Consider the following 63,055-nt stretch of genomic DNA (forward strand, 5'->3'; position numbering starts at 1 on the left):
TTCTATTCGATATATTGGAATGAAGTTGACGGTAAAATCTATGTAAGATTATTCGATGTTCTATTGATTATGGTTTATATATGCGAGAATTATATTATCTCTATTATGAGAAATTCTAGAGCATACTGATGTGAGTTTCCTACGGTTTTCTCGAGGATTTTTCGGATCATCTTTATTATTTTCTTACGGATTATATTCTCGATTTCGGTATAATCTTTATATCTTGGAATTTCTTATATTGGCTTTTCTATCGTTCTTGTTTGAGAATTATCAAGCTTGGTTTATCTTTACGAGTAATCTTTGACTTGCGATATTAGAATCTGTTATGATTAAGCTTCGGCTCGACCATAGAAGTGTGGGGATTTCGGTGTCGAGATTTCTTTAAAATTCACAGGGTAAAGAATGGTTATTCGCAAAAGTAAATCGAGTTATGTGCATTTAAGTTTATTCTCGGTTCAAGAATACCGTTATGTGTTCTTTGGTAAGTAGTCGTCTGATCGAAATGATGGGTTTTATTCTTGAAAGTATGTTATGGAAACATATTAGTTAGATTTCTCTTGTTAGAGATGTTATAAGTATAGTTATCTGATTAATAAAAGACCACATCTATGAAGTTGGAATCATTTGATTCAGTTAGTAAAGTTTCTAAGCAGTTGATGATCGAGTATAGAAATGTGGCTATAAGTGGTAAATTAAACAAGTACAGCATGATTCGACTTTTAATTTGGAATTGCAGGGAGGATTTGATTTCTGGTTTCTATTACTATTAATTCAAAGTAAGATTTCAGTACTGAGAAACTCTGGGTATATAGAGAATTGAGTACAGAGTTCACAGCAGTATCTTGTCTATTCGTTCAAAGGATGTCGAATTGTCTATAGGGTAAAGCCGAATATCAAATGTATTCGAGATTATTATTGTCAGTGATGACAGTGGGAAGAAAATGAGAAAGGATTGTTATGAATTTCGTATCGGGATGTCTCTCATTTCCAGGAAAAATGAGAGATGCAATTTGAATTGTGAAAGATTGATGATGGAAGTCTGCATGATTATTTTAGTATGTACAGATATATTATTCAACAGATGTGACTAAGTTGTATGTTTCTGAGCTTATAGTTCCAAGAATGTCAGTCTCCAATGTTTCAAATTGAGCTCCGAGGTTTATACCTCAACTATGGAAAAGCTATAGGAAATCTTGAGTATGAGCTTGTGCGGAGTTGTTTTGTAAGTTGTGAGAAAAAGATATAAGTGACTCGTGAAAGTAGAGAACAACTTTTTCTGGTAAGATTTTCGGGGACGAAAATCCCTAAAGGGGGGAAGAAATGTAACAGCCCGATTTTGGGCCTAGTCGGAACAGTGGTTTCGGGACCACTATTCCGAGGCCAGAGAAAATTATTTTAGTATTATTTTATGTGTTATAATATGATTTTATAAGTGCATGTTAATTTTGGTATATTAATTTTAGCGATTTCTAGTCCAATTTCGAAAAAGGACTAAATCGCGTAAAAAGTAAAAGTTGTGTTTTAATACCTAAAGGTGTTAAATTGCCTTGTATCTTAAATTGGGGGTCTTTAAAGTGAAATTAGGCCATTGAAAGTGTGATGGCCGGCCATGGGAGACAAAATAGTTGAAAAGTCAAAATTAGACAAAATAGTTTTATTATTAACAAATAAAAAAAAAAAAAAAAGAAAAAGCTATCATTTTCTCTTCCCTTCACCGAAATATGCAGCAAAGAAAGGGTTTTGAAGCTGGAAAATTTCAGCAACATATTTCCCTTGCTTGTAAGTGATTTTAATGTCTTTCCTTGATGATTTTTGTATTTTTGGAACCCTAAAGCATAAGCTTTCATAAGAGGATTATTTTGCAAAATGATGAAGAGTCTAGGGTTTTACCATGAGAGTAAATGTGTTGTTTGCTGTGTTTTTATGGAAGATTATGAGTCCTAGTTGTCTAATAAACAACTTTTGTGAAAGAAATTGCATGAAAATACCTTAAAAAGGGGTAAATTGCTAAGTTGTAAAATGAGTTGTAAATGTGTAAAATAGTTGAAATTATGAGTTGCTATAGTTATGAAAATGGTTCATCTAGACTCAAGGAGTAAATAAATGTGATAAAAATTAATTTACGAGCATTGGGGCAAAAGTGCAAATATGCAAAAGTTTAGGGGTCAAAATGAAAATTTGTAAAAATATGATTTTTAGACCCATATGAATATTATGACTGATTGGTAGGCTAAATGTGATGTTATAGATGATGAAAATTGAGACTTGGACCTAGAACGGAAAGAAATCGATTTATGGACGAGTACGTCCTTTTCACATTTGTGGTATCGAGGTAAGTTCATGTGTAAATAATGTAGCATAATGGTTATTTTTAAGTTATTGATGTTAATTATATGTTATGCTGAATTTTATTATGAAATATATGCTTTGTGGTTATTTTCGAATAAAATGCAAATTAAGTGTATTATTTGTTAAATATAAAGTGCTACCGAGTATTGGTTTCGTATTTTACGGAAGATAGCAAGGAGGCGTGTTCGAGGAAAATCCCGTTTGAACCTTAGGAATAGATTAGGATACAAGTGACATGTCACTAGAATGGTTGAGCATCCGAACTCGTTGAGTTGAGTCCGAGTTCACTTATGGATGTGGAATGTCCGAACTCGTTGAGTTGAGTCCGAGTTCGTGAGATGTAACTAGGCATCCGAACTCGTTGAGTTGAGTCCGAGTTCACTTACGGATCTGACGCCCGAGCTCATTGAGTTGAGTCCGAGTTCACTTATGGGCGGGTTACATGGTAGCTTGGCTACAAATATGGCACTTATGTGCAAATTATCCATGTATCCGAGTTATATTCCGATGTGTTCAACGGGTAAAATTTCTAGTGGAATGGAAGAACACTTAAGATGTAGGTGACGTATTGGTAAGTATTGTGAAATGGATATTTTGGACAGGTATGTACTTAACCCTCGGGTTGAAAATAGATACAACAACGATAAGGTGGTAAGATCATGAATGAGTAATTTAGCCTTGACAGATTTGAGTTACTGCAGTAGTGTAACTTTGAAAATACACTAAAAATAGTGGAAAATGAGTTAGAGGCAGAATAAAATATGGGATTAAAGCTTAATGAGTCTATTTTCACATGAAAGAAACAGAGGAAGAAAAAGAATTCCATATTGTTTGATATTTGAATTCTTATGAAACAGGGTCTGAATGAATTCGAGATCCCCTGTTCTAACTTTAGAAATTCACCAAAAATTGTAAAAAAATTATTAAGAGTTATACCTTACATGAATGGATTCCTTATTGAGTCTATTTTTATGGGAAATAAATGGCATAGTCGTTGGAATTTTGTACAGGGAGAAATTCGGTTTGTAGTGCATAGGGGTCAGAGTGGTCATACCCTGAAACAGGGGAGACTTTAACTAATAAACTGTACTATTTGGCTTAACCAAAAATTCTGGAAATTTTATGGAAGAAAGAAAAATAAGTCTAGTTTCAGGGAAAATTAACGGAACTTAATTCGGAGTTTCGTAGCTCCAGATATAAATAATTTAGTGACTTTTACTCAGGAAGACAGCTTGTAGTAAACTTGAGAATATGTTATAAACATTGATAAAACAAGTTAATGAGTTGCTTATTGTTTTCATATGAACTTACTAAGCTTAAAGCTACCCCCTTCTTTCCCATGTTTTCTAGAGTTTCCAGGTTAGCTCGGGTTGGAGGCTGTCGGAGATATTATCACCCTATCGAGTTAACGTTATCGATAAGTAAACTCAAGTGATTCGAGTCTATGGCATGTATAGGGTTTTAATGTGAGTATGTAATATTATGATTTAGCCAAAGGCATTGGCTTGTTATTAAGGTAGTATTAGTCATGTAAATTGGCCTATGTCGGCTAATGACATTATGGGCCCATATGATTATTCTTATGCATGTATGTTATTATCTCTTGTGATGTGGCTTACAACATGTATGCCTAGAGATTGAATTGAGATTCATTGATGAGCTAGTAACTAATGCAGGATTAAGTGATTGGTAAATAGTTAATAATGCTTCATGAATGGTTTGTGATGTAATGATAGTTATGTCTAGTATGTGGTAATGATATGGGCAAATTCTATAATATTTATTGTATAAGAAAATAACTTGAGCATAACATGTTTGTAGATGTTTAAGAGCTCATTTATGCCACGTTATATGTTATTGGATAAGTATGTATCTATGCATGTGGTGTGAGAGTGACAAAAGGCTTGATAATTAGCCTATTTCTGGCCACACGGCCTGAGCACATGGGCGTGTGAAGCCTTAACGCACGAGATTTTTCTAAGTTTTTCATGAGTTCTCGATTGGGTCCCGAATCGCCTGAATGCATGTATTGGGCCTCGTAAGCTCGTATAAGGGACAGATTGCATGTGAAAAGAAAAGTTTTAATTATTTGAGATTTCATGGCCTGTTTAGTATGAAAGTGTCAGTAAAAGTCAGGTAGCACCTCGAACCCCGTCCGGGCGTCGGATGCGGGCGAGGGGTGTTACACTTGTCAACGAAGTACGTTAAGAAATGCAAAAGTACGTAATAACAGTACTATTAAAAAACTCTAAATAGTTAGTGATACTGTACCGGTAACACATGTATGTGGACCTTTGTACTTTTTATCTCCCACAAACCTATCTTTTTCCTCAACGAGGCCATGATTTTCCATGAACATGTACCGTCTTGCATTGCACACTTGGCCTCAAACTTATCGGATTTGGATTTAACCACTTTGTAGTTAACCCCGCTCATGATGCTATGTTGTTTTAATACACCAAGAAAACTATCTTTATTGGAAAACTCCTTACCAACTTCCAATTCACTCGAATCCAATGAAGAACTTGTACGGTCAAGCCTTCTGTGTGGTAGATCTGGAAACTCCAACACATCATCTTGAGATAGATCAACATTATACATATGGGCTGGAAGCGAGTACACCCTGAATCGCGGATCTTCTTCTTCATTACCTGAACCCCCTTCAACATCTTCAGGTATAGTGTTTTGGTTCAGAAAATAATACAACTTCTACACCATCGGGGTCGGCCTCTCGAGGTCGATCCGCATCGGACTCATCATCTGACCCATCATTATGTGCAACGTACAATATCCCCTCACTGGTGGACTTCATAGGGAGTACATCATCCCTCCTTATGGACGTTTCACAACGTCTCCAATCAGATATGGATTGCCAACCACTAGAAGTTAATGTCATTCCCCAGTACGTATTTCCAATATCAAACATCGACCCACTGAGGTGCATGTCCCATCCACTAACGGAGTGTCATGCAGGGGTTGGGTATTCCATACTACTACTAAACACGGACGCTTCCGTGTTTTGCCACCCACTAATGGAGTGTCGGGCAGGAGTCGTGTATTCCTCTCAACCAGCAGTAAATGTTGAAGCTGCAAATGCATCACTTGGCAATGAAAATTGTACATATAACTCAAGATAAGGTGATCCACTAGCGAGATGAGTCTGCACCATTGCCTCCACGCTACGAGCACCTTTGATGTCGAATGAGTCATATGTTACAGGATCAACTGAAGCACAAAATTGATACTTAATAAACAAAACTTTCATTGGTGTCGTTCCGAAGATTTTACGCCTAATTCTTTTACGAAGTTCTGTTAAATCTATGTTCTGGTTAAAAACCAGTCTCGCTGTATTCTCCGATAAAAAAACAACACCGTTTTCAGTGTTACAGACTTCACCATCATAGTAAATAATAGCACTAATATGTTCACTCATCTTCAATTTCTTTTCTTCTTAGCCTCTTTATTTTTTTTTTTTGCTGTAAGTTATACAACCTAAGAATAAAATTTGGCTCATTTATAGCCTCATTTTTCTACGAACTACTGTAGCAAAAGAGCGTCAACGTGGGAGTTTTTTTCAAAAATTTTGCTGACAGTGCATTCTGCTTGAAGCGTTTTCAACACTATTTGTTCATAATCGTCTATTCAGAATTATTTTTCTATGAACTACTGTAGCAAAAGAGCGCCCACGTGGGAGCTTTTTTCAAAAATTTTACAGACAGTGCATCATGCTTGAAGCGTTTTCGACACTATTTGTTCAAAAACGTCAACTCAAAATTATTCTTGCAGAAACCCTAAACCTAAACCATAAGACAAAAAAATTATATTGCTTATATGTTTTTTCTAATACCTAAACATAAATTTATTTAAAAAATTAAACTTTAATTTAATTAATTAACCCTAATAATTTAAATTCTAATTTAGTATTTAGTATTTAAAATTAATAGTTAATTTAATGAATTAACCCTACAACCTTAAACCCTAATTCAAATTTTTTTCTTGAAACCCTAAACTTAGCATAGCACCGGTATGTATATATGCTGCAATCATGTTATCTTTCAGAACTTCTTTTTCGTGTATGTATATTGGAAATTAATAATTAAAAAAAATCAGAAATGAGCTTGTTACAAGGTAAAAGAAACTTAGCTGGTGGATCAAAAATAAAATTGATCTAAGCCATTAATAAGGGAAAAAAACCTAAACACTGAACTAATTGAATTACCAAGTTGTTGTTTACACGTTAAGAGTTATTTAAGGGTTTTTACTAAAACATTATAAGAAATAAAATATTAAAATAGTATATTTAAACGATTATTTATCAATTAACCCTAAATTAATCAATTAATCCTAAATTTAATCAATTAATCCTAATACCTAAACTCTAATTTAGTATTTAGTATTTAAAATTATTAGTTAATTTAAACCCCAATTCAATTATTTTTTTCCTAAAACCCTTAAATTCTAAACCCTAAAAATCCTAACCTTAAATCTTAAAAAACCCTAACTTTAAATTAATTAAACTCGAAAAATCCTAACCCTAAAAACATGGGCAAAACACTTCTTTAGGGGAGCGTTTTGCTGACACGTACTCTGAAAACTCACTGACGTAGACATATTTTCGTGAAAAATTGCCTAATCCTGTAAATATCTCCAAAAAAGCCTATTTTCGTAATTAAATTTAGAAAATAACCTTTTTAGGTAAAATAGCCTAAAAATTAACTATTTTTTCTTAAAAAAATCCACACAAACTCCAGTAACATCGATGAAAATATCTCAAACAAAAAACACACTCACACAAAGAAGATGCCATGTGGCTACATTTGCCCGTTGGCGTTTGCGTTTGCGTTTGCGTTTGCAATATAAGAGAGAAGCCATCAAGTAGAAAACGCCGACAGTGACGTCCAATCGCCACAACTCTTTTCTATAATTATCTCTACAGTCCCTACTACTTTACTACTGTTTCTTCTTTCTTTCTAACAAAAGAAAAAATAAATAAAAATCTGCAATGATAATTATCCACCCAACGCCCAAAGCTTCCATAAAACCTGGCCAATTTTCATGTAAGAATTTCCTTTCTCTCTTTTTCTTTTTTAATGATTTCTATGCTTTTTTTTTTGCTTTGTGCTAGAAAAATGAAAATTAGAGATTTGTATGAACTATTCTTTTTTAGGTGAGTTTAAAGATTTGGGTTTTCTTTTTTTGTTTATTGTTTGGATATAACTTTTTTTCTTTGCGAATTCTAGGAATACCCTTTTGCTTCAAATCCCATTTCTTTTTAGGGTTTTTGCTAGTTGTTTGTTTGGAAAGATAATTTTTTTTCCTATGAAATTTGGGAATACCCTTTTATTACCCTTTTTAACAGTTAGATATTTTGCAGCTGAATGAATATATAGCATGTCTTACCAGCAAGTAGAGGGTTTTGATTACATGGCTGAAGATTTTGTAGATGATATGGATGAAGACAGCTGCGGTAGTGCTGCTGATGGAGATGTGGATGCCGATGAATATGACATGGTTTGTTTTACTTGCACATTTATATATACACACAGAGATGCGTTTATATATGTTACATTCAATTTATGATTGGATTATGATGTTTATAACTTCAAACTATAATTTGAGCAGCTGACCAAGGTGACTGATACATCCGCTTTACAAGCGCGCAAGGGGAAAGACATACAGGGTATTCCGTGGGAAAGATTGAACATAACTAGGGAAAGCTATAGACTGACGAGGCTTGAACAGTACAAAAATTATGAGAATATCCCGTCCTCAGGTGAAACTGTCGACAAGGTTCGTTTCTTCCCTTACAATCTATAATTGAACTAGTTTAAGGAGAATAGCAAGATAAAATCCATGGTAATCTGTGTATTTTGCTGTTTCAGGAATACAAACAGATAGAAAAGGGTGGGAACTACTATGAATTTTTTCACAACACGAGATCGGTTAAGCCTACAATCCTCCATTTTCAGGTTCATAAATCAGAAATCCTTTTGTTATTATCATTTATATTTGCTTTTAGAAGATTTCCATTTCAGTGTTTTGTTGTTCTTGAATTTCTCTTTTCCTTTTAGATGATGATATAAACTTTGATGTGTTTAATTATAGACTACATACTTGTATTCAACATTTGCACCAGCTTGGAGATGTGTCTACTGGTCTACATTCTGTTTCTGAAGGTTTATCATATGACACATTATACAAGCAAAATACACGGTTTTTTTCCATGTTATAATGTCTTCAGTAATAGAATCCCTGTGTTATGATATATTTTTCGCTCTCTAGTATGGAGGAGCATTTATCGGTTTTGATTTTTGATTTTTAATTTCTAAGTGTATCTTGGCACCTGTTATTTGAGCTTAAATAACTTGCTGTGGAATGACTTTGCAGCTCAGAAACTTGGTTTGGACTACTTCAAAGCATGATGTTTACCTTATGTCCAATTATTCAGTTATGCATTGGTCATCCTTATCATGTAATCTGTCCGAGGTCCTTAATTTTGCTGGGCATGTGGCACCTACCGAGGTATTATAGCTTTAAAACATGTGTGTTTTTAAAGATGTTTCATTATTTTAGTATTCTTTGATACTTTTATCAGCTAACTTCTACTTTATTGTAATTTAGAAACATCCGGGAAGTTTGTTAGAAGGTTTTACACAAACTCAAATAAGCACGCTAGCGGTCAAGGATAATTTTATGGTTGCAGGAGGCTTCCAAGGAGAGCTTGCTTTTAAGGTTAGTGTTATTTGCAGCCACGTTGTTTTAATATTGTTCAAATATTCTTTTACGGATTAGATAAGATTATTATTAAATTATGATTTTGAGTTCTAATAGAATTCAAGAAAATCCTAGAAATTAGAATGCTTGCAAGTTTCTAGAAAGAGTGAAGGACTGTCATGAATGCTTTAATGCCTGCATATGCTTTTGTATTATCGATTTTCATATTCCTGTTGTTGCAGCACTTGGACAGAAAAGGCATAACCTTCTGTACTCGGACAACATATGATGATAATGCAATTACAAATGCTATCGAGATATATGACAGCTTGAGGTATCTTGAGAATTTTGGATTTGGCTGGTTGATTGATTGGTTGCTATAAATTGAATGAAATATGAGTTGTAATTTTTGAACCTGTTTTGCAGTGGTGGTATTAATTTTATGGCCTCGAATAACGACTGTAGCATGAGAGAATACGATACCGAGAGATTTCAACTTTTGAATCATTTCCAATTCCCTTGGCCTGTAAACGTAAGCCCTTCTAGTCGTTTTGTAGTATTTATTCACAGATTTTAACTTAATTTCTAGTCACATGACTGAAACCCGTTTATTCTGATCAGCATACATCAATCAGCCCGGATCGGAGACTTATTACTGTAGTTGGAGATCACTTGGATGCGTTGCTTGTGGATTCACAGAACGGAAAGGTATAAAAGTGGTGTCACTCATCATCTGTAATTTTTCCAATAGAAGTAAACAGTCATCTATTCTGTTTGTAACTTTGATAAGAAACAAAACGGACGGTAGATATGATTGTTTTTTGTACTATCTTGATTTGAGCTTTAACCAATGATTTTTGTATCAATATTTAAACACTGGAATCACATTTTCCATGTTCTCAGGCCGTAGCCACAGCAGTAGGTCATCGAGATTACTCCTTTGCATCAGCATGGCACCCAGACGGACGGGTATTTGCCACAGGAAATCAAGACAAGACCTGCCGTGTATGGGACATAAGAAAGCTGGCAACGCCGGTTGCGACTCTAAAAGGAAACTTGGGTGCTGTAAGATCGATCCGTTTTTCATCCGACGGCCAGTTCATGATAGTTGCTGAACCAGCGGATTTCGTTCATGTGTACAATACAAAATCCAATTACACGGAAAGACAAGAAATGGACTTCTTCGGGGAGATATCAGGTGTATCAGTGAGTCCAGATGATGAATGTCTATATATAGGAATATGGGATAGGACATATGCTAGTTTGTTGCAGTATAACAAAAGACACAGTTATGGATACTTGGATTCTTACTTGTGAATATGTCTTACATCATTCCTCTTTAAATAAGAGTCTGCTGTTTTCTGTACTGTAATATATCATCAATAATAAGAATTTTCATGTAATAAATAAAATAAAATAAGAATTTTCTGTTCAGATGTTTTGTTTGGTTAATAATTGAAAGACATTTTCTTTTTTTTTTAATTAAATTTCAATAAAATGAATTCACATTATTAAATATGAATTAAGACTGAGTTAGATTAGTTTAAATATATAAAATCTTTGATTAAAATTCAATTTATATATATTCGACTTCAAAATAAAATTAAAACTAACAAACAACTCTTAAATTATGAAAACTAAGAAATACTAAAAATCACGTGGCCTTAGAGGCGATAACTATGTTTCAAATCGGTTTTAGATCAGTTTAACTCTTGAAAATGTGAAAATTCTAAAAAAAAAAAAAAATCTCTAAAACTTTACCAACTAAGCAGTAAGTGAAAAGAAAATAGCAAAAGAAAGAAATGAACACCAAAAAAATGTTGTTAAAGTATTTGATTACTTGATTACAAACGAGAGGACTCTATTTTAATTAAACTCCTTAAATTTAACTGTATATTTTAAATTACATCAACGGTTGAAATTAAAGCCTCTATAAGATAAGACTCATAAAAATTTAAACACTATACAATTTTATCCTTTAGAATTACAATATTTATATTACTAAAATACAAATTATTAGAGTGTTAACATTTTTACTCAGTTTTAAATAGATGGGTTTTGAGTCTCTCTGAACAATGATAAATCTTGATGAACCAAATGATCCCAAATCAAACAAGGATATTAGTGTGTGTGCATTAATCATTGGCTTTTGTGCGTGACTCATAACACTAACATATGACATACACTCATCAGTTTGTTTTCTTCTTTTTTTCTCATTTTATAAAAAATAGTTAATTTTCATTTTTGTCCTAATAGGCTTAAATTTGTGATTTAATCATTATACTTTAATTTCTAACATATGACATCTATATTTTTATTAATTAGTTTAATATTTTATAATATTTTAATTAGTTCAAATAATTAATATTGTTAAATTATCATTATTTTATCTCTTTTTTAATTAAAAACAGGTTAAATTTCAATTTTATTCTCTTAGGTATACTTTAATCTTTATACTTTAAGTTTTAATATACTTTGCTCTCTATATTTTTATAATGTTATTAGTCAAAATAGTTAATATCATTAAATTTTCAATTAAAACATTGCATGGTTATATATAATTTAAAAGTAGATTTTAAATTTGAAAATAGCTAAATTCTTGAAAGTAAAAGTGAGGGTATTAAATTTCAAATGCACGAAGTATATAGAAACTTAGAGTATATTTTAATTTACAAATTTGTACTCTATAATTTGACACAAATAAATTATCAACTCAGCGGAAGTATGATTTGACCATACTAGTTGAATTTTAAAAAAATATTGTATGGTAATAATGTGCCTCGATTCAGTTCTAATAATAGGTTTATGGAAACATTTTAACTAGATTACAATTTGTATAATCATGAATATATATGAGATTTTTTTATACTATATATTTTAAAATTTATTGTTTGATACCATTAAATTTGATAATATAATTATATTCCTCTTATATGTAAAATTTTGTTAATATATAATTGTTGAAGGGAGGACTCTATTGGGAGAAGCTTGTAAAGTGTTCTCTATCGAGAGCTGATCAATGCTTCAGTAGATCAATATTGTTCTTGGTGGAAGGTTCCCCCCTCCGACTCTATCAAGCGCTTAAAGAAGCACAGGTGGCGAGATCACAATGAGAATACCTCATTAGATACCTAATAAGGTGCACCATACGAAACTAATTGAGAAACACTTTGCATACATCTCTGGACAAAATTGGCTTTCCCTTGACAAAACTCAATAGGATAGTATTTTACCCGATGTGTTTTTGTGTCACGACTCTATAGAGTGCCCAAAGAGGCATCGATGGCGTAAAATAAGAGTATATCGTTAGGTGCTTGACAAGGTGAATTATGTGCATTATGCATGATCACCCATTAAATAAATCTCATATATGTGCTTGATAGAATTTGAACCCAACCAAAACCCTTGATCTTAAGGGAGGTCATGTAACGCCCCTAACCCGAATCCGTCACCGGAATAGAGTTACGGAGCATTTCTGGAGTTACCGATTCATTTATCAGATATTTCATTAATCTGATATCTTTTCTTTTCCACGTTCAAGTCTCGTATTCAAGTCATCCGGATCTTTATAAAGAAATTTGATCGTCGTTTTCATTTATTTCATATTATAATACATTCAACTAATGATCTAAACAAAATTATCATTTTACCCCTAAACTTTTAATTAATGACGATTTCATCCTTAGGTTAAAATAAAATAAAATTATTGCAATTTAATCCTTATTTCCAGCCGTTATTCTCACACAAATTGATAACAACCTATGAATTCTATAAAATGTTAGAATTTTCCATAATTTCAACACTTTTCAATTTAATCCTTAAAACATGTTTTTCCCTGATCTTGAGCTAAATTAATAATTTCATGCAATCTTGTAATTTAAATAATAAAATAATCCATTTCATGCAAATTGGTCATTTCTAAATTTTTTTACAAAATTTCCCATAAAATTTTACTTTTATTCAGTTTAGTCCATGAGCCTAAAACATACAAATTACCCATGCTAGCTGAATACTCATACATATTTTCATCCTCCTCCTTAATTTATATAACATGCAACAAGTAACATTATCAATAATTTCACTATTTACTTATGTATATTCAAAACTGTTCATTTGCGTCATAGTCACTAAATTATTTATATCTTAAGCTACAGAACTCAAAATTAAGATCCGCTAATTTTCCCTGAAACTAGACTTACTTATATTATTACCATAAAATTTTCAGAATTTTTGGTTTAGGCAATAAGTACAGTTTATTCTTTAAAGTTTCCCCTGTTCTGCTGTCTGACAGTTCCGACCCTTCTTTACTAAGAATTAATTATCTCATCATACGAGATTCGGATGATGTTCCCGCTTATTTATATTGAAACTTGACTCTTTAAGGATTTTAAAAATATAAATTTAATCCCTTAATTATTTTTATCCAATTTTTTATGATTTTCTAAAGTCAGAACAGGGGAACCCGAAATCATTCTGACATTGTCTCACAAAACTTATTATATCTCATGATTTATAATTCCATTGCTTACACCGTTTCTTTTATAAGTAACTAGACTCAATAAGCTTTAATTTTATATTTTATTCATCCTCTAATTAGATTTCTACAATTTATAGAGATTTTTCAAAGTTAGACTATTGCTGCTGTCCAAAACTGTTTTAGTGCAAAATGTTGATTTTCATTTTGCCCCAAATTTCACAGTTCATACAATTCAGTCCTTACTTAATTAACCCCTCAATTAAACTAATTTTCTCAATTAATACGTTTCCTAGACATTATAAGTTATTTCATAACTATTGAAATTCAGAATTTCCACATAAAACTCTAACTTCAAACTCTTTTACAATTTAGGTCCCAAACATTCACTTTCTATTCAATTCTTTCAATAAAATCAGCATATAAACAATTTAAAGCTCTAATTCTATGTCAAATCATCATATACTTCCAGCACATATTCATAGAAACTTTAAATTTCTTTCATAGAATCAAGAACTAATGAATTCAACAAATGGATCTAGTTGTAAAAGTCACAAAAACACAAAAATTTCAAGAAATAATCTAGAATAGAACTTACTTGCAGTAAAAATATGATAAAACAGCTTAAGGGAACTCTTACATGGTGTTTTTGCTGATGAGAATGCAGAAAAATAAAGAGAAATCTAGATAATTCCACTTTAGTCCTAGCTTTATTAAGTAAATTTTGCAATTTTCCAATTTTGCCCTTATTTTCTTGGTGATTTCATGCTCTTGCCGTCCAGCCCAAATAGACCTTGGGTCTATTTGCCTTTTAAACCCTCTTTCTTTTATCATTTAAGCTATTTAATTATTTCTCACAATTTTGCATTTGATACAATTTAGTCCTTTTTGTTCAATTAGCTATCAGTACTTTAAAATTTCTTGACAAAACTTTAATACTAACTTATTAACACTCCATAAATATTTATAAAAATATTTATGGCTCGATTTAAAATTCCCGAGGTATCGATACCTCGTTTTCAATTTTAATTATTTTAATATATATATATTTTAGTACATTTCACTATTTCAAAATTTTTCCTAACTTCACATTTAACTTATACTCACTAAATTAATAATATTTCCTACTCATTTTTTGGATTTAGTGATCTCGAATCACTTGTTCGACACCAATTGAAAATTAAAAGTCATTACGGTCACTTTATAACTTCCCCTCAATTACGAGGTAAATTATAGTATATACTTAACCATATGATTGCTCCACCAAGATCAATGCCTCCCCTAAAGGCAATGTCATGCCAAATCCAATTGCCTCATTAACTAACAAGCTTTGCCTAGTCGGATAATTTTTACCCATCCATCACATACTCTATGCTTTCATCACATCAAGTCATATCACCAACCTAACAAGGAGACATCGCTTACTTAATAAAGGCCCATCATTTTCCTTGAACTCATGGACACATTCAAACCCAAAGTAGTTGCCCACTACCCTCATAAAAATAAGTGACTCTTCCAATGACTCTCTTTCATCTCTTAATCTCATGAATTACCATTAGACCTGATCATGGGTCGGGTCATTCAACTTGGCCCGAAGGCTCGTCCTAAATGTGGGAGGGTTTGGGCAAAATATAGGCTCGAAAAATGGGCTTTGACAAAAAATAAGGCCCGTTTTAAAAATGGGCTGGGCCTCGAGTAAGACATTTTTTGCTAGGGCTCGGCCCGAATTCGTTAAAGGACAAAAAAAAATCTGACTCTTTTTTTTTGTTTTTGAATGTTATTTTCTTGTTGTTTTCTCCTTATTTTACTATCATTTTACTATTATATTACTACTATTTTGTTGTTATTGTTTAGATATTGTTTAAAACTTATTTTATTGTAACAGCCTAATTTTCAGTGGTGTGGGAACAGTGATTCGAGATCACTAAATCCGACAAATGAGTAAGAAATATTATTAATTTAGTGAGCATAAATTAAATGTGAAGTTAGGAAAAATTTTGAAATAGTGAATAGTGTACTAAAAATAAATATTAAAATAATTAGAATCGAAAACGAGGCATCGAGACCTCGAGAATTTTAAATCGAGCCATAAATATTTTTATAAATATTTATGGAGTGTTAATATGTTAGTATTAAAGTTTCGTCAAGAAATTTTAAAGTTCTGATAGTTAATTGAACAAAAATAACTAAATTGTATCAAATGCAAAATTGTGGGAAATGATTAAATAACTTAATTGATAAAAGAAAGAGGGTTTAAAAGGGAAATAGGCCCAAGGTCTATTTGGGCTGGACGGCAAGGGCATGAAATCAGCAAGAAAATAAGGAGAATTAAGGGAAAAATTGGAAAATTTACAAAATTTACTTAATAAAGCTAGGACTAAAGTGGAATTATCTAGATTTCTCTTTATTTTTCTGCATTCTCATCAGAAAAACGCCATGGAAGAGTTCTATTAAGCTGTTTTTTCATATTTTTACTTCAATTAAGTTCAATTCTTGATTATTTCTTGAAATTTTGTGTTTTTGTGACTTTTACAACTAGGTCCTATTGTTGAATTCATTAGTTTTGATTCTATGAAAGAAATTGAAAGTTTCTATACATATGTGCTAGAAGTATATGATGATTTGGCATGGAATTAGAGCTTTAAATTGTTTATATGTTGATTTTATTGTAAAAATTGAATAGAAAGTGAATGTTTGGGACCTAATTGTAAAAGATTTTGACGTTAGAGTTTTATGTGGAAATTCTGAAATTCAATAGTTATGAAATAACTTATAATGTTTAAGAAAAGTATTAATTGATAAAATTATATTAATTGAGGGGTTAATTGAGCTAGGATTGAATTGTATGAATTGTGAAATTTGGGGCAAAATAGAAATCAACATTTTGCACTAAAACTGTTTTGGACAGCATCATTAGTCTAACTTTTAAAAATCACCAAAAATTGTATAAATGGAATTATAGGATGAATAAAATATGAAATTAAAGATTATTGAGTCTAGTTTCTTATGGAAGAAATAATGTAAGCAATAGAATTGTAAATCATGAGATATGATAAATTTTGTGAGACAAGGTCAAAATGATTTCGGGTTTCCCTATTCTGACTTTGTAAAATCATAAAAAATTGGATAAAAATAATTAGGGGCTTAAATTTATATTTTTAGAATCCTGAATGAGTCTATTTTCAAGAGAAACAAATGGGAACATCATTCGAATCCTGTAAAAGGAGATAATTAATTTTTAGTAAATAAGGGTCGGAACTGTCAGACAGCAGAATAGGGGAGACTTCAATGAATAAACTGTATTAATTGGCCCAATCAAAAATTATTAAAATTTTATGGAAAGAATATATGTGAATCTAGTTTCTTGGAAAATTTATGGATGTTAATTTGGAGTTCTGTAGCTCAAGATAAAAATAATTTAGTGACTATGATACAGATGGACAGCTTGAATATTCACATAAGTAGATAGTGAAAATTATGGATAATGTTACCTACAGGTGTGTTGTTTATTCTAAGGATGTGGATGGAGAGGAGGAAGAGGAAAATATACAAAAATATATGAATGACTCATGTATAAATTGACCACATGACCGATTATAATCGATAAGTGTTGAATTAGAAATGATATAATGTTTTATTTGGAATATTTATTATGAAATTATGATTATCGCTATAATACAAAAATCGAACTTGTGAGTTTATATAACTAAATTTAGTGACCATTTGTTAATATTATTAAATTTCAATATTATTTTATGAATGGTGATTAATATTTATGTATGTTAATTGTTGAAAATAAGTAAATTATGTACAAAAGTTATAAAATTGAACGAGAATTTGGAGGAACGAAGCGGAAATGAGTACAATCTTTCGATGAAAAAGATGAATTGACGGTAAATTACCCAAGTAAACCGAGATTCAGCATTTGTTGCAATTCTCGTGTTTGCTTTCCGTTTAGCTCTTACGAGCTTCCGTTAACTCATATGAGTTTGATTAACCCTTTTGGGGTTTCGATTCACTCGATGAGCTTGATTAGCCTTCGACTTCCGTTTAGTACTTATGTGCTTTAGCTAGATTTCGGCTTCGAGATCACGATGTACTCAAATCCGTAAGTGTTCCTTGAATGGACAAGTTGGTAAGTCGTAAATGTAACATGTGGAAAAAGAAATGTAAGTAATGTTATCATTATTATTATTGAGCTCAATTATGTGATTTTATCATTCAGAGATTGTGTTTGACATGATATGTTAGTAAATTATGAGTATGTGAATCAAAGTGACAGAATTTAAACACCTAATGAGGTTGAGCTGATTCACACGAATTTGTCATTTGAAATTGTGATTGACAGGAAGAAACAGTGAATTGCATGCTTATCAATGGTTACACATAATTATCTGAAAAACAAGAAAAATGACGGTTTTTGATATATGGAAATGTGAGACATTGATATATGAATGTGGAATATGTTTGATAAATGTGTTCATTCTTAATTATGGAATTACGTACCTCATGTGTGCTATTTGCATAAAGATGATATTTCAAATACTTTGGTGAGTAAAGCTTAAATATGAAATAGTATGAAATCGAGACAAGTTGTTATGAAAATATATTTAAATTATCTGTAAGTGTTTTGTACTCCTCGGTAATGCCTCGTACTTTGTTCCGGTGACGGATACGGGTAGGGGGTGTTACATTTATTTTTAATTTTGTTATTATTTTAAAGGCATTTGTTATTTTTGTTATTATTTTAGAGCAATTTGCTTGTTAAGTTGCATTTATCTTAGTATTATTTAAGTCTATATATTTTTAAAATTTATTTTCAATTTGTTAGAAAATATTTATTTTGATATTTTTATATTTTGATGTATTATATATATTTTAAAATTATATAAAAATAATATAAAAATAATGAGCATTTGGACCCCAATTTTAACATTTTTATCCAGGTCGGGCTTGGGCAAAATTTTAAGCATATTTTTTGGGTCGGGCTCGGGCCTTGTAAATGGGACTAATTTTTTAATTGAGCCCGGCCCAAACCCGACCCGACCTATAAATACCTCTAATTACCATATTTTTCATTCTTTTTCCAACATTAATTAGTTAAATAATTTTAATTTACTTAAAATTAAAAATTCATATAATCTACATGAATAAATTCTAAAATATAACACTAAAATTGTTAAAAAATGAAGAGTAAAAAATATTATAAATTAAAAAAGTAAAATTAGTTTAACCTTGTACACTATTTTCCACACGAATAATTATGATTTAATAAATAAATAAATAAATTATGGATGTGTGGAATTTAAATTAAACTTTATTGAAATCTGAAGTAGTGAAAATCTTTGATAGGAATCTAATCGATGTTACATATGAATGTGGAGTGAAATTGACAATCATATAATACCAAATATATCGTTTTACTGCCCGATAAAATTGTCTTATTTTTTTATACTTAATATTGGACGTTGATCCAATCAAAAGCCACTCATTGCCGTTGGATTATTTTTCCCGTGACTTGATTGATTTGATTTGACTTCTTCCGAGCAATTTCCATTTTATCTTTTATTCGTACATGATTGATTATCATTAATTATATTCTTTTTGATGTAATATTTAAAATAATTTATAATTTTTTAATTTTAAATAAAAGAATATATTTTAGTGAGCTCAAATTCATATCAATAATATGGTCAATATTAATTGAACTAAGTTAAAGCAAACCAAAATTAAAAGTTAAATGAAATAGAGTACCCTACTGATCCATCCCATTAATAAGATACTGTTAAAATTTTATTTGCAAATAATTTTTCTAAGAATAATATTTTATAAGAATATACAATAAGGTACTACTTTATAAATTGATGAGGAAATATTAGGTTAACTATTTTGTTTTTGTTTCTTAAATTCGGGTTATTAAAAATTAGTGTTGAGTAAAATTTACATTACTTTAATAGATTTTTATTTAGATATTAGACTTGACCAAAATAAATGACAAAAAGCACGTGAATTCTTGGACTTATCACATTTTTTCAACAAAAGACAAATTTTATTTTATTTTTTCTTTTGATTCTGATTTTGTGCCACCTCTTAATTTAATTTCAGTATTAAAAACCGAATCAACATTAAACATTAAAATGTGTCACTTCTCAAGAAAAAAAAAAACAGATTGTCATACATTCGGTAATCAACTATTTAATAAATATATTTTTAAGTGGATCAAATTTTAACTTAATTGACATAATATTGTTATTAATGTTGGAGAATGTGAGTTTAAGTGTACTGAAGCGTATTATTCTCCTATTTATGAGTTGAGTAGGAGTTATGGGTAATTTTAAGTATTGTGTCAAAATAAACAAATATGATAGAACCTATAATGTAAAAATGTTTAAAATTATAATGTCTTAAAGTTAAAATCATATTATATGTATATTTTTATATTTTATATAAATGATAAAAGGTAAAAATACCTTTAAAAAATATGGTAAACTATATTGTCAGTCACTTAATTATGGATAAATTTTAATTTTAATTACTTAACTAAAAAAGTTATAATTTGATTAATAATGTTTTCAATTTTTTTGTCACCCAACCGTTATGTAGCTAATAGTGATAATTTTTAATTGGTATAATAATAATTTTAATTTTCATCTTTTATACTTTCTATTAATTGGACCCTACTTTGTAACTAAATAATAGAATTTACTTTATAAAGTAATGATATTTTAATCATTACCCAATTAAATTATTATTTGATTAACTTGTAAAATCAACTAAAGTAATAGCTTAATATACCATATAGATAAACATTAAAGATCAAACATAAAACTAAAAACAAAATAAAATTTTAACTAAACCATCAATCAGTTTTGATATTTCTTTTAAAAATTAAAATATAAATTGTTTGATGTTGAAAGTTATAAAATTATTGAAAGATATAAATAAAATTTATTATTTTTAAATTTATTATTTTGAATAGTACAATATAATTGAATGAAAATGTAATTATTAGGGTAGTCTTGTAATTTCTAGAAATTGTAATTTCACTGACAGTTTAATTGCATCGTAATTATTTATGTTATGTTTGGTAGTACAAATTGTAATTACATAGGTACATAATTTTTATTTTCAAAAATACTAATTATTATAAAAAATTATATTTTTAATGGTACTATAAAAATATTAGTATGATAAAATAATTTCTAAACAAATAAAAATAATTAAAATCAAATAATCATATGTATTATATTAATTTAGAAAAGTAGTTGATAGTACAATTACTGAAAAAATATTATATGTAATTTTATTTAATTGTTCTAATTCAATTATTCCTAGTTTAATATTCAACATATGTCCCTTATCATCATTTGTTGGTCTTTGATTGAGCTCATTATCATCTTAATTTGCAACATTAAGATTATCAAGCTCCCCTTCTTCCATGTACTTTTCGAAGTATGGATCATCTCAGTTTCACTTATAATTAAAGTAACAAAATATGCAACATGCTAATACGATTCAACATTTTTTTTGCTTATGTTATACTAAGGTGGTTGTGTTAACATGAATTTTTTTTTTTATAACAACAAATGTTTTTTGAACCACATTTTAAAGCCTTGAATGTTTTAAATTAAAGAGTTCGCGAGCTGTTTATTGTGCTTGTGTCTAGCCCCATTCTTTCAAACGATATATTTGTATAATTAACATCGACCTTATAATATTTGACTTCACAATCTAAATAACTTGTAGCTTTAATTATAAAAACTTAATTTGGAGAAAAATTTATACTAAATTATATTTCTTATTATAATACATAGGTTTAGTAAAAAATAATATAAAATTTATAATAGATAATCTTTACAAAAGCGGTTCTATAAATTGTCAAAACTTTTATAACAATTCTTATAGATAATATAATTTTTACAATAACTTTAGAAAGCTACTTTATGGATATAAGTTATGATTAAAAAACTATAAAAGTTTTTCTATGAATAAATATATTATTTTTATAATAATAGCACAGATATATAAATAAGTTATATTCATACTTCTTGGATATAACTTTTATAAATAAATACATTTTAATACTTTTATAACATCTAGATTATTTTTCATAATAAATTTTTGTCATAATTTTAATTTTTTTAGGATTTAAATAATATTTTTATTATAATTTTATAAAATACATATTATATTTATAATATAATATTTTTTTTGTCATAACAATCCCAAATACTCATACATATTCATGCTCGTAATATAACTTTAATAACTTGTATAAAAATAATTTTTAAAATAGTAATTTGTTTGACTGAATTAGTGTTGAGTTGACTCGTGATATCAACTCAATCACACACTTAAATAACAATATAGAAGTATATATATACAAACAATATGAAAGAACCAATTTGTATAATAATATGAAAATGTATAAAAATATTAAAATAAAATTCTGATTAAAGTGGTGAAAAAATATTTTATAAATACGAATGACATAAATTCAAATCTCAATATTTATAATAATTATTTTTTAATAAAAGGAAGATAAAAATATTATTGTAATAATATAACTTATTTAAAATATATTTTAATTAAATTGATATCACATTATTTATAATACCAAATGCAATCATACACTTAAATAATAATCGATAATATGAATTCAATCAAAGAATAATATATTTCACAAAATCAATTAAAAACAAGATTGCATTGGAAACTGATTGGGGATGGGACTTTATGGACGGTGGTCTGATGGCGGACTACAACCCAATTATAATATTTTTTATAAATTAATATAAAATTAAAAATTTAAAAAACTTAAATTAGTGTAAAAAAAATTAAATACAATTAAGAAAAGTATATAAAAGAGAGACAAGAATAAGGACAAAAAAGAGAAATCTTGTGAACCCAAATTCCCCCCACACCCACTGCTAAGGCTAAGGCTAAATGCAATCCGTGAGCTTAGCTTGGATCTTGTGAACACTGCCCACGTTGCTTTGGGCCCCCACCTTCTATTTTATTTTTAAAACAATATATTTTGAGATAAATAAATAAAAAGATTGTGTAAATGTTAATATATATATAGTCACATTTTTTATTAAAATTTTAAATTTTAAATAAAAATTATAATATATTAATAATATTAATTTATAAGATTATTTTATTTAATAAAAACATATAAAATTTGTATCTTAACTAAAATTAATAATTTTAGAATTAAAATTAAGTTTACTAAAATTTAAGATAATAGACTGTTATAGAAAATTAGTTTAGTAAATAATATATGATGATAGTTATTATTATAACGGATAAAAATAAAATATAAAAAATATTCTTTACAATAAATTTCACTATTATAATGAAATATTGTTATAAAAAAGTTAATGATATATGAGAATAGAAAAATAGGACATAAAATGAATATAAGAATTTGGTGCGGAAAAAAGCTCATGTAAAAATCTATTTATTAAAAATAATATAAGAAACAAATAAAGAAGTTTTGTGTGTTTTATTGATTTTATATCAAAAGATAAAATATTTTTATAATATAATTTACTTTACAAAATTGTTATTTTAATTATTTTTAATTGAATAAGTGATAAATAAATCGTAAAAGAAAATCGGTATAATTCTAAATTGTAACTGTCAATGTCATGTCATTTTTTCCTATGATTGATGAATCAGAAATTAAAATAAAATTGTGAAATCAATAATTGCTAATAATTCAAAGAAAATAATGTGTAATTATTATTATTAATTTGTTGAATGAAAAATAATTGAGAAAATGAAAGGCAAAAAAGGAAAGAGAAGCGTGGATGAAAATGGCATTAAAAAAAGAGAGGAGAATCTGACAGATAAGAGTTTTTAACTTTAAGCTTAGGGACAAATGGAAAATGGGTTCGATGGATGTCGTGTTGGAAAATCTGCAATGTTTCGACCACTTGTTTTTGCTTTGTCTCATCACTTCACGCTCTCCTTAGTAACGTAACACTCCCTTTCATTGATTTTAAGACATAGTAAGTGAGCAATTTGAAATTGTTGTAAAAGGCTAAGAATTTAGATTTTGAATATTTTTATTAAAATATTAACTATAAAAAATATAAAATCACTTTAGTTTTATATTGATTTAAGTGGAATATTTATATTAAAAAGAAAATTCCGTTTGTAGTAAGAAAAATAACTGAAATTCAAAACTTTAAATTTACCACAAAGGTTAAAGTGTGTACTATATTTTCTGAGCATTTAGAATTTAGTCTTATTTTTATTTTAAGGATTATAATTCTTTTACTTTTCAATTTAAAAATATAAGTATGATCGTTAAAGCAATTAAAATTCTTCTATTAATTTAAGGTTCATTACAATATTTTATTATTATTATTACATAGCTAGTAAGTGAATTTTTTTTCAAAAGATCAAATCATTAAATTTAACATAAATAGTTTAATAGTATCAATAAGTGGACCTAAAATTTGAAATTTGAAAAGCAGGACAAAATTTGTAGAAATAAAATAAAGGGCTAAATTTCTAATTTAAAAAGAATATAAGGACTTGAAGCATAATTTAACCTAGGTGATTCCATGCCTTAGTTGAGAACAAAATTGAAACTCTTCAATATCTTTTCTTGCATCTTTAATAAAATATTGAAATTTGAAAAGTTAGATAAAATTTATGATAATAAGATAGAGAATTAAATTTCAAATTTATGAAAAATATAAGGATTTGAAAGATATTTTAACTTAGAAAAAAACATATTTTAAGGGTGTGGGTAATAAAATTGAAACTCTTCAAAATCTTGACATGCAATTTTGTTTAATTATTACATGCAGTCATTGTATTTCTTTTGAAAACTTTTGAAATTTAATAACTCTGTTGTTTTAGAAATTTATCTATTTAAAATTAATAAAATTCATCAAATTTCAATATTAAAAAGTCTGGGTTTAAAAATTAAAATTCAATTAATAAAACATATTCAAAGAGTATTGTGGATTGGGTTTTAATTTTTAAATCAAATTAAAAATGAGGGACTAAATATTAAAATACAAAGCACAAGGATTGGTTATAGCATTAAACCATTATAGGACGACATGACAGTAAAATTGATATTCGAGCTCCAAAATTAAGAATGTCAGTATATTGAATTCATATTCACTTCGATTCACTGTTTTCTCGATTTCTCAAGTTTTTATTTTATTTTTATAAGAAAGAATCCTCATCTCAAAACTGGAAAAAGAACTCTCGTGAGTACAGTACTATCACTGACCCAAAAAACCTGCATTTCTTTAGCAAAAAACTATGAACGAACACATTGTTTTTGAGCACTGAAAACGCTTAATTTCAAGGGTGGGGTTTCAAAAAGAAGATGAGAACAATGGGGATGTTAACGAAGGGTTCTCTTCATTTTCTGATTTGCTTGCTTCTTTGCATGGATTATTATTATTGCATGGGAGATGATGAATCTTCTTCCGTTCAACTCAACGATGATGTACTTGGCTTGATAGTGTTCAAATCAGATATCAAAGACCCTTCATCTTATCTTGAATCCTGGAATGAAGATGACAACTCGCCTTGTTCATGGCGGTTCATCAAATGCAACCCAAACAACGGTCGTGTCTCAGAGGTATCTCTTGATGGGTTAGGATTATCGGGAAAGATCGGCAAAGGGCTACAAAAGTTGATGTATTTGAAGGTATTATCACTGTCTCGTAACGATTTCAGTGGGACAATCGGTCGGGCATTTGGTGTGCTTAACAGTCTTGAAAGGCTTGATCTTAGTTATAATAATCTTTCTGGGTCAATTCCTAGCACTTTTGTTAACATGAATTCGATTAGATTCCTCGATCTTTCCGGGAATTCTCTTTCGGGTTCAATCCCTGAAGAACTCTTTCAAACTTGTTCTTCACTTAGATTCCTTTCTTTATCTGAGAATTCATTTGATGGCCAATTACCGAGCACATTGTCTAAATGTTCATATTTGAATTATCTTAATCTTTCCAAAAACCATTTCTCTGGTAACATAGATTTTGTTTCTGGGATTTGGTCGATGTATCGGCTTCGAGCTTTGGATCTGTCTTACAATTCATTTTCTGGGTCAGTTCCAGAAGGTGTTTTAGCATTGCATTACTTAAAAAAGCTCCATTTACAATTCAATGGCTTCTCAGGACCAATGCCTGCAGATATTGGACTATGTCCTCATCTAGATTCATTGGATTTCAGCCATAATCTTTTCAATGGACCACTTCCAGATTCTCTTCAGAGACTAAATTTATTGGTTTTCTTCAGTTTATCAAATAACATGTTCACCAGTGAGTTTCCTCCATGGATTAGTAGCTTAAGCAGCTTGGAACACTTGGATTTCTCAAGCAATAGTTTAACAGGTAGCTTGCCATCATCAACTGGTAATCTCAAAACTTTAAAATATTTGAGATTGTCAAATAATAAGCTCGTTGGTAGCATACCAGCTGGTTTATTTTATCTGGGATTGGAAGATATGGATCTTTCTGATAATCGGTTAAATGGTTCGATCCCGAGAGGTTCAAGTAGTCTTTTCGAGTCTCTTCGAAACTTGGATCTGTCTAGAAACAATCTTGAAGGTACAATTCCTGCAGAAATGGGGCTTTTTGCTAACCTGAGGTACTTGAACTTATCTTGGAACAAGCTTGAATCAAGGATACCACCAGAACTCGGGTTGTTTCCGAACCTGACCGTGTTAGATCTTCGAAACAATGCTTTATCCGGTGATGTTGCAGGGGATATATGTGAATCTGGGACCTTGGTTATTCTTCAATTAGATGGGAACTCATTGACTGGGCCGATTCCGGACGAGATCGGCAACTGTTCGTCGTTGTACTCACTGTAAGTTCTCATTAATCCATTTTTGTTTTATCATGATGTAAGCTATGATTTCTTGGACTAATGATTATGCGAAACTGTATCTTGTTTTGTAGGACATTATCTCACAACAATCTAACCGGTTCAATCCCGAAATCGATTTCAAAGTTGACCGAGCTTAAGATTCTCAAACTCGAATTCAACGAACTAAGTGGAGAAATTCCAAAAGAGCTCGGGTTGTTGGAAAATCTTCTTGCTGTGAATGTATCATACAATCAACTTATAGGTAGGCTTCCTGTGGGAGGCATATTTCCAAGCTTGGATCAAAGTGCTTTGCAGGGAAATTTGGGGATTTGTTCGCCATTGTTGAAAGGACCATGTAAGTTGAATGTGCCGAAACCTTTAGTTCTCGATCCGGATGCGTATAAGGGTCGAATGGGTGATCATAGGCGACGAAACGAATCTGCAAACCCGATAAGATTCCATCATCGTAACTCCCTTAGTGTTTCTGCCATTATCGCAATTTCAGCAGCTGTTCTGATTGTATGCGGGGTGATAATTATCAGCCTCTTAAACATTTCAGTTCGAAGGCGACTCGAATTTGTGGAGACAACACTGGAAAGCATGTGTTCAAGTTCAACAAGATCCGGAAGTCCAACAGCAGGCAAGCTCATTTTGTTCGATTCAAAGCTATCGACTAATGGGATTGGCAACCCCGAAATCCTCCTCAACAAAGCTGCAGAGATCGGTGAAGGAGTATTCGGAACCGTTTACAAGGTCCCATTGAATCCTCAAGGAAGATTCGTAGCAATCAAAAAGCTGGTGATATCGAACATGATTCAGTATCCAGAAGACTTCGATCGAGAAGTTCGAGTTCTTGGAAAAGCAAGGCACCCGAATTTGATATCACTGGAAGGATACTATTGGACACCTGAATCTCAACTTCTGATAACAGAGTATGCAACTAATGGAGACTTGCAAACAAAACTCCATGAAAGACCAGCTTCAGCCCCACCACTTTCGTGGTCCAACCGCTTCAAGATAATCCTTGGAACAGCTAAAGGATTGACTCACTTGCACCACTCATTCAGGCCACCAATAATCCATTACAACATAAAACCAAGTAACATCCTCCTCGACGAGAACTACAATCCGAAGATTTCGGATTTCGGATTAGCAAGGCTTTTAACGAAGCTCGAAAATCATGTGATCAGCAACAGGTTTCAGAGTGCACTAGGATACGTAGCACCAGAGCTAGCATGTCAAAACTTAAGGGTCAATGAGAAATGTGATGTATTCGGTTTCGGGATGTTAATCTTGGAGCTTGTGACTGGACGAAGGCCGGTTGAGTATGGGGAAGATAATGTCGTGATACTGAGTGATCATGTTCGAGTTTCCGTCGAGCAAGGGAATGTGTTGGATTGTGTTGATCTAAGTATGGGTGATTATCCAGAAGATGAGGTGTTTCCAGTGCTGAAATTAGCACTGGTTTGTACTTCTCAAATACCTTCAAGCAGGCCTTCAATGGCGGAAGTGGTTCAAATACTTCAAGTTATCAAAACCCCGGTTCCACAAAGAATGGAACCATTGTGAAAAAAAAAAAAAAAGCTATTTCTTTTTCCTTTTTTTTTTATCTGTTATTGGAAATTTTCTTTTACTTTTACTAATTTCTCCATTAATGTTAGTGGTTACTGATCACTCTAAAATGATAACTTCAAGCGATTTTCAGTTCACTTATGCATTTCTGAGTACTAATTTCTCCTTTAATAATAGACTTAATAAAATTTTAAACACGTCATATTTTTGGTTTTTTTTCTATCAAAATTATGCAAATATACAAAACACAAATTAGTAAATATTCCAAACCAAATATATAAATATTAAACATGTTATATCATATTAATTTCATCTTTATCAAATGTATCTTTTATTCTTGATTATGACATACGCACAAATAGAATTATATACCAAATATATTTATAAAAATTAATATCAATATTTGATTAGATGAAAAATATATATGTTAAAAGGTGTAAGTTTAAGTTCAAATTTTATTATGTATATATTTTACTTTTTTTATATAAAATAACAAAATATCCTTATACGTCATCAGTCATGTACCATCTATTATCTAATAATAATAAAACAATACATTATCGCTCATGTAAATAAAAATTTTTGAAAGACATAAAAGTAAAAACTATTAACTTTATTTAAATATAATTAAATATTATTATAATTATTTGTTTCAGTTTCAGGTATTGAATTTCAAATTTAATGTTTTTCTATTTATATATTTTAACAATTATAAACAATATTCTTTAAAAAAAATAAAGGTATTTCTATTTGTTTTTAAACCTTTAAATGAATCATCTTAACTGATAGTGTATGACACTCATAGGGCATCAGCTCTCTTAAAATTTTTGAATTAATCTCACAAAAACTTCAATTAGACACATAATTCTTTCTTTAAAAAAATTCATTAAACTCCTAAAATCATCAAACATCTACAAGTTTAAGTATTTTTAACATTATCCAACTAAATCAATGCGACTTAAAAATATTTTCACCACAACAAAACTAAATTAATACCCGACTAACTGATAGCACTAACGATGATTGTTGATTCTGAAATTGCAAAATTCTCGATTCTAAATATATGGTTATATAAATTCTTAAGCACCACTTAGAAAAGCAAAGTGGAAATCCTACCTTTTTTTTTCTTAAATCAACATGACATCGACGACTTCAATTTTTCATTTTAAAAATACCACAATCTAATTTAACAAAATTCTTTTGCGAATGTTCTCAATTTAACATTAACTATAAATTCAAAGAGGGACTAAATTCCTAAAATTAAAAATAAACTCAATTTAGTGAAATCCAAAGAAAAATGTCATTTAATATTCAAATGGCATACTAAGATTTAATGCGGGCAGATGATCAGGCTTACAGATTAAATGTAAAACATTAACAGCATGGGAAAAATTTTCAATCACCTTCATCTTCAAATAAAAATCACAACTAACCATAAATTATAATTCTACTCAGACATTGCAAAAATTTTCAGCTAATCTAGACAATGCATCATTTATACCTGCAAAAAATTGCAGACGACATTGCGAGTTTCAGTTATCGTGCAATGATTTCATTAAATACAATCTGTTGAAGCTCTGCCCAGAAACCCTGCAAAATGATTTTAACACCGTTAGATGAAGATTGGTCAAGGAAAGGCATGGTTTTCAGTTATGTTGCACTGTGCATTGATTCCGGTCTAAAAGGAAGAAACTACTAGTGAAACAAAACAAAACAAAAAAAAATAAAATCAGAGAAATAGGTTGAAAGGGTACATTATAACCACTACTAGGCTTCAAAATGTCAACCTGCAGGAGATGTTATGTCAGTCAGGTTATCCTAAAAATTAATTGTTAGATCAAAAACAGACATACCCGTTGATTTGGTTGCAGTAATTTGCGATTTGATTTGTTATGAGGAAGCTCTCCAACCGTGATGGCTCAGGGATTGGCTTGAAGATGGGATTTGAAGGGTCCTCCTCAGGCAAAGGATCCTCCCCGGCAGCTTTTCGTTGCATGTTATCAGCCCTACAGTTATGAAAGAGACGAAATACATAAAATTAGGTGAATTAAGGGAACAAAAGCACAATATGAAGCATTTTCATAAAACAAAATCTGTTTATCCAAGTAAAAGAGAAGGCAGCTTGAAACTTTTAACTTCCACTGGAAAACAATTTTCTTTTTCCTTTTCCCTCTCTTCCCAGAAAAATCATTCATAAGTTAACAGATGGAATCCATTTAAATAGTATGGAAATCTCAAGCTATGTTACTCAGACTAGGGTGTAAATGTGGATACAGGTATGTGTTCCATCACAGGTATCTTAAGCTATTTTCTAGGTTTTCCATACATTTGGAGGGTCCTTGAAGGGCACTTCAAGGAAAATGAAGAGTTGAGTGACAAAGAGATCAAGTATCCTACCTTCTTTTCTGAAGCCATGCCTGTTGCTGGGCTTGTTGACGTGACAGGCTCCTGTAGTAAAATTGGAACTGCAAAAAGGGAAATAGAGAAATGCTATTTATGTTGAACATAAAATTAATAGAAATGACACCGGAGTAATATTGGAGAAACAAGAATACATACCTTCTGCTGTTCCACTGACAAATCATCCATGCATTCAATCAAAAATTCCATATTCCTCTCCATATATGGATTGCTTGACAATTGCAGACGGTCATAATCACACTAAAGTGAAAAATTATAGTTAGAAGACAAATTTCACAGATACAAGATCTTTTACTGTGGTACAACTAAAATTTATTTAATCAACATTATATAGTGCACCTGTGTAACTGGTGTGTCAGATTCCAGCTCAGTCATAAAGGCACTGATAAGGGCAGAATTTGAGACTTTGATCTGTTATTACAAAAGTATCACAAAATTAACATGAAAGTGGGAACAATTATCGTTTCTATTGCAAATAAACTAACTTATCAGTAACATTCCAACTACTACAGGATAAAAATCATGACAAATCCTCAATATTGAGTGAATCTGGTTAGAGTTCTGGATTGGGTCAATTTGGGTTTTAAAAATCCGAAGTCATTTCTGTTCAGTTAATTCCAGGTTCAGATAGTCTCAGGTTTGGTCGTTTTTGGTTTGGGTCATTTATGTTTTTTGGGTCAGCAGTTTCGGGTTCTTTTCGTTTCAAATTGGGGCAGTATCGGCTTTGGATTGTTGACTCCCTAAAATCAAATAGGATTCGGATCAGATATGGGTTTGGGTTCAGGTTGATTGGATCAGATTTTCGTGTTCTTAATCTTGTTGGTTTATTTTCATCTCACATTCTAACACTGCTGAAATAGTTGGCCATTCATCATATGAGAACAATTATCATGATGCTTCACTTGTTTGAATTAGGTGCAGTATGATCAAAGGATAATGCAGTCTCTATGATTGATTACATTACTTAATAAAAATAGTAAACAGTCAAAGCAGTAGAAGCTTACAGGAATTTCCTCGAAAATGTCCATCCATGACAAGTTTTTCTCCCTCAGCCTATAACAGCAAAAGAGACCATCAATATGAGATCACATGATATTCATATTCATAATTTTTTGACAGAAAGGAGAAACCATACTTTTCTCCAGTAAAGCTATTAGCTCGGTAAAGTTCCATAAAAGAATCAGATAGCTTCAAAGCCTTAAGAGCCAAGACACCTTGATTAGACCTCGAAGGATCGTAGATAATGCATACACACCTCCTTATATTCTCCTGCACAGTTTACCAATTAAGCAGAAAAAAAAAATGAACAACTAAACTTTGATGAGTAAATTTGAATGTAAAGGCACAAAAAGTTGTCAGTCCAAACAAACAGATATAGAACCCTTTTTATATTAGGTTTTATTTTTCTTTATCATCCATAGAATGGTGAGAGATCTCGTGTTCATCATTAGAAACAGGCTTATACGCAATTCCGGAGATTCACAATAGAATTGCCACCAAAGTTAAAAAATGTTTCCTCTACCTGATAATTCATAAAAGTCTCAATGAGCTCAACTGTTTGATATGAACCCAAAATCGTTGATTGGTACCTGAAAATATGCAAGGGAAAGACAACTGCATTAAACAAAAGTACAGAGTATACAATTTTACCATTAACTAAAGTACAAATCATTAGAATAAATATAACTATTAACAACATATGCATACAGCAAGAATGGTATAACCATCCGCTATTAACCAAACCGAACCGACATCATAAATAGCATTATGATTCATAATTCCTTAAGTATCTAAGACAACATCCATCAAGAACTACAGAATGCTAGCTAGCAAAAAAGACAAGACATTACCATCCAACAGTGTTGTTATCAACATTAACCTCCCTTAGACATCTCATCATCTCAAGCTGATAATTAGCTCCATCAGCTTCAATCTCCTCATCTTCCTCGCGGATCTGTACCAATGATTAGAACATAAAAAAAAACATTCTAATTCAAAATAGAAAACATGAAAACAGAATAATAATAATAATAATAATAATGAGATTTGCGGAATTACCGGGAAAGGGAAACAGTTAGTAACTTCAAGAACACTGCCAACATCTAATCCAAGAAGTTGGCCGGTAACCAGAGCAGGTGAAAATTCCTTGCAGTGCTTGATTATTTTCAATATCACCTAAAAATTTTCAAATTTCATTGATAAGGACGTATAAATCAAAATTATTATTATATATATAGAAGAGAATAAAAGAGGAATACCAGGCCTTCGATCTGGACAACTCTGAGAGGAGAAACAACCTCTTCAGTAGCTGCAACTTGAAGGAAAGACTTCGCCATTGAATTCGCCATTGTTGAATGTCGTTTTTGAGAAGGCTCTGTTAGGAAAATAAGGGGAAAACAACAACTACAACAACAACAATAGCAGGGAGGAGAAACCCTAGAAGTTGCTTTGTTTTCACTTTTATTTTATTAAAAATTTACTCTGTTGGGCTTTTTGGAGTTTGGGTTTGTTTTTGGTGTTTAAGTTCATCAACACTTCAACCGCATCTTTAATTTTTATATATATAATTTTAAATTAATTATAAATTAGTATGATTTTGGGAGTTAATTATTTTTGGGTTAAATTATAAAGTTAAAATTTAAATGTTTCAATTTGTTTTAAGTTTCTCTATTTTTCATATATTTAAAATTTAGTTTCCATAATTTTATCTTCAATAATTTAGTACGTCAAGTTTTCAAACTTAAGAATTTAGGGCTAGTTGGTACTGAAATTCTTCTATTAAAATTATTGGTATAAAAATTTAAAATTAAAATATTCACTTGATAGTCATGTAATAAAAAATGACATCGTAATAGATTTAAATTTAATAGAGAATTTAAACAATATTAATAATTCTTAAAATTCAAGTCAATATTTTAATTTAAAAATTAGAATAAAGTATTTAGACTAATTAATAAGTAGTGATAATATAAATGTAAATCATGTAAAAAGGTAAAGTATAAATATTAAATCTCAAATTTGAACGTAATATAATAATTGAAATTAAAATTTAACCATTTTATATATAGTACAAATATAGAGGATTAGATTTGAAACTTAACCTTCATGTTAGTAATGTGAAAGAGAAAAACTATAGACACTTTAGGCCTTCCTTTTATGCAATCTAAAAAGATAGAGGGATTCGATTTGGAATTTAACCTTTATGTTAATAATAAATATATATGTATAAAAAAAAAAAAGCTATGAAAACTTGTTATAAAGGGAAGGCCTTAGTAGTATAGATTTTCTAAAGTTTGACTAATTAAATTAAAGGTACACTGCACATTCTTCCTGAATTTTAGTTAAAATTACGTTTTGGCCCACACTCAATTTTTTTATTTACTTGATAACTATTAATATTACGGAATTGTTATATATTTTGTATAGATATATTTTTGTAATTTTTTATTTAATGATTATATGACACCAAACAAAATCAATAAAAATTATATTAAGAATAAGTAATTATTTTTTATTATTCTAATAGTTCTGTTTACTCATAATGTTTTTTTTAATACCAAACCTTAGAACTAATAGACCAATGAGCAAGCACTTAAAGACTTGTTTTAATCCAATTACAATACAAAATACGACAAAAAAATAACGAACTCGTGACACAGATGCGCAGATGCTTTACAATTTTTTAATACAAATTTTGAGCAATTCAATTTTATAAAATTATTAAGGTAAATTACCTAGTTGATGACCTAATTTTTAAATCGTTCTCATTTTAGTTCTCATTTTAATTACTCAAAAGTAAAATTATTGTATTCTTGTAATCCAACTATCAGGACACTTTCATTTTAATTACTCAAGTGTTAAAAGTTCTAACGTCAATTAGCTATACACACCATATCAAATTTATATTTTCATTTTAATTACTCAATTTTAAATTACTTTCATTTTGATCACTTAAAAATATTTTTTAAGTATTGATTGAGGTAAAAAAAGATTATAGTAATAAAGCGGTACAAACTAAAATAATACACAATTTTTTTACCCAAATTGAAAACAACCTAAAAGTTGGATGACCAGAATGAAAATACAAACATGATGCAGCACATATAATTAACCATTGTTAAGAGATTTAATTTTTGGGTGGCTAAAACAAAAACACCCTAAATTTTGAGGGAAAAAATTGAAAAGAATTCATTTTGATAATCAAAATATTAAACATGATCATAACAAGAAAAAGATATTTCATATCATCATATATTTTTGTATCCTATTTTAATGATTTTTTTTCCAGTCGTAATCATATCATATAATCACGACGTATAAATATTCAAACCAAAAGAAGTAGCTAACAAACTATTGTAAGCAAGCTAATAGGACGTCCTATGAAAAGTTGAATATATATGATGGGAACCAAAATCAAGAAGCTAATGTTTGTTTCATTTCACCCGCTAGACATGGTCAAGCAACTTGGCCAACATCGTTGTTGCAGCTGAGCCTCTTGCTTCATGGGGTTTTGGACATGCATCACCCAAGCTCGATGACTCGAAGTTCGTCCCTTTTACAGTTACCTTGGCTTGATATCCACCTTCAAAATAATTCGAAAGGGTAATGTTAGTTTTTGCACTATTTTCTTGTTTCTACGATACCCAAGTACGAGTAACTTAGTTCTAGACAACATGTTACAGTCACAGAACAATCATCCCTCGAAAGCCTCATCATTTCGGGTTAAGGGACAAGCTTATCATTTATACTGTATTAAATTATATACCAATTCCGACTGCATGTTGAAGTTAAAAGAGTTTACCATCTGATGGGAAGACTTGGTAAGTTGGCAATACCCAGTTCTTGTCTTTGCATATACCATCCAGCTCCTGCCCAAGGAGAAAAATATTGATCATTATATGCTTTTTTTTTTTTTATTCATGACAACGCAATCTAGCCGGTTATAGATATTGTGAAACTTGTTCGGAGTGGTATTTATATAACATGAGAATTCAGTGGGAATTTTTAGGTCAAGTTAGCTAAATAATCCGCGCATGTATGATACACTAAACAATGGTAAAGCCTGTAAGTTCCAATTACGACTAATGGCCTCAGCTGCCACTTTATGGGGGCTTTTGGAGCATACGAGAACTGGTCAATACAAAAAGACCACATGATATATTACCACATTTTAATTTTCTGATTTCCGATAATGATTGTCTTTACATCTTACCCCAGAGATAATTGTAGTTTTAGCTTCTTATGGATCTATCATAAAGATCACATCCAAATTTTGGTTCTTATACCCATATCCAACATACCAGGCTCCGAATTCATAGATGAAAAGAAAAGTTAGGACATTTGATTAAACTTGCCTGACATGGGTTTTGCTTGCTGCAAGCTTCCTCTGAGGATCTGCTTCGTTTTTTGCACTGGGCCCAACACGGGTCTTCGTAATCTTTGGAAGCCCTCTCTTCGCCAGTACTTTCTGGACATGCATCATTACAACCTTCTATGACCAAATCTAATTTTAATTCCAAATCATCTTCACCACCTATACAAAGTTGGAAAACATATTACCAAATCAGCTTCGAGTTAATTAAATTTACATCCAAATCTAAAAGTAATGACAATTTGGAAAGAAGAGCTAAGAAATCCAATGACTAAATATTAATCCAACTACAACCGTAGGAAAAAGTAGAGACTAGGATCTATGGATCTAAAACCAGTACTGCTCTAAACGAATATGATATCTAACATTGCGAATTAGTCAAAAAAGGGCAATGCTTTCATGTATAAATCCACTCTCACTATAGAGAAAAACAAGGTAATCGCATTTACCAAAAATCACCTAATAATATCTTGACCTTCTTTCATATATATAAACTTGAACCAGTGTAAGACATTAAGTTTGTAAAGATACCATTCAAGATTGTTTGCATTTTTTTATCACATTGAGCAATCTCATCTCCAATATTGCGAAGCTGAAGAACCTGCAGATACAAACCGAAATACCAAAGAGAATATATAATCAAGTAATCCATCAACAAAAAGTTATGACAGAAAGGAGCACAAATCACTTCAAAATGGGACTTTTAAAGGATGGATTATAATGTTGTGAATTTATATGGTCTACAGCTGCATGCTAGTAAAATATTTGTGCATCAAATATTTGAAGGTGGCATGGCATGCATCATTTGAACAAAAGAAAATCATACCAGTTTATCCCTTTTATTAAGTAGAACTCTCAGAGCAGTTTTCGACAAGACATGATCCTTTGAGGCAATGGCATTGTGTAGTTTGGCTGAACATTTGGAGTTGGATTCACATATAACCGGAGCATGATTACCCATAAGTATCCCAGCCTGACCAGGCGTTCTAGTGATAACATTTTGATTCTTGTGCTGATTAAGGTTTCGAACTGCCGAGTTAGCCACCTCAAACTGCATCGAAAAAACATAGGATATGTAGACAAAAGAACATAAAGCTTAAAAGGTTAAATATAGTAATCTGATTAACAATTTTCAATGGTTAACTCGGCATGACTAGGCATGGAAAATTCCCAGAACTTGACAGTACTAACGAAATATTCCTAGTAAGTATGCAGACTGTGTGAAGAAATACGGCATCTACTAGTTCCTTAAAGAGCTCGAATCTAATTAGCATTTTTCAACTTTTAACAAGATCAAAAGCAGTAATCAGGACACACCTTAGCAACATCAGTCGTGCCATTTAAATCATGCTCTGCCTGAGAAGTAATCTTCTTTAGCAGAGAATCATGTTGGACTCTCTCAGCTACATTTTTTGAAGTAGACATTTTTTCATTGTGAACCACAGAAGGGTTGTCCATATCCATATTCCAAGGCCCATCAATGGCATCCATGAAGTCATTTGTAAAATGATCATTCTTCTTATTCTGCTTCTCTGATTCAGCATCGCTGCTGTTTCTGGAAGCCTCTACTCGACCACCATCAAACAGATTTTTATTCCTGTTATTTTGAACTTCGGGCTCAGAAGGTTCTTCGGTCATTTCAAAGCCATTGACATTTACAACTTCCTGTACATACTCCTGTTCTTCGAAACTGATAGGAAAGACATCCCTGCAACACAATTTGCATAGAGATGATTAACCAAAAGAAAAATGCATGCGTGCATACACATACAAATTACATCTTTTGGGCCTATGCAGGTGAAAGTAATTTAGCCTACATAAGATAAGTATTACGAACCTCGAGAACCATTGAGAAATGATCGATGCATAAGGAAGCAGGTGGAAGTATTCAACAACAGGAGAGTGCATCCATCTGGAGGAAACCTTTTGCAATAATGGTCCTCGTAAGCTAATAATACAAGAAGCTTCATCAGCAATTTAGAATGAATTTTTTTAACGAAAAACGAAAAATACACAACAACAACAAAAAAAAAAAAAGAGTTCGGGCACTCCCTCTCTGGTGGGTGACAAGAGTATTTCTTAACCAGAAAACATACATCATCTTACAAGCATTGACTAGAACCAAACCTGTCAAATACGTCCTTAATAGGAATCCAACGAGCTTTTGCTGCTCGAACGCACTGCATGATATAAAAGCGAGTGGCGGTCTTGTCTTTACTCAAAGAACGTACAAGATGGCTTTCAATAATGTTAAGATCGCTTTGACTGATCACTGCCCAATTTAGCACAAACATTAGCATTTATATATGCTACACACACTGGAAACACATTCAAAGAGAAATAATTCTCTCTTAATACATTTCCTCTATGTTACTTAAACTCGACTGTGAGTGTTGGATACAACTCCGTTAAATTTTTTTCAAAGTTTTTCCATATATTTGGAGGGTCCTTTGAGGGTCATAACCCTATACCATTTCCAAAATATAGGTTGCTCACGGTTCTATAAATTTTTCCCAACAAACTAGACTGCTCGGTCAAACAAGCAGAACACAAGAGAATCCTAATTTTTCAAGGCTTCGATAAATGCAACCACTCAGAATTCAAAATTTTAATATTAGTCACAATAAAAGGCTAACAGCACCATCTTTACACTAACTACCTGAAAATGCAAATTTAAATATTTATTCAACATTAACATAAAATGGTAGTGGCTTACCATTCTTTGTTGCTTCTTTAACAGCTGCGAAAGCAATTTGCTGGAAACGACATTCATTAGCATCCAATTCATCTCGTGCACGTTTATTGGGGACTTTTTTTCTTTTACTCATATATTTGGACTCAATAGAACAATCTGGACTGCAACAGGATTCGTTCACATCTTTTTCAATCAATGAATGTACGCCCCTAGTGATGCTACCATCCAGCAAGATGCAATTCTCTTTTGACAGGTCAGTCAAAAGAATGGAAACTTTTGAAACTGGCAACCCTTTGGCGCTTAAAGCATCTAAACTTCTGGATGTAACACATGCATCCTGGATGGCTTTCTCAAGGAGTGAAAACTGACTTTCAACTTCACTCAACTCAGTATCATCAGTCCTTACCATGAGCTTCATATGTGACTTCAAATTTGGCTTCAAAACTAAAGCCCACTTGCAAAAATTCTCAAAATCTAGATACCTTAAGTCCGGATGTCTTTTCCTTAGGAAATAGTTGTATAGTAACACAACAGCATGTACCTAAAGGAGAATTTTGAAAGGAAAAGAAGAAATATAAGAATGGATTAAATGACCACACATTTATGCATCTATTGAAGAAAGTGGGTACATGACATCAACTCCCAACCAAACTTTTTATATTATCTTCTAGTCATTTCTAGACAGTCCTATCTCATTCCGAACAAAACATTACCATCAAATTCTTTTATATGTAACAAAAGCACTAAAAGTTTGTAATCCGGGAAAAAGGTAGTCTCATTTCAATATAAATGCAATTACAACTCCAAAATTTGCCTTATTGAAAGAACATATAATCCTCCTTTACCGTTAGATAAAGCAATTCAACTTGTTAAAAGAACACAAGTCCCCTGACACAAAGAGAAAGTAACAGATCACAGGTGAGAATGAAAATCGGAAAGTAATTCTATGTGAAGTAAAGAAAGGGACCTGTTTGGCTACTAATTCCTGAGTAGCTAGCGATGGAGTTTCCCGAACTGAATATTTAGAAGGTAGCAAAGGATCAACCAAGTGCTCCAAAAATGCTTGAACAGCATCCTCAGTTGGACAAACACTTGAGATGGCCATGATTGCCTGAGCCTATGCACTACTCTCCTTCAATTACTATATGTATACAGCAGCAAACAAATTATGGAAGTGGAAGTGAACATGTTAGTCTCTTTAAGAAGTTTACGTATCAAATTAAACCTATTGAATTAGGCATTTAATAACTGTTACAAGCAAACACAAATCGAGAGCTTATGCCAAGATGCATATACTTATTCTATTGAAACAAATCTTATGGTTTCAAAGTCAAACAACAGATCTGTTAATATTGGAAATAATGGTTCCAGAACAGGAATATATAGTATGAAAAATACATAAACAAGACACAAACATGATTGTATAAAATCTATATAAAACAAATAATTAGAACATCAAAATTTATATAAATAAAGATACACCAATTGCCAAGTCTATGAAACAAGCACATACATTAAACAAGAAAATCTACTTAATAATCCAAATGTACAAACTGTAACCCTATTCAATAAAGCAAATTATGGAAATTCAATAAAAACAAAAGAAAACCCAAGTTTAGATTGTTGCATCAGAACTTGAAAAACTAATTATCGTGAAGTAATTTCCTTTTCAACACACGTTCAAATAATCTAACCCCCAACGGAAAAAAAGAAAATCATAATTGAGAATCCCATTATAGCCAAACAAAAAAGTTGGAACTTTTTCAAACAAAACTCAAACTTTATAACAAGGTAGATGCTTTTTTGTTCAGTTTTCACAGAAACTTATACAGTTTAGCAACCAAAAGGAAAATCTGATCAAAATTTACTAGAAACACACACAAAAAAAACTCACGGAAAATACTGATTAAAATCTCTACAAAAGAAACGACAATGTAGAACTCAAAAAAAAAAAAAAGGAAAGTACTGGTAAAAAACAAAGAGGAAAATGAGAATTTACCCTACTTTAAAAATAAAAAACGCGAACAGATTTTAGGGTTTTTTGTGATTTGCCTTGTTTATATAGAAAATCATCAGGAGGTTTTAGAGAGGATCACTCAAGTACCACTGTTTTCCGCATGTGAGAATCCTTGGTAAACAATGAATGCGTTTCTTTCCTTTTCAATTAACGGAATATTTATTATATTATTTATTCACCTGCTGTGACGTCGTTTAAGCGGTCCAATTTCCAAAAGGGCGCCAATACTAGAGGGGTTGAGGGACGGGCCTGGTTGGGCCGGTTCGTGGCCTGAAATTTTAAGAAAAATGCTTGTTCAGATCAGAATCGGTCTAACTGAGTCGATTTGATAACTAATTTTCTTTAAAAATAAAGTGTTATAAATAAATTTAAATTAAATAAAAATCTTTTTGAGCTTGATTGATCTAATTTTAAGAATGGATTTAATGAAAATTATAGATAAACTCTTTTAGAAATAAAATACAATTTTAGAAAAAAAAACTGGATTAAGTATGAATATCCGAGTAAACGTGCAAATCAACCTATTTAAATATATTATTTAAAATCAAATTTAAAATGATAAATTAAAATATATATATTGTGTAAGTATGTAATAAATTTATTATTTAGAAATGAAAAACTAAGAAAATAGTAATTTATTTTTTTTGGCTAAGCAAAATGAAAATAAATAATAAATTGATTTATAAGATGGTATATACCAACATATTTAAATACATGTTTTAAAAATAAAATAATTAATAAATTTATTTTTAGTAAAATATTGAATTTATGTTATAATTTGATGAAAATTTATGAAAATTTGATGAATGCACGAAAGAAGTGTGAAAGCATGATAATGAAAAGAAAGTACTAGGAAAAGTATTGGGTAATGAATACATTATGTGTGAACTTATATATGTTGATTTTATAAACCTCTATTAAATGGTTTTGGATAGAGCTCAAGTATTATTAACATATCATAGGATTCATTATATGGAGATATCTTAATATTGGTAACGATTATTTTGGTTATACATCGATAAGTGCTAAGCATGTATTACTTCAGTTACATATTTATGATCCATGGGTGGAGATGTACATTTACATGCTATTTATGACCCATAGGTGGACATGTACATTTACATGCTTGCGTCGGTAGTATGTTATTTCGATTATACACCGATGAGTACTAAATATGTATTATTTTAATTATGTACCAATAATCAAAGAGTGTATTTATAAGTGCATTGGTGGTTTAATCCACATTTTGGTATTGAGTTTGTGTTCGGTTAATAGGGGCCAAAACATAAATACTACAAGGTTAATGATATAAGTTGAAATGTGAATTCAAATACTTGAATAGCTTATGTTTGACTTGATCATTGAATGTTATCCCTAGGGGTCGATGATGCTATGAAACTAATTAAAATATTCGATTATGGAAATGAGATGTGAATATTGATATGAAAATGAGAATGAGATAGAAATGACGCTAAGATTTGAATCTAAGTGTGATACTAGATATGTTAATGTAAAGCCTTAGAGGCGTATTAATTTATTCATATACAGGATTTAAACCGAATGATAAATCATATGAAAGCTCTAATGAAATAGATCATAAGACAATATAAAATAATATAAGGATGTGTTATTCCAATAGGGTCGGAAGTGTGTAAATTATTGTACTAAAAAATCACACAAAGTTCAATTCCCAGGGAAGAGAGGTGGATCACATGGATCTCTTAAATACCAAGCCTTTCCTTAGTCAGAATATCCCTTCTATAGTAATTTAATAACACAATTAAATAATACTATTATACCCTCAAATATTGAAAGAAAAATAGGACAAGAAAGAACACAAGAGTTTTAACGAGGTTCGGTAAATTATACCTACGTCCTCGGGCACTAACACCGATGATAACTTTATTATCTCCAAAATATTACAAACAAATAGAATTCCTTAAGAATTCTCAAATGGGAGAAGAGAGAAAACTAAGAGAGAAAGATTGGTTGGGATGGTTGAAATGAGAAATGGTTAGGCCTATTTATAGTTAAGGTTCAGGGACTAACTTGCAAATGGCCTAAAAAATTAGGGACCAAAATTGCAATTATCCCATTCAACTTTAAACTCAACTTGCCAACCACTTTTTACTTTCTTCTTTCGGTGCCAATTGCACCTCCCACCATTTTTGACTTTTCAACAATATCCACCTTGAAGATTTGATTAGGATAATCACATCTTCACACACTTCCTTCAACTCCCCAAATTCGATAAAGCTATCTTTTGTAGTGCCTCCAAATGCGCTCTCGAGCGCCATACACCTGAAGGTGCTCAAATTCTTAGGATGTTAATTAAGTTCAAACAATGATTAAACTTGATTGTTGTTACCACCTTGGTCATCATATCTGCGGAATTATCTGCATTGTGGAATCTTCAAGTAGAATTTTTCCTTTTTCAAAGACTTCCGCACAAAGTAATATCTTACGTCGATATGCTTGGTTCTTGAATGATAGACTTGATTTTTCGCTAAATGAATAGCGCTCTGACTGTCACAATATAGACTAATGTGACTTTGAACAACTCCCAAGTCTTTCAACAATCCATTAAGCCAAATAGCCTCCTTAATGACTTCTCAGAATCGCCATATATTCGCCTCAGTAGTAGACACACCATCAGAGACGTAAGGTAGACTTCCAACTCATGGGCTTTAGCAAGAGTAAACAGATACCCGTAGTTGAACGACGTTTATCTAAATCACCAGCAAAGTCAGAATCAACATATCCAACTACAAACTGACCAAGTGTTTCATCCTTCTCAAAAACTAAACCAATGTCTATGGTTTTTCAAAGATACCGTAGAATCCATTTCACAGCTTGCCAATGTCCTTTTCCAGGATCATGTATATACCTGCTCACAACTCCAACAGCTTGTGGAATGTCAGGCCGTGTACACACCATCTCATTCATCAAACTCCCAACTGCATTAACATATGAGACTTTTGCCATATATTCTTTTTCTTCTTCAGTTTTCGGAGATAATTGAGCACTAAGTTTCAAATGAGAAGCACGTGGAGTACTTACATGTTTTGTGTTCATTTACACCAAAACATTGTAATACCTTTTTCAGATATTGCTTCTGATTCAAACAAAGCTTGCCTCTCTGTCTATCTCTACTTATCTCCATACCAAGAATCTTCTTGGCCTCACTTAGATCTTTCATCTCGAACTCTTGATTCAACTGAGCCTTCAGCTTATCTATCTCATTTTGGCTCTTCGAAGCGATTAACATATCATCAACATACAAGAGTAGATAAATGAAAGATCCGTCATGCAGCTTCTGCAAATACACACAATTGTCATATTTGCTTCTTGTGTACTTCTGCCTTCTCATAAAGCTATCAAATCGCTTGTGCCACTGCCTCGGGGATTGCTTCAATCCATATAGCGATTTGTTCAAATTATAAACCCAATTTCTACCACCAAAGATCTGTATCCTTAGGGTTGAGTCATATAGATCTCCTATTCTAACTCACCATGCAAGAAAGCCGTCTTAACATCAAGTTGAGCTAGCTCCAAATTCAACTGTGCTACCAAGGCCAACAAAATTCTAATGGAGGAATGCTTCACAACAAAGGAAAATACATCATTGTAGTCAATTCCTCCTTCGAAAGTAGCCTTTAGCTACCAATCTTGCCTTGTAGCGAACATCTTTCTTGCTAGGAGATCCATCTTTCTTTGAGAATACCCACTTGCATCCGATTGCCTTTTACCTTTCGGTAATTGCGCCAACCGCCAAGTATTGTTCTTCGGAGACCGCATTTCTTCATCCATGGCGCTTTTCCATTTGTCACTTTCTAAGCTTTGGATTGCTTCTTGATAAGTGACAGAATATCATCATCAACAACGGAAGGCGTGAGGCCATCATATCAAGAATCGAGCAAGTCTACGAATTTCTCCGTGGCCTTGCAACGCAATCGGTTCGGTGTACTTAACGGTTCTTGGGTCGAACCTCTTCAACCTCTAATTCTCCATTGTGGTGGAGAATTAGACTTATTAACTGGGCAAATCCCTATCTGCTCAAACTCCACCTATTTTGGAGTACACTCCACCTGCTGTGGAGTATCGCTCGTCTGAATATCTTCATCTGCTACCTTTTTCAATGTGATAGATTCATCAAAGGTAACATCTCTGCTACAGATCATTTTCTTTGTGCTTAAGTGTAACAGCCCGATTTTGGGCCTAATCGGAACAGTGGTTTCGGGACCACTATTCCGAGGCCAGAGAAAATTATTTTAGTATTATTTTATGAGTTATAATATGATTTTATAAGTGCATGTTAATTTTGGTATATTAATTTTAGCGATTTCTAGTCCAATTTCGAAAAAGGACTAAATCGCGTAAAAAGTAAAAGTTGTGTTTTAATACCTAAAGGTGTTAAATTGCCTTGTATCTTAAATTGGGGGTCTTTAAAGTGAAATTAGGCCATTGAAAGTGTGATGGCCGGCCATGGGAGAAAAAATAGTTGAAAAGTCAAAATTAGACAAAATAGTTTTATTATTAACAAATAAAAAAAAAAGAAAAAGAAAAAGCTATCATTTTTCTCTTCCCCTTCACCGAAATATGCAGCAAAGAAAGGGTTTTGAAGCTGGAAAATTTCAGCAACATATATCTCTTGCTTGTAAGTGATTTTAATGTCTTTGCTTGATTATTTTTGTATTTTTGGAACCCCTAAAGCATAAGCTTTCATAAGAGGGGATTATTTTGCAAAATGATGAAGAGTCTAGGGTTTTACCATGAGAGTAAATGTGTTGTTTGCTGTGTTTTTATGGAAGATTATGAGTCCTAGTTGTCTAATAAACAACTTTTGTGAAAGAAATTGCATGAAAATACCTTAAAAAGGGGTAAATTGCTAAGTTGTAAAATGAGTTGTAAATGTGTAAAATAGTTGAAATTATGAGTTGCTATAGTTATGAAAATGGTTCATCTAGACTCAAGGAGTAAATAAATGTGATAAAAATTAATTTACGAGCATTGGGGCAAAAGTGAAAATATGCAAAAGTTTAGGGGTCAAAATGAAAATCTGTAAAAATATGATTTTTAGACCCATATGAATATTGTGACTGATTGGTAGGCTAAATGTGATGTTATAGATGATGAAAATTGAGATTTGGACCTAGAACGGAAAGAAATCGATATATGGACGAGTATGTCTTTTCACCTTTGTGGTATCAAGGTAAGTTCATGTGTAAATAATGTAGCATAATTGTTATTTTTAAGTTATTGATATTAAATATATGATATGCTGATTTTTATCATGAAATATATGCTTTGTGGTTATTTTCGAATAAAATGCAAGTTATGTGTATTATCTGTTAAATATAAAGTGCTACCGAGTATTGGTTTCGGTATTTCACGGAAGATGGCAAGGATATGTGTTCGAGGAAAATCCCGTTTGAACCTTAGGAATAGATTAAGATACAAGTGACATGTCACTAGGATGGTTGAGCATCCAAACTCGTTGAGTTGAGTCCAAGTTCACTTATGGATGCGAATGTTCGAACTCGTTGAGTTGAGTCTGAGTTCGTGAGATGTAACTAGGCATCCGAGCTCGTTGAGTTGAGTCCGAGTTCACTTATGGATGCGAACGCCCGAGCTCGTTGAGTTGAGTCCGGGTTCACTTATGGGCGGGTTACATGGTAGCTTGGCTGCATATGTGGCACTTATGTGCAAACTTTCCATGTATCCGAATTATATTCCGATGTGTTTAACGGGTAAAATTCTACTCAAATGAAGGAATACTCGAGATGAAAGGGACGTATTGGTAAATGTTGTGAAATGGGTACTTTGAACAGGTATGTACTTAACCCTCGGGTTGAAAACTCGACATAACAACAATATGGTAAGATGGTAAATGAAAATGTGATATGAATGTCTCGGTGATGATTATACAAACGATGTTGTATTAATTTTGTGAACAATGATCATGAATGAGTAATTTAGCCTTGACAGATTTGAGTTACTGCAGTAGTGTAACTTTGAAAATACACTAAAAATAGTGGAAAATGAGTTAGAGGCAGAATAAAATATGGGATTAAAGCTTAATGAGTCTATTTTCACATGAAAGAAACAAGGGAAGAAAAAGAATTCCATATTGTGTGATATTTGAATTCTTGTGAAATAGGGTCTGAATGAATTCGAGATCCCCTGTTCTGACTTTAGAAATTCACTAAAAATTGTAAAAAAATTATTAAGAGTCATACCTTACATGCATGGATTCCTTATTGAGTCTATTTTTAGGGGAAATAAACGGAATGGTCGTTGGAATTTTTTACAGGGAGAAATTTGGTTTGTAGTGCACAGGGGTCAGAGTGGTCATACCCTGAAACAGGGGAGACTTTAACTAATAAACTGTACTATTTGGCTTAACCAAAAATTCTAGAAATTTTATGGAAGAAAGGAAAATAAGTCTAGTTTCAGGGAAAATTAACGGAACTTCATTCATAGTTTCGTAGCTCTAGATATAAATAATTTAGTGACTGTTGCTCAAGAAGACAGCTTGTAGTGAACTTGAGAATATGTTGTAAACATTGATAAAACAAGTTAATGAGTTGCTTATTGTTTTCATATGAACTTACTAAGCGAAAGCTTACCCCCCTTCTTTCCCATGTTTTTTAGAGTTTCCAAGTTAGCTCGGGTTGGAGGCCTTCAGAGATATTATCACCCTATCGAGTTAACGTTATTGGAGTAAGTAAACTCAAGTGATTCGAGTCTATGGCATGTATAGGGTTTTAATGTGAGTATGTAATATTATGATTTAGCCAAAGGCATTGACTTGTTATTAAGGTAGTATTAGTTATGTAAATTGGCCTATGTCGGCTAATATCGTTATGGGCCCATATGATTATTCTTATGCATTTATGTTATTATTTCTTGTGATGTGGCTTACAACATGTATGCCTAGAGATTGAATTGAGATTCATTGATGAGCTAGTAACTAATGCAGGATTAAGTGATTGGTAAATAGTTAATAATGCTTCATGAATGGTTTGTGATGTAATGATAGTTATGTCTAGTATGTGGTAATGATATAGGCAAATTCTATAATATTTATTGCATAAGAAAATAACTTGAGCATAACATGTTTGTAGATGTTTAAGAGCTCATTTATGTCACGTTGTATGTTATTGGATAAGTATGTATCTATGCATATGGTGTGAGAGTGATAAAAGGCTTAATAATTAGCCTATTTCTGGCCACACAGCCTGAGCACATGGGCGTGTGAAGCCTTAGCGCAAGAGATTTTTTTAAGTTTTTCATGAGTTCTCGATTGGATCCCGAACCGCTCCAGATGTATGTTTTGGGCCTCGTAAGCCCGTATATGGGACAGATTGTATGTGAAAAGAAAAGTTTTTAACTATTTGAGATTTCATGGCCCTGTTTAGTATGAAAGTGTTAGTAAAAGTCAGGTAGCACCTCGAACCCCGTCCTGGCTTCAGATGCGGGCGAGGGGTGTTACATTAAGCACCAAAGACGAAATCCCTTCACTCCAGAAGTGATTCCCATAAAGAGAGCATTCTTTGCCCTCGGATCTAACTTTGACTCCTTCACATGGTAATATGCAGTGGATCCAAACACATGTAAGGAATCATAATCTATAGCCGGTTTTCCAGACCATACCTCTATAAGAGTTTTTCTTTCTAATGCAGATGATGGCAAACGATTAACAAGATGGCCAGCGTATGTTACAGCCTCAGCCCAAAATTGCTTGCCCAACCCAGCATTGGACAACATACATCGAACTTTCTCCAGCAATATTCGATTCATACGCTTTGCCACTCCATTCTGCTGTGGTGTATCCCTAACTGTGATGTAACGGCCTAATTTTCAGTGGTTTCGGAAATGGTGATTTGAGATCACTAAATTCGACAAATAAGATTGAACAAGATAGTAATTTAATATTTATGAGTCAAGTAAGAATTTAGAAGAATTTGTGAAATGGTGAAATTAGTGAATTAAAAGAATTTATTAGGTCAAACGGGTCAAAAATGAGGTATCGAGACCTCAAAGTTGAAAATCAAGCTATAAATATTTTTATAAATATTTATGGAGTGTCATTGAGTTAGTATTAAAGTTTCGTTAGAAAATTTTAACGTTTGGATGGCTAATTAATTAAAAAGGACTAAATTGAAAATAGCACAAAATTTGTTAAATTGTGAGTAAATAGCTTAAGTATTTAAAAGATGGATTTAAAGAGCAATTAGACCCAAAGGTTAATGGCTGGACGGTTTGGGTATGAAATAAGCAAGAAAACAATGTGAACAAGGGCAAAATTGGAAATAGATAAAAGTTAATAGTTAAATAATGATGTAATTGAAAAATCTAGACATTTCTTCATATTTTCTCAGCCAAAACGCCATAGAAGGTCTGGAGAAAGCTGGTTTTTCATATTTTTACATCATGTGAGTTTAATTCTTGCTTTTTCTTGATAATTTTATGTTTTTATGACTTTTACAATTAGGTCCACTTGTAGAATTCATTAGTTTTTGATTTTATGGGTGAAATTGGAAGTTACCCTGGATGGATAAGGAATTTTATGATGAATTATTATGAAATTTAAGTTCTAATTCCATATTAAGGTGGTTTTATTAAGTGATTTTGATAGGAAATGATATTTAGGACCTAATTGTGAAAAAGTTGTGAATTGAAGGTTGCTGTTGAAATTCAGAATATAAAAGGTTTTGAAATAGTTTATAATGATAAAATAAAGTGTTAATTGAGAAAAATTAGTTCAATTGATGGGTGAATTGAGCAGGGACTAAATTGTGAAAACTGTAAAATTTGGGGTAAAAGTGCAATTTCGAAATTTGAACAGCATAAATTGTGAAGTGAAATAGAAATCAAATAAATGCTAATGAGTAGAAATATTTTATATTATAGATCAAGAATCCAAAGAAGAACGAGGAAAAGAAAAAGTTGCGGAATAGTCCCTAAATTTCAATATCTTCTACAAATTAGCCGGGTAAGTTCATATGGTTGTATTTAGATGTTTATTTGTGAATGATTGAAGTTTATAATGTGTTATTATATACGAATTTGTTGTGGGATTGTGTAGATTTTGTTAATGAAAGAATAAATGTGGAAATGCAAATTAGGAAAAACGCAGGATTGAGTACGTTCGTATCGTGACGTGTGGTGAATTGACGGATAAGACCATGGTTGTTCCATGGCAAAGTGTGAAATGTAGGTATGGTATCATCCATACTGAGTTGTGAAATGTAGGTATGGTACTATCCATACTGAGCTGTGAAATGTAGGTATGGTATTATCAAATCCATACTGAGTTAAGAAATGTAGGTATGGCATTTCCCATACCGAGTTGAAAAATGTAGGTATGGTATTTCAATGAGGAAAACCATACTGAGTGGTGAATCGTGGCATTGAGCAACGACGTACTCAATTTCGTAAGCCGTTTCCTAATTTGATTATAAGAAGTAAAAGAGAAGTGATCCAAATAAAAGAGATTGAGTAGTTGTTACTGTTGAGCTCAACTATGTGAATTATTATAACAATGGTTGTGAATCGCAGGAAACTTTAGTAAATGTTTTGGTATTGTTTGGAAATATTATGTTTGGTAAGCATTACTTTTAACCTATGAACTTACTAAGCTTCAGTAAGCTTACTTGTGTGTGTTTAATATTTTTATGTAGATTGACTTGAAGTGAAGTGGGTAGATCGGATCAACACGACAAAGCACACTATCCAGATCAATTCGGTAGCTTTTGTTTTATGTTTGAAGATTTATATGGCATGTATAGAGTTTGAATGAATTGAAGTAAAGATGTTATAAACTAGTTAACAATATTTGTACTAAAACAGTTTTTGGTAAGTAGCAGTAGTTTGACTTTGAAAAATCACTAAAAATAGTAGAAATAGAATTAAATAATGAATAAATTATGGAATCGAATCTTGATGAGTCTATTTTCATATGGAAGAAGCAAAACAGGTATATGAGCTATATTTTAAGAGATGTTTAAATTTTTGTGAAACAGGGCCAGAGCGATTTCTGGATCCTCTGTTCTGACTTTGGAAATTCACCATAAATTTTACAAAGATAATTAGAAGTCATACTTTATATGTACAGATTCCTTATTGAGTCTAGTTTTATTAGAGACAAACGGCATAGTCATTGAAACTCTGTACAGAGAGATATCTGATTCGTAATACACAAAGGTCAGAGCAGCCGAACCCTGAAACAGGGGAGACTTCAACTAATAAACTGTACTAATTGGCCCAACCAAAAATTCTAGAAAAAAATTAGTAAGTAGATATATGAGCCTAGATTCGGGGAAAATTTACGGATTTGGATTTCGAGTTTTGTAACTCGAGATATGATTTTTTTTGCATCTGTAACGCAGTTGGACAGCTTGTCTGGAAAGTGTGATATAAATTGTTGAATTTGTTTAAGTGCTCAAATAAGTTTAGTAATGCCTCGTACTCGACTCCGGCGACGGTCTCGGGTAAAGGGGGCGTTACATTTATTGGTATCAGAGCTTCGGTTTAGCCGATTCTCGGAATATGTATGATGTGAAAAGTGTCTAGAATTACATGCCATATAAATCTGTGATAGTGTGCTGTGTATGATCCGATCTAATCCTTGTTTTTATTATAGATTATCTTCGATTTGAAAAGATGTCAGATAGACCAGAACAAACTGAGCAAGAAGAAGTTAATAGCAGAGTACAGATCTCTGAACAAGGAACAAGTAGTGAAGCTCCGATTTCATTGATGCGAGAACAAGAACTCAAAAATATGATTTATGGATTCATGAATCAGTGGTATAATGAGAATGTGCGAGAAAGAAATCAGACTCCGCAACCTCCTCCCCCTATCTCAACATCTGTAGTACCCCCGGTTGCTCCTCCACCTCCTCCAAAACTGAATCTGGCAAACGTTCTCCATTTGAAAAGCTCAGAAAACATGGGGCTGAAGAATTTCGAGGGAGATCGGACGATGATCCGGTTAAAGCAGAGTATTGGTTAAAGAGTTTGGAGAGAGTTTTTAAACAGATGATGTGTTCTCCGGAGGACTATTTGGGATGTGTTTATTATTAAAAGAAGAAGCGTATAATTGGTGGGAAACCATTGAGGCAAGGGTACTGCAGATAAACTTACAGGAATTCTTCCAAAATGAATTTAAGAAGAAGTATGTGGGAAAGAGATATTTAGATAAGAAGAAGAGAATTTCTTGATCTCGACAAGGGAATAAAACAAAGGGTCGAATATGAAAGAGAATTTGTGTATCTCAAGAGATATGCTCGGGATGTTGTAAATCGACAGAGGAAGAAATGTGCATTAGATTTGAAGAAGGGCTTAATGATGAAATCGAATGATGATTGGAGGTACAGAGATTCGAGAATTTGTGATTCTGTCGATCGAGCTCAAAAGATGGAAGAAGTGTATAACAGAAAGATGCAAAGAGAAAGAAGAGGTAAAGAGGTATACAAAAGAAGTTTCTCTAGACCAACTTCGACTTTTCCGGCCAAAAAGTTCAAAGATGATTCTGGTCGACCTGTTATAATCCCGGAACGATTGAATAAAAGTAAAACGACTCAACAAGATGTCGGAGTAACTAAGAAACCAGCAGACTAGTGCTAGTAGTGTGCAAAATATTCGAGACTTAGATGTAAAAATTGTGGTAGATTTCATATTGGTGAGTGTTGGGGAAGAGCCGAGCTTGCTATAAATGTGGTGGAACTGATCATTTTATTCGGATTGTCCTCAATTATTAAAAGAAGATAGAGAACAAGGGAGAAGCAAGCAAATACTCCTCGAAAGGTAAACGTTCGGTCAAAGTAGTGTCTTTGGACTGTTCATTCGGAATGAGAGATACTGCACTCGATCGAGACAAGAGTACCTGACGTATATATGCTATCCGCAAGGGAAGAAGCTTCGCTCCGGATGTGATAGCTGGTAATTTCTATCTTTTGACGATTCTGTATGCTTTAATTGATCCCGGATCTACACATTCATATATTTGCACTACATTAGTGTCGAAAAGAAAATGATTGTTGAGTCCATCGACCTTGAATTGCAAGTCACTAATCCACTAGGGCAAAGTGTGTTGGTTAATTTAATATGTCGGAATTGTCCACCGAAAATACAAGGTGTGAATTCTCTCGATTTAATGTTGTTACCTTTCCGAGAATTTGATGTTATTCTTGGAATGGATTGGTTGATTGAACACGATGCCATAGTGAATTGTAGAGAAAAACGGATTGATTTAAAATGTCGGACAGGGGAAATAGTTTCAGCTGAGTTTGGGGATAAAAAGAATGATGTCAGAATTATTTCAGCCTTTACAGCTCGAAAATTGATTCGGAAAGGTAATGAAGCATTTTTAGCTTATATTCTTGATACTCGGGGTTCTGAATTGAAGATGGAACAATTGTCAGTTGTTAATGAGTTTACGGATGTGTTTCCTGAGGAATTACCTGGTTTACCCCCAGATCGTGAGGTTGAATTCACAATTGATGTAATTTCGGGTACAGCTCCAATATCAATAACACCGTATAGAATGGCACCAGCTGAGTTAAAAGAGTTGAAGACACAGTTGCAAGAGTTATTGGATAAAGGGTTCATCAGACCGAGTACATCACCTTGGGGCGAACCTGTCTTATTTGTGAAAAAGAAAGATGGTTCGTTGCGATTGTGTATTGATTACAGGCAGTTGAATAAGGTAACAATTAAAAATAAATATCCATTACCTCGTATCGATGATTTGTTTGATCAATTGAAAGGTGCTGCAGTTGTTCTCAAAAATAGACCTTAGATCCGGGTAATTATCACCAAGGTTAAAGAGTGTGATGTGCCAAAGATCGCTTTTCGAACTCGGTATGGTCACTACGAATTTTTGGTAATGCCTTTTGGTTTAACGAATGCCCTCGCTGCATTTATGGATTTAATGAATCGAATTTTTCAGTCTTATTTGGATAGATTTGTGGTGGTATTTATTGATGACATATTGGTCTATTCAAAGACAGAATCCGAACATGCACAAAGACTTGAGAATTGTACTACGACTTTGAGAGAAAAATAGTTATATGCGAAATTTAGTAAATGTGAGTTTTGGCTTCATGAGGTTGGATTTGGGTCATATTATATCACCAAGGAATTCGTGTGGATCCAAGTAAAGTTTCTAGGTGGTGAATTGGAAAACACCAAGAATGTAACGAAGTGCGAAGTTTTCGGGATTAGCAGGATACTATCGCCGCTTTGTAAAGAATTTTTCCATGATTGCTTCACCAATGACTCGTTTATTACGTAAGAATGTTGAGTTTATGTGGTCTCGATGAATGTCAATGAGCTTTGATCGATTAAAGAAAATGTTAATGAAGCTCCATCTTAACTCAACCGTAATCGTATACCGTATGTTGTGTATAGTGATGCATCTTTAAGTGGTTTGGGTTGTGTGTTAATGCAATGGAAAGGTGGTGGCTTATGCTTCACGGCAATTAAAACCACATGAAAAGAATTACCCTACACATGATCTTGAGTTAGCTGCAATTGTTTTTGCCTTAAAAATTTGGAGACACTATTTATATGGTGAGAAGTGTTATATGTATACGGATCACAAAAGTTTGAAATACTTAATGACTCGTAAGAAACCGAACTTAAGACAGAGACGGTGGTTAGAGTTGCTTTGAAAGACTATGATTTGGTTATTGACTATCATCCGTGGAAAGCTAATGTAGTTGTTGATGCACCGAGTCGAAAGTCATCCTTGTTTGCACTTCTGCAATGAATGCTCATTTGGCTCTTAATGAAGAAGGTGTTGTATTAGTAGAATTGAAGGTAAAACCAATGTTTCTTCAACAAATTCGAAGTCTGCAGAATGAAGATCCAAAATTGGTGCTGAAACGACAAATGGTTCGTGATAATTTAGATTCGAGTTCAAGATTGATGATGAAGGTATATTGCGCTATCATAATAGGATTTGTGTTCCAAATAATTCGATTTAAAGAATGATATTCTTTCAAAGCACATAATAGTATGTATTCTATTCATCCGGTAGTACAAAATGTATGGTGATCTCAAAAAGACATATTGGTGGCTGGTATGAAAAGAGAAATTTCGAATTTATTGCAAAATGTTTGATTTGCCGCAAGTTAAAGCAGAGCATCAAGTGCCAACGGGTTTATTACAACCCATTATGATTCCCGAATGGAAGTGGGAGCATATTTCAATGGATTTTGTGTCGATTGCTGTGACTCCAAGAAAGAAAGATTCGATATGGGTGATTGTTGATAGATTGACAAAGTCAAGACACTTTATTCCAAATGTAATGATTTTTCACTTAATAAGTTAGCGAATTGTATGTGTCGAGATTGTGAGACTACATGGAGTTCCAATATCTATCATTTCGCATCGGATCCGAGGTTTACTTCAAGATTTTGGAATAAATTGCAAGAAGCCTTAGGCACCAGATTGAATTTTAGTACAAGATTTCATCCTCAAACAGATGGACAATGAGCGAGTGATTCAAGTTTTAGAAGATATGTTAAGATGTTGTATACTCGAGTTTGGTGACAGTTGGGAAAGGTATTTACCGCTATTGAGTTTGCTTACAACAATAGCTATCGGTCTAGTATAAAAATGACACCATTTGAGGCTCTTTATGGTAGAAAATGCAAGACTCCATTGTGTTGGTCTGAATTGAGTGAATCAAAATAGTTGGGGTTGATTTGATTCGAGAAACCAAGAGAAAGTCCGGATTATTCGAGATAGTCTAAAAGTCGCTTCAGATCGTCGAAGTCATATGCGGATTTAAAACGAAGAGACATAGAATATACAGTGGGTGATCGAGTATTTTAAAAGTTTCACCATGGAAAAGGGTGTTACGATTTGGTAAAAAGGGAAAATTAAGTCCAGATTCATAGGGCCATATGAAATTGTGGAAAGGGTTGGTCCTGTGGCTTATCGTTTGGCTTTACCTCCTAACTTGAGAAGATTCATAATGTGTTTCATGTGTCTATGCTAAGGCATAGGTCGATCCTTCACACGTAATTCCCCATACCGAAATTGAGCTTCAACCAGATATGACTTATTCAGAAGAACCAGTGAAAATTTTGGCTCGTGAAGTTAAGGAATTGCGGAATAAAAGAGTACCATTGGTTAAAGTATTATGGCATCGACATGGTATGGAGGAGGCAACCTGGGAAACAGAGGAGTCAATGAGATCACAGATCCAAATCTATTTTCAGTAACAAATTTCGAGGACGAAATTTTTAAAGGGGGAGAGTTGTAACTACCTAATTTTCAAGTGGTTTCGAAATGGTGATTTGAGATCACTAAATTCGACAAATAAGATTGAACAAGATAGTAATTTAATATTTATGAGTCAAGTAAGAATTTAGAAGAATTTGTGAAATGGTGAAATTAGTGAATTAAAAGAATTTATTAGGTCAAACGGGTCAAAAATGAGGTATCGAGACCTCAAAGTTGAAAATCAAGCTATAAATATTTTTATAAATATTTATGGAGTGTCATTGAGTTAGTATTAAAGTTTCGTTAGAAAATTTTAACGTTTGGATGGCTAATTAATTAAAAAGGACTAAATTGAAAATAGCACAAAATTTGTTAAATTGTGAGTAAATAGCTTAAGTATTTAAAAGATGGATTTAAAGAGCAATTAGACCCAAAGGTTAATGGCTGGACGGTTTGGGTATGAAATAAGCAAGAAAACAATGTGAACAAGGGCAAAATTGGAAATAGATAAAAGTTAATAGTTAAATAATGATGTAATTGAAAAATCTAGACATTTCTTCATATTTTCTCAGCCAAAACGCCATAGAAGGTCTGGAGAAAGCTGGTTTTCATATTTTTACATCATGTGAGTTTAATTCTTGCTTTTTCTTGATAATTTTATGTTTTATGACTTTTACAATTAGGTCCACTTGTAGAATTCATTAGTTTTTGATTTTATGGGTGAAATTGGAAGTTACCCTGGATGGATAAGGGAATTTTATGATGAATTATTATGAAATTTAAGTTCTAATTCCATATTAAGGTGGTTTTATTAAGTGATTTTGATAGGAAATGATATTTAGGACCTAATTGTGAAAAAGTTGTGAATTGAAGGTTGCTGTTGAAATTCAGAATATAAAAGGTTTTGAAATAGTTTATAATGATAAAATAAAGTGTTAATTGAGAAAATTAGTTCAATTGATGGGTGAATTGAGTAGGGACTAAATTGTGAAAACTGTAAAATTTGGGGTAAAAGTGCAATTTCGAAATTTGAACAGCATAAATTGTGAAGTGAAATAGAAATCAAATAAATGCTAATGAGTAGAAATATTTTATATTATAGATCAAGAATCCAAAGAAGAACGAGGAAAAGAAAAAGTTGCGAATAGTCCCTAAATTTCAATATCTTCTACAAATTAGCCGGTAAGTTCATATGGTTGTATTTAGATGTTTATTTGTGAATGATTGAAGTTTATAATGTGTTATTATATACTAATTTGTTGTGGGATTGTGTAGATTTTGTTAATGAAAGAATAAATGTGGAAATGCAAATTAGGAAAACGCAGGATTGAGTACGTGCTCAGATCGTGACGTGTGGTGAATTGATTGGATAAGACCATGGTTGTTCCATGGCAAAGTGTGAAATGTAGGTATGGTATCATCCATACTTGAGTTGTGAAATGTAGGTATGGTACTATCCATACTGAGCTGTGAAATGTAGGTATGGTATTATCAAATCCATACTGAGTTAAGAAATGTAGGTATGGCATTTCCCATACCGAGTTGAAAAATGTAGGTATGTTATTTCAATGAGGAAAACCATACTGAGTGGTGAATCGTGGCATTGAGCAACGACGTACTCAATTTCGTAAGCCGCTTCCTAATTTGATTATAAGAAATAAAGAGAAGTGATCCAAATAAAAGAGATTGAGTAGTTATTATTGTTGAGCTCAACTATGTGAATTATTATAACAATGGTTGTGAATCGCAGGAAACTTTAGTAAATGTTTTGGTATTGTTTGGAAATATTATGTTTGGTAAGCATTACTTTTAACCTATGAACTTACTAAGCTTCAGTAAGCTTACTTGTGTGTGTTTAATATTTTTATGTAGATTGACTTGAAGTGAAGTGGGTAGATCGGATCAACACGTAAAAGCACACTATCCAGATCAATTCGGTAGCTTTTGTTTTATGTTTGAAGATTTATATGGCATGTATAGAGTTTGAATGAATTGAAGTAAAGATGTTATAAACTAGTTAACAATATTTGTACTAAAACAGTTTTTGGTAAGTAGCAGTAGTTTGACTTTGAAAAATCACTAAAAATAGTAGAAATAGAATTAAATAATGAATAAATTATGGAATCGAATCTTGATGAGTCTATTTTCATATGGAAGAAGCAAAACAGGTATATGAGCTATATTTTAAGAGATGTTTAAATTTTTGTGAAACAGGGCCAGAGTGATTTCTGGATCCCCTGTTCTGACTTTGGAAATTCACCATAAATTTTACAAAGATAATTAGAAGTCATACTTTATATGTACAGATTCCTTATTGAGTCTAGTTTTATTAGAGACAAACGGCATAGTCATTGAAACTCTGTACAGAGAGATATCTGATTCGTAATACACAAAGGTCAGAGCAGCCGAACCCTGAAACAGGGGAGACTTCAACTAATAAACTGTACTAATTGGCCCAACCAAAAATTCTAGAAAAAAATTAGTAAGTAGATATATGAGCCTAGATTCGGGGAAAATTTACGGATTTGGATTTCGAGTTTTGTAACTCGAGATATGATTTTTTTTGCATCTGTAACGCAGTTGGACAGCTTGTCTGGAAAGTGTGATATAAATTGTTGAATTTGTTTAAGTGCTCAAATAAGTTTAGTAATGCCTCGTACTCGACTCCGGCGACGGTCTCGGGTAAAGGGGGCGTTACATGTGAAGTGTCGAACAATATCATACTCTTGGCACACATCGAAGAACGGATCACTTCTATATTCCCTTCCATTGTCCATCCTAAGCCGCTTGATTTTCTTGCCAGTCTGGTTTTCGATCATAGTTTTCCATTTAAGAAAAACTCCAAGCACTTCATCCTTAGTTTTCATGGTATACACCCAAACTCTTCTGGAAAAGTCATCAACAAAAGTAACAAAGTAGTGTTTTCCTCCCAACGAAGGTGTTTTGGAAGACCCCCACACATCTGAGTGAACATATTCCAAAATACCTTTTGTATTATGGATAGCAGTGCCGAATTTCACTCTCTTTTGCTTTCCCAGAACACAATGCTCGCAAAATTTTAATTTGCAAGCCTTTGCACCTTTCAACAATCATTGCTTTGCCAGAATTTGCAAGGATTTTTCGCTGGCATGTCCCAACTTCATATGCCACAACTGCATTGAGTCTAATTCTTTGTTACCGGAAGTTGCAGCGATTGCTCCAATAACTGTACTACCTTGGTAGTAATACAAGTTATTTTTCCTGATGCCCTTCAATATCACAAGTGTGCCAGATGTCACTTTTAAAACCCCATCTCTCATAGTAACAACTGAACCATTGGATTCCAAGGCTCCCAATGAGATGAGATTTTTCTTCAAACTGGGCACGTACCGAACATCAGTCAGAACTCTGGTTGATCCATCTTGATTCTTTAATTGGATTGAACCTATCCCAACAGTTTTACAAGCATTGTCATTGCCCATATAAACAACTCGTCCATTTAGTTCTACTAAATCAGAGAACCACTCCCAATTAGGGGACATATGATAGGTACAACCCGAATCCAAAATCTACTCATCTGAATGGAACGACGATGATGATTCAACCAGTGATAGTTCAGAGTCACTAGTATCATGCTTTGCAACACAAGCATCTACAGCAGCTTTTCCCTTATTCTTCAGCTTTGGACAATTTTTCTTCTAGTGGCCTTTCTCATGACAAAAGGCACATTCATCTTTCCCTAGTCTGGACTTTGACTTTGATCTCCCCTTCTGAGTTTTCTTCCGAGTGTATGGACGACCTCGGACTACTAAAGCTTCAGATCTCGATTGAGTTTTTCATTTGTCCTTCTTTCTCTGCTTCATAATCGTATAAGGCCGCATGACTTCACTCGAGAGATATATCACTCCGCCATGAAGTAGAATAGTTTCTAGGAACTCAAACTCCTCAGGAAGTGACCCCAACAGCATCAAAGCCAAATCTTCATCTTTGAATGTCTCATCCATATTTAACAAATCAGTGACTAACTGATTAAATTTGGTGATGTGATCATTCATTGTGGTACTTGGGACGTAAGTGAAGTGAAACAGTCTTTTCTTCAAGTGGAGCTTATTTTGACTGTTTTTCTTCAAAAAATTTTCTTCAAGTGCCACCCACAACTTATTTGCAGAAGTCTCATTTGAAAAAGCATACCTCTGCTCTCGAGAAAGGCATGATCAAATTGTGCCACATGCCAACCGATTGATCGCCTTCCAATCTTTCTCCTGTACATCATCTGGTTTCTCTTCATCAATGGCAATGTCTAGACCCTACTGAAAAAGGGTATCTAGAACCTCACTTTGCCACATACCAAAATGGCCCGTGCCATCAAAGATCTCCACGGCCAATCTTGCATTTGTAATTGTCGGTCTTGTCCACATAGACGATGTTGAAGCTCCTAAACCGACCGTTTTCTCCATAATCTTTCAATATACCTAAGGAAATCTTTTCTGATGTGGAAGATCAGTTTAAACTGCAACCACAGAGCATACTACGATTAACCTTCGGCTCTGATACCACTTGTTATTCTAATAGGGTCGGAAGCGTGTAAATTATTGTACTAAAAAATCACACAAAGTTCAATTCCCAGGGAAGAGAGGTGGATCACATGGATCTCTTAAATACCAAGTCTTTCCTTAGTCAGAATATCCCTTCTATAGTAATTTAATAGTACAATTAAATACTACTATTATACCCTCAAATATTGAAAGAAAAATAGGACAAGAAAGAACACAAGAGTTTTAACGAGGTTCGATAAATTATACCTACATCCTCGGGCACTAACACCAGATGATAACTTTATTATCTCCAAAATATTACAAACAAATAGAATTCCTTAAGAATTCTCAAATGGGAGAAGAGAGAAAACTAAGAGAGAAAGATTGGTTGGGATGGTTGAAATGAGAAATGGTTAGGCCTATTTATAGTTAAGGTTCAGGGACTAACTTGCAAATGGCCTAAAAAATTAGGGACCAAAATTGCAATTATCCTATTCAACTTTAAACTCAACTTGCCAACCACTTTTTACTTTCTTCTTTCGGTGCCAATTGCACCTCCCACCATTTTTGACTTTTCAACAGGATGTACATAGATGAAAATTATAGCTAATTGCACTCTTGATTTGCTTATGCATTGTTTTCAAATTATGTTAGCACCGCTGAGCTCCATTGCTCAATGTGCGGATTTGTTTATTCTCATGCAGAGGTGACAATTAGGTCTCATGGACTTGAAAAGATCGACAACATCCAAGACACGAATCTTGACTCAATAAAGTTTGTATGGTCCTTTGAATGTTATGCTCTGAATTGGCATGTATCTAAGATCAATATTAGTTTAAGGTCCCTTTTAATGATTTAGATGTTTGAGTCATGATAATTTTGTAATCATGTTGTTGGTCACATGTTTATATGTGTTTAGATAAATATGAACTGTTTTTAGAATATATATATTTTGAGTCTCATAAGTTATGGATTTGATTTGGTAGGTAATTTTTTTAGAGCAAGAGTTAGGGGTCCAATACCTCTGCTCCAGGGACCTATACGTAGTAGAAAAAAATACAAATTTTTAGGGTAACAGGACTAGGTTAGGTACTGATACCTAATATCATTGGTACTGTTAACTAGAGGTAAGCAAAATCCGATTCAATTCGAAAAACTCGATAAAATTTTCAAATTTTGAATTAAATAGTTCGAGTTATTTGAGTTAATCAAGTTATTTGGGTCAACTCGAATAAAAAAATAAGTTTTTCGGTTTAACTCGAATGTGAATTACACAATTCAAGTTATCCGAAAATTCGAATAAGAAAAGGCAAAACTACATCATTTTGATAAATGTTTACCTTTTCTAAAGTTAAAAGTCAAAACCATTAAGTTAAAAGGTAAAACTATGTTGTTTTGATAAATGTTTACAATTAAATTAAAAGGCAAAATCATTATATTGTTTATGTTGTTAAATAATTTTATACTTTGTTTCCTAGTTAAATAATCAGTTCATGTAAGCGCAACATTGAATACAAATAATAGGATTCGTTAACTAGACTCGACTTGACTCGAAATTTTTTGACTCGATTTGATTTGATTCGAAAAAAATTCAAATTGAGTTCGATTGCTAAAATAGGATTCGTCAACTCGACTAACTCAAAATTTTTTGACTCGATCCGACTCGACTCGATCGAATGCTCATCCCTACTGTTAACTAATCCCAAACAAGGTTCTTACACTGTTTTATTATAATTAAACCATTAGGACTTTGTACCTAGCCCCAAACACCCTGGACATATAGAAATTATTTTAAAATGCTCGATAGAAATTATTTTAAAATGCTGGCGACTTGATCTTTAAAGATCTTAAAAATGATTTTAAACTATTGGAATGGTTTGATTTAATTTTGTTTTTGAATGATAAGCATGTTGAATTTAAGTAAGAACTAGTTAGAGTTGTTCTAACGACGAATGTGGCATCTCGCATTTGAACCCGACAAATGAGTCGAACGTGAGATGTCACAGTTCGTTTCTCATGCATATTTACAATAAGAAAATAATAAATAACTAATATTGTAAAAAATATTTAATTTTAAAATACACTATGTTTGACTAAAATTAAATTTCATAAATATGTACTCTTTTATACTATGTTTATAATTATCCATAACATTCCCTAATTAGAGTTGTGCATTCAATCAGTTCAGTTTTTTATATCAAAAGCCAAATAAATTGAATTATTCATATAAACCAAATAAACTGAAAAAATAATGTTTAGTTCGATCCAGCTTTTAGATTTTATTTTTGAGTTGGAAAAAATAAATTTCTTATAATTTTAATTCCTCTAGTTTCTTTTTCACATAACTATCTTCTTTCTTCAATTTAGTATATCATATTACTTTTGTTTTTTATTTATTTCAAATTCATTATAAAAATATTAAAATCATATCAAACATTTTCTAATGAACTCAAAATATATTTATTTTCTTGCATGGCGAACAATTTAACATACAATTTTCATGTCTTCTACTATTCTTATCGGGTAGATATCAATTTGGGTTTTTATATATTAAACGGTAAAAATTAAAATGATACCATAAAAAATGAGTAAATTTTCAATTTGAGTTTTAAATATTAATGGGTATTGAATTTTAAATTTTAATGGGTTTGGACTTTTAAGAGTATTAAGTTTCAATAGGTTCTTGGGTTTAAAGCTTAAATTTCAGTTTAAGTTTGTAAATAAGTTATAAGTTTATGGCCTCATGAGTTATGGTTGAATCCATTTAAAATGTCGAAACTAAAAATCAATCGAATAAACTAATTAAACCGAGCATAAAAACCACTTAAACCAAA

At 32.0% G+C, this 63,055-nt stretch overlaps 4 protein-coding genes and 3 long non-coding RNA genes across 13 annotated transcripts; 5 read left to right on the forward strand and 2 right to left on the reverse strand.

The window, feature by feature from the left end:
• The first annotated feature begins 1,706 nt into the window (after positions 1 to 1,706).
• LOC128280734 (uncharacterized) lies at positions 1,707 to 4,159 on the forward strand. The gene is made up of 3 exons (XR_008270879.1): positions 1,707 to 1,779; positions 2,249 to 2,332; positions 3,700 to 4,159. It is a non-coding gene; the product is annotated as an uncharacterized LOC128280734 (long non-coding RNA).
• A 3,055-nt stretch (positions 4,160 to 7,214) lies between these two features.
• On the forward strand, positions 7,215 to 10,497 carry LOC108454424 (uncharacterized WD repeat-containing protein C2A9.03-like). Of its 3 annotated transcripts, none has more exons than XM_053019055.1 (10): positions 7,215 to 7,406; positions 7,793 to 7,860; positions 7,972 to 8,139; positions 8,232 to 8,318; positions 8,737 to 8,871; positions 8,971 to 9,081; positions 9,306 to 9,397; positions 9,490 to 9,595; positions 9,685 to 9,771; positions 9,967 to 10,497. In XM_053019055.1, exons 1-10 carry the CDS (start codon positions 7,352 to 7,354, stop codon positions 10,378 to 10,380), a joined length of 1,323 nt encoding a protein of 440 aa, XP_052875015.1. In that variant the 5' UTR covers positions 7,215 to 7,351; the 3' UTR covers positions 10,381 to 10,497. The 3 variants fall into 3 exon arrangements, with proteins under 3 accessions (XP_052875015.1, XP_017608371.1, XP_017608372.1); XM_017752882.2 differs by having other exon boundaries at positions 7,249 to 7,406; positions 7,724 to 7,860; XM_017752883.2 differs by having other exon boundaries at positions 7,394 to 7,516; positions 7,724 to 7,860.
• A 14,132-nt stretch (positions 10,498 to 24,629) lies between these two features.
• Positions 24,630 to 28,071, forward strand: LOC108456735 (probably inactive leucine-rich repeat receptor-like protein kinase At3g28040). Its single transcript, XM_017755363.2, has 2 exons — positions 24,630 to 26,389; positions 26,482 to 28,071. Exons 1-2 carry the CDS (start codon positions 24,897 to 24,899, stop codon positions 27,956 to 27,958), a joined length of 2,970 nt encoding a protein of 989 aa, XP_017610852.1. The 5' UTR covers positions 24,630 to 24,896; the 3' UTR covers positions 27,959 to 28,071.
• A 1,166-nt stretch (positions 28,072 to 29,237) lies between these two features.
• LOC108456736 (eukaryotic translation initiation factor 3 subunit H-like) lies at positions 29,238 to 32,921 on the reverse strand. Of its 2 annotated transcripts, none has more exons than XR_008270878.1 (11): positions 32,641 to 32,921; positions 32,441 to 32,557; positions 32,233 to 32,336; positions 31,905 to 31,971; positions 31,518 to 31,651; positions 31,387 to 31,435; positions 30,722 to 30,793; positions 30,521 to 30,622; positions 30,359 to 30,426; positions 29,716 to 29,967; positions 29,238 to 29,551 (listed from the first exon to the last, which is right to left on the reverse strand). XR_008270878.1 is itself a non-coding variant. In XM_017755364.2 (11 exons), exons 1-11 carry the CDS (start codon positions 32,728 to 32,730, stop codon positions 29,494 to 29,496), a joined length of 1,014 nt encoding a protein of 337 aa, XP_017610853.1. In that variant the 5' UTR covers positions 32,731 to 32,921; the 3' UTR covers positions 29,238 to 29,493. The 2 variants fall into 2 exon arrangements, 1 of the variants encoding a protein (XP_017610853.1); XM_017755364.2 differs by having other exon boundaries at positions 29,815 to 29,967.
• A 1,652-nt stretch (positions 32,922 to 34,573) lies between these two features.
• LOC108454030 (uncharacterized) lies at positions 34,574 to 40,634 on the reverse strand. 4 transcript variants are annotated; one of them, XM_017752325.2, is made up of 11 exons: positions 40,553 to 40,634; positions 39,416 to 39,589; positions 38,470 to 38,989; positions 37,881 to 38,025; positions 37,591 to 37,701; positions 37,071 to 37,461; positions 36,580 to 36,804; positions 36,285 to 36,354; positions 35,737 to 35,915; positions 35,184 to 35,250; positions 34,574 to 34,964 (listed from the first exon to the last, which is right to left on the reverse strand). In XM_017752325.2, exons 2-11 carry the CDS (start codon positions 39,551 to 39,553, stop codon positions 34,828 to 34,830), a joined length of 1,983 nt encoding a protein of 660 aa, XP_017607814.1. In that variant the 5' UTR covers positions 39,554 to 39,589; positions 40,553 to 40,634; the 3' UTR covers positions 34,574 to 34,827. The 4 variants fall into 4 exon arrangements, with proteins under 4 accessions (XP_017607814.1, XP_017607812.1, XP_017607810.1 ...); XM_017752323.2 differs by having other exon boundaries at positions 40,501 to 40,610; XM_017752321.2 differs by having other exon boundaries at positions 40,453 to 40,604.
• A 4,127-nt stretch (positions 40,635 to 44,761) lies between these two features.
• LOC128280735 (uncharacterized) lies at positions 44,762 to 47,475 on the forward strand. Its single transcript, XR_008270880.1, has 3 exons — positions 44,762 to 45,122; positions 45,595 to 45,677; positions 47,120 to 47,475. It is a non-coding gene; the product is annotated as an uncharacterized LOC128280735 (long non-coding RNA).
• Positions 47,476 to 48,821: 1,346 nt separating this feature from the next.
• LOC128280591 (uncharacterized) lies at positions 48,822 to 50,409 on the forward strand. Its single transcript, XR_008270686.1, has 3 exons — positions 48,822 to 48,903; positions 49,382 to 49,463; positions 50,152 to 50,409. It is a non-coding gene; the product is annotated as an uncharacterized LOC128280591 (long non-coding RNA).
• Positions 50,410 to 63,055: the final 12,646 nt, after the last annotated feature.

Source organism: Gossypium arboreum, chromosome 9, assembly GCF_025698485.1.
Source record: "Gossypium arboreum isolate Shixiya-1 chromosome 9, ASM2569848v2, whole genome shotgun sequence".
NCBI classification, from domain to species: domain Eukaryota; kingdom Viridiplantae; phylum Streptophyta; class Magnoliopsida; order Malvales; family Malvaceae; genus Gossypium; species Gossypium arboreum.

Coding starts and splice junctions, on each gene's coding strand:
- LOC108456736 (XM_017755364.2), bottom strand. CDS start 32,730: ATGGCGAATTCAATGGCGAAGTCTTTCCTTCAAGTTGCAGCTACTGAA. Junction 30,427..30,520: donor TGTCAGTGGAACAGCAGAAG/GTATGTATTCTT, acceptor CCCTTTTTGCAG/TTCCAATTTTACTACAGGAG. Junction 29,552..29,814: donor TACTGCAACCAAATCAACGG/GTATGTCTGTTT, acceptor ATCATTTTGCAG/GGTTTCTGGGCAGAGCTTCA.
- LOC108454030 (XM_017752325.2), bottom strand. CDS start 39,553: ATGGCCATCTCAAGTGTTTGTCCAACTGAGGATGCTGTTCAAGCATTT. Junction 38,026..38,469: donor TAAAGAAGCAACAAAGAATG/GTAAGCCACTAC, acceptor TAAATTGGGCAG/TGATCAGTCAAAGCGATCTT. Junction 35,916..36,284: donor AATGCAAACAATCTTGAATG/GTATCTTTACAA, acceptor AACTTTGTATAG/GTGGTGAAGATGATTTGGAA.
- LOC108454424 (XM_053019055.1), top strand. CDS start 7,352: ATGATAATTATCCACCCAACGCCCAAAGCTTCCATAAAACCTGGCCAA. Junction 8,319..8,736: donor CTACAATCCTCCATTTTCAG/GTTCATAAATCA, acceptor ATGACTTTGCAG/CTCAGAAACTTGGTTTGGAC. Junction 9,082..9,305: donor AAGGAGAGCTTGCTTTTAAG/GTTAGTGTTATT, acceptor CTGTTGTTGCAG/CACTTGGACAGAAAAGGCAT.
- LOC108456735 (XM_017755363.2), top strand. CDS start 24,897: ATGAGAACAATGGGGATGTTAACGAAGGGTTCTCTTCATTTTCTGATT. Junction 26,390..26,481: donor TGTTCGTCGTTGTACTCACT/GTAAGTTCTCAT, acceptor CTTGTTTTGTAG/GACATTATCTCACAACAATC.